The sequence below is a fragment of the Helianthus annuus genome, chromosome 8, assembly GCF_002127325.2.
Source record: "Helianthus annuus cultivar XRQ/B chromosome 8, HanXRQr2.0-SUNRISE, whole genome shotgun sequence".
NCBI lineage: Eukaryota > Viridiplantae > Streptophyta > Magnoliopsida > Asterales > Asteraceae > Helianthus > Helianthus annuus.
The window spans coordinates 68,671,955-68,735,683 of NC_035440.2; the positions used below are offsets into that span (position 1 = coordinate 68,671,955).

At 38.1% G+C, this 63,729-nt stretch overlaps 2 protein-coding genes and 1 long non-coding RNA gene across 5 annotated transcripts; all 3 read left to right on the top strand.

Annotated features, from left to right (window-relative positions):
* Positions 1 to 17,351: 17,351 nt before the first annotated feature.
* On the top strand, positions 17,352 to 18,430 carry LOC110873119. Of its 2 annotated transcripts, none has more exons than XM_022122044.2 (2): positions 17,352 to 17,758; positions 17,831 to 18,430. In XM_022122044.2, the coding sequence occupies exons 1-2, from the start codon at positions 17,595 to 17,597 to the stop codon at positions 18,177 to 18,179; spliced, it is 513 nt and encodes a 170-aa protein (XP_021977736.1). In that variant the 5' UTR covers positions 17,352 to 17,594; the 3' UTR covers positions 18,180 to 18,430. The 2 variants fall into 2 exon arrangements, with proteins under 2 accessions (XP_021977736.1, XP_021977738.1); XM_022122046.2 differs by having other exon boundaries at positions 17,865 to 18,430.
* A 5,442-nt stretch (positions 18,431 to 23,872) lies between these two features.
* On the top strand, positions 23,873 to 24,949 carry LOC110873118. 2 transcript variants are annotated; one of them, XM_022122042.2, is made up of 2 exons: positions 23,873 to 24,278; positions 24,350 to 24,949. In XM_022122042.2, exons 1-2 carry the CDS (start codon positions 24,115 to 24,117, stop codon positions 24,696 to 24,698), a joined length of 513 nt encoding a protein of 170 aa, XP_021977734.1. In that variant the 5' UTR covers positions 23,873 to 24,114; the 3' UTR covers positions 24,699 to 24,949. The 2 variants fall into 2 exon arrangements, with proteins under 2 accessions (XP_021977734.1, XP_021977735.1); XM_022122043.2 differs by having other exon boundaries at positions 24,384 to 24,949.
* Positions 24,950 to 42,741: 17,792 nt separating this feature from the next.
* On the top strand, positions 42,742 to 60,377 carry LOC118481226. Its single transcript, XR_004864957.1, has 3 exons — positions 42,742 to 42,810; positions 57,021 to 57,087; positions 58,908 to 60,377. It is a non-coding gene; the product is annotated as an uncharacterized LOC118481226 (long non-coding RNA).
* The last annotated feature ends 3,352 nt before the right edge of the window (positions 60,378 to 63,729 follow it).

Consider the following 63,729-nt stretch of genomic DNA (forward strand, 5'->3'; position numbering starts at 1 on the left):
AATGCAAGTTTTTGACCTGCATTTGCTGCCAGCTCCGAAATTTCAGATTTTTAGCTTCGTTTGTCCATAACTTTTGACTCGTAAGTCCGTTTTAGGTGATTCTTTTTCCTATGCGTCTGTAAATTCATTACCAACGTACCTATTACAATTATTATACCGAAAATTTAACCTACGGGCCAAAAAGATAAAAATCACTTATGCAATTATTCGACCCATTCTAACTTCTCTCAATTAGCTAGCTTTTTAATAGTTAACATAGGGCGCTTTCTACCCAACTTCCCGGGCTTGTTATCACCGGAATTTTATTACCAATCTTATGCTTTCATGCTCGTATGATTTTAACCGCCTATGCTAACTATTAATAATTTTAACGCTACTAATACACCATTATTCAACCCGTTTGGCTCATCTACGGAGTCCTCCATTATGATGACTACCAAACGACTTCTAACCGATTCTTAACCTATTGTTTCAAATAACGAACATTGTCATTCAATTTTCACAACCTTTATTCTACAACGCAACTAAACATGCTCTAATTATCAAAATTACTCAATGTAACGAATCAAGTTACATACCTTTAGTGCACGCCCTTCAGACGCAAATCGCCACCGACTTGTCCACTCGACGTTCCGGTATCCTTTCCTATAGAGTTCAATCATGACGCGTTTAGAACTCTTTTCAATCACATGTCGCATAATTTGCCAAAACATCACAATTATGCATTTTAACTTTAAAATTTCAGTTTCAAGCCCTCTTTGAGGCATTTTCACAAACACTTAAAGGGCAGGATTTTACATCTTTTATTTTCAAGTTCATGGCTTGTCGCTTAGCCAAAATTAACACCACTCGAGTTATCACATATAGAATCCAACATTAAATTTTTCAGAAATCAGTTTCTATGAATCAAATTACACTAGGATAACGTTCAAAACCCTAGTGTTCATCAAGTTCTATATAACCACTAATCACCTACAATGGTGGCCATGGATTTCACTAAAATTTGGCATGATTTCAACATATAATTGCCTAGGGTTTACTCCAAGACACTTAAATGTTCTTATTTCATCTACATAACACACATGCATTAACAAATTTCGAGTTCTCTAAATTCATGAGAATTTCAAGTAGAGAGTTTTTTATAAAATTTTGCATACCTTATGATCTCCTTTTGATGGGGATCATTAATCTTAGCTCGGATTTCGTTTTGGATCAGATTTGAACCTTCAATTATGAGTTTTGTGATGAACTAGGGCTTTGGGGAAGCTTGGGGTCGCCCCTGCTTCTGATCGATCTCAACAACACACAAGCAAGTGTGTTTTGAGTTTAATTCTTTTATTTTATTAATAATAGCTTTCATTTAGACACTTTTGGTCCCTTATCTTTCGTTCTTTATTTGTTTTAACTTTTTAACTACTCATAACTCAACATCTAACTAGGTTAATGTCATTCCTAGTTAGTTTATTTTTCTTATTTATTCACAACATAATTGTAATTTAAGAACTTGTATTTTTGGGATGTTACAAGTCCACCCCACCTTAAAAAGGGTTTCGTCCCCGAAACCAGAGTACGTACCGAATAGTGTAAGGTAGAGACGTCGCATCTCCTCTTCGGACTCCCACGTAGTGTCCGAACCCTTCTTATGCTCCCACTTGATCTTGACTTGATCGATTTGTTTGTTTCGCAAGTGCTTAACTTTTCGATCTAAATCTCCAATGGCCTTACCGCATAATTCAGGCTATCATCCACCTCAATATCGTCGTAGTGGATATAAGCTGTTTCCTCAGCTAGACATTTCCGTAATTGCGACACATGAAACGTGCCATGTTGTGACAACCCTCACCAAACCAGGTATCCGTACGAATTAATTAATACTTAATTAATGCTTAATTACTGTGCTTGCTTACAATTGTGGTTAAACTGCTACGTGATTTCTGATACATACATATACTTGCATCATACCTTATTGCTGTTGTTGGGATTGAACCCTAACAGAGGAACAGATAATGTAAAGCCAAAACCGGATCCCATCAGTGGACTTCAAATAAGCAGCAGTTTAATCTAATCTCTCCCCTTGACAGTGGTTATCTAACAACTAATAATCTTAAGTGCTGCTCAACTACAACAACTGATAAACCAAACTCTGATGATTACCTAACAACTGCTAAAGACAAACTCTGTTGCTCTATCTACTGCTGTTTCCTAAGTGCTGCTGAAGACTCAAGCACTGCCCTCTCAAAGACTGATCACCTTTGAAGAAAGCATTGAAGACTCAACATTTGTGCTAAGGCTACAACAGTGTAACGTGAAGCAGTAGTTTTCATTTTGTTTTGTATGTTAGTGAATATCAGATGTTACATAACAGTAGTTTGTATAGGACAGTATTTGTAGTTTGTTAGGTCGTTAGATGTCACTATCATGGTGACGTCAGCTGAAGTATATCAGCAGTTTAGTTTGCCTATAAGTATAACAGTACTCTGTACTGTTACACTTGATCGTTTTGAGTGAGTTCTTCTTCTCAATTCATCCTTTCATCTTGTGCAACCAACTCTGGTGTATCAGGCTGAGGGGGAGTTTAGATTGTAAGCTTTTACTGTAATCTTTTGCTTTTATGTAAATCATTTGAATCAATGAAAAGCAATTGTTTATCAATCTATACTTTCCTTTGTTTGTGTTTACATAGTTTGCTACTCATTTCCGCTGCACTTACTCGTTTTATGCAAACAAACATGAATCATGGCAGCCTCAGATCCTAACAATTGGTATCAGAGCTTGGACAGTCAAATCTGATCTAACAATCAATTTGACATAACAGTTCAGCTCAAAATTCATTGATACTAAGGTTGGTTGCATTCAGTTGAAAAACAGAGTAATGAGCAAATCATGATCAAAATGGTTATTCAAAAACTCTGTAAATCAACCAAGATGTCATATGACACACAAATCTCACACAACAAATGTTTTCATACATATGTCACTTATAGTTTTCAGATTTGCAAAATATCTGATAAATTATGAGATCGTTAAATGTTTCAAAATGAACTACAATTGTTGTTTCGATATTTGTGATGTTTTTTTTAATAAACACTAAAGTATGTACCTCAGATCAACAAAACTTGTGTTCATCTAAAACACCCGCATACTGCTGATATCGAAAAGAGGGAGAAAAACTTTAGTCAAAATCTCTCATGTGTTCAAAGGCAAGTTGAGTACCTTCAAAAGGACCAAATCAACCTTGTCTAACACATTTTGAGAAAAATAAAATGTTAAAACAGTCCTAATCATAAGTAATGTGAGATCTGAACTAAAACATGCTCAAACATGGTCAGATTTCTTAAAACATTGCTTCAAAATGATTATGGACAAGGTATGTTCAAAATAAAATCTCCTAGTGAGTATTTCTGAACATATGAATAAACCGGGTATAGGGAAAAGGAAAATGAATTAATCTCAAAGTGTGACTATCTCAAAAACTTTTGAAATCAAAAGAAAAGAGTATTGGTATAAAGCACTCTTGAGGATTAATATTAGATCATCAGTGGTTATTATGAAACTGTGTGCATTCATCAAAAACAGGAACTGTTCTGGTAACAATTAGCATCTCTAGTGATTGTACTTAAATTGAATTTCAATCAATTGACAAGAAAATGACCCAAACAATGGTCAAAAAATAACTTGAGAATAATATGATCATGAATTCTCTGATAACTGTCAGATCCTTTTTGATTATTTTCAAAACTTCCTTTAATTTTTGTTAAGGTATTGTTTCTCCGAAATAAAGACCAGATATATTTTTAATATATATTATGTTCTTTTACTCATTTTTTATAGTAAAAGTTCATCTCTGGTCTGGATATAATTACCCTGTTTTTTTCGTGTAATTACTATCCCTAAAACTGGTCAAAAGGAAATGACATACATACCAAGGTCATGTTAAGCTCAAGTTAGGTTTTCATTGATCATAAATTGATTGAAAATTGACTTAGACTATTGAGATACTCATGTTCTAGTTCCAGTAATTAGACACAAAATGAACAGCTCTAGTAGAAATGCCTTCATCATCTAGGATGCTGAACCATTGTCTAAACAATAGACATTTGGCAAAACCTTGAACAAGTTTCCTTGCAGGTAACTGCTGGTAATTTAGTCTTGATAATTTACATCTGAAATGGATTTTATTAAGAATAGCATTTCTGGTACTAAACAGATGATAGATTCCTACATCTGAACAAACAGATGCTAAAATTATCAGTCAGTGGTCAAAACACTGCTGCACAACCAGTTGTTATACATATTGTTCTTATCCACTGTTGTATCTAAAATGCTGTTGTGCCTTAACATCTGCTCTCTAAAATCTGTCCATTGCTAAAGTGTCAACCTCTGTTCTTCAAAAACACTGATGTTAAAATCATTGTTTCATCCACTGATACATCCACTGTTTCATTTGATTACCGTTGTAACTACTGATGCGTGATCCATCAGTAGTTGTTAAAACAACTGTCTTCCATCATTTACCATTCCATCAGATGTTTGACACGTGGTCTGTTTTTAGCCTTCAGATCAAAATAACCGCTGCCACATCAGCAATCACTTTTTCCCTAAATAAAACCCTGATTAAATCCAAACAGAGGATTACACTGTCGAATTGAATTCCAAACATTCTCTTCACAAAACAGTTTCCCTCTCATAACTCCAAAAATCTTCTTCGATATTCATCATCAAAAATGACGAAGCCAAAATCGAAATCAAAAACAAAACCTTCATCATCTTCCTCCAAAACAGCAGAAGCCACTGAAATGGCCGCTGAAACCATGGAGATACGCTACAAAGCTCCACACAGTTATGTGGGTATACTCACAAAACCCACCGATAACCACACATTCGACTCCATCCTTGACATTCTCTCTGCGTCAAAGTACAAAACTTTGATAACTGCAGACGCTCTTATTTACCTTGATACCCAGAGAGAATTCTGGAAAAATGCTACCCTTGAAAAACAAGGAGATACCACCGCCGCCATCAACTCCTCGATACAGGGTAAGAAGGTAAAAATTTCTCCGAAATCCATCTCTGAAACCTTTAAACTCGATGATCTAAATGGAAAAACCTCTTTTACAAAAGACGAGTTGGTAAAGGATTTCATGAACAGGGGTTATGCAGAACAACCAAAGGTAGATACCCTACAAAAGGGTTATTTCCCTTCTGCACCTAGATTTTTATTTCACAAACTGCTCATGTGTGTTTCAAATAAAACAACGTCCTTCAATGAGATACCAACAAAAATTCAATGCCTGGGGTATGCAAATTTAAACGATAAAAACTTTAACTACTCCCAGGTAATATTTGATGATTTGGTAAAGAACGTTGATAATAAGGCTTTTCTGCTCTTTCCGAGATTTCTAAGCTATTATTTTGAACAAACATTTGTAGAGAAAGATGCAGAACTGCCCAAACAAGGTGTCTCATTCAAAATAAACTTTCTAACAAAAGAAACTTTTTCAAGAATGATGGCACCAATAAAATTAAAAACAAAAGAGGCAGAGCAGGTTTTAGAAACTGCCACTGACCCTGTAGTAACCACTGCTGAGCCCACTGCTCCAGGTGATCAAAGTAGCACACCCACTGCTTTGAAACCAACACCTGCCACCAAAAAGACCAAAAGAAAAACATCCAAAAAACCCACCAAACCCACACCAAAGGCAACTCTGGAAGATGAGATCCCTGAGTTAATGCCAGTGACAACACAAAAGTCACAAGAAACCACTGCTGCTACTTCCTCACAGCAGCTGGAAGAAAGATCTCAACCCTAGCCTAAAACTCCTCCTGCATCCTCACAAAAGGGTCAGGTTGTAAGCACATGGACACCACATTATGAAGCTCTGTATCCACTCGGATCCATCTTCCACAGTCCTGATCCCAAGGACATGTCTCTTTCTACCCCCACACCCTCACCAATAATAATGCCACAATCAATAATACCCCTGTTGCATGCAGTTGATATTGCACAAACAAAAACCAGTTCCTCTCAATCACCTATTACTGAGAGCATACCTCCACAAGTGACTAGGTCTGATGTTAATACCTCTGCTATCCCAACAATAGTTGAGGAGGTTACACCCCTTGAGTTACAAGTAACTCTTGGTGGTAGTTCAAGTGGAGCAGCAACTACAACTGATGGATCAACAGATCTTCAGTTGGACAGTTGTTTCAAAACTAAGACTCCCTTGAAGGCAATTTCTTCCATGGCAACATCGGTAACCACCAGTAAGTTAAATATAACCACTGGTACCATCAAAGGTCTATCGGTTGCTGAAGAAAGAAGTCCCCAGTACCAAGAACAAGGGGCATCAATGGATGATATTTGGGATTCACTTCCTAAGTCAAACATTGATACAACCACTGCTGGTGGGGACTCAGATGATCCTGTTAATTCAGGTGATGATAGATATAATGAATTGACGGCCAGAGTTGAAAACGTAGAATCTTCAGTTGCAGAAATAAAAGATATGGTGCAGCAGCTGTTAGAAGCTCAAATAGCCCAATCTTCTGCTCCTCCTGCTCAAGCACCTACTCCACAAGCATTTGCTGCAAATGAGCTATGGAATATTCTCCAACCACTGCTTGAACATCAGCAACAATTGGCTGCTAAACAGCACGCAAATCAAGTAAAAATGCTGACCAACATGGTGGAATCTCGGTTCAAAGACACTCAAGCAGACATCAAGGCTATAAAGGCCAGCATACAACAGAATGCTCAAAGTGAGAAAGCTCCTTCTGCCATTTTCTTCATGGACACACCCTTGGCAGATAATGCCAAAAAGGGGGAGAAAACCAGGTTGAAAAAGAAAGGTATAGAAGATGGGGTGTACATTGAACCAGAGAAACCCAAAACCTCACAAACTTCAACAGCTGATACAGCAGTAGTTACAAAAACTGCTGTCAGTAGCCAAACAGCTGCCATCTCATCAACACACACACCTTCAACACACACCACCTCATCACACACCATCACAACTACTGTTCCACCACCACTTGTGTCTATAACACAAAAACCACCACTATCATCATCTACAATTACATCACCACCACTGCCTCCTGCAATAAAGCAGAAGACAGCAGATGTTACAACATCTGCTGTAGTGACAACAGTGATTGAAGCACCAGTTGTTTCAACCACTGTTAGTTAATCACAATCACACACCACTGATCCACCCAAAACATCATCAGTCTCCTCTTCAAAAAGAAGAAAGGTCTTCATTCCTGATGATGAGTCACCACCACCATCACCACCTTCAAATATCATTTCCCATTCTCCATCCCCTGCTCAAAAGCAGAAGACAACTACTGATACATCAGTAATTGTAATGACAACAGCAGTTGAGACACCAGTTGTTTCAACCACTGTTAGTCAGACATCCACAACTACCCTAATTCTTCCTATATCTCTTCCCATATCACAACCACAGCTCCTAAAAAGAAAAAGAAAGCCAATTACTGCCGATGAAGGGATACATGATCCAAATGCTGAAAAATATCCACTAGAGCTTGATGCCATAAAAAATGAGATTAGACAGTTTTATACAGAAGCAGACCCATCGAAAAGAAAATTCTCCTCACTCATCGGCTATATAGCTCTAGAAGATTTAAATGATTATCTCAAGATAAAGGCAAGGCAAGCTAAAGTTAAAGCCAAGGTTGACAGTGAGAAAGAAAAACTAAGCGAAGAAGGCATTGCGAATAGACTGGAGTTCTACCTTGCAAAGGTTAAGCAGATGGAAGAATATGCACAAGAGCTAGACAAAGAAAAGGCTGATCAAAAGAAGAGATTGAGAGAACAGCTTCTAGCCTTCATCATGAAAGAAAAGTTCTATCCAGCTGAAGAATCCCAGTTTAAAGAATGGCCATTAGTAGCTTTGAAGCATGAGGCTGAAAGGATCCAAAAGGTCAAAAATGATCCCTCAAAGAAGAAAACTGCTCCAAACTGGAGTAAGTACAAAAGACTCATTGCTGATCTCACTGCTAAGTATAAAAGGAAGAAAAGGGAGTTGGTGGATGCTAAGATAGGCACTGCTGAAGCCGTATCAAAATGGTCTAGGAAACAAACTGATGAAGCTTATGAAAGACTTGAGAAGCAGAGGATGAAAGCCTCTAACCCTCCCAAAATGTCTGACTACAAAAAGCTTCAAGAACAAGTCAAACTTTTCGAAACACAGATCAGCACAGCAGAAGATTTTATTACAAAGCTGAGTAAAGAAAAGAGGGAAATGCTGTCTGCTGGAGTAGATAAGAACAAAGAAGCTGAACAGATTGAAGAAGCTATGAAGAAAATAGCTTCAGATAAAGAAAGATTGGCTAAACTACAAGTCCTTGCCAAAAAGGTTAAAGTAGTAAGCCAAAAGTCATCAGCAGGCATCACAAACAGTGAGCTGATTGACAAAGAAGTTGAAGCAGATATAGCTGAAGCCAACAAGATCATTGATCAAGCATTCATACGAGTGTCTGAAGCTCATGATGCTGCTCTTCACTTCTTCAGGCCAATCACTTCAAGTTCATCATATAATAAATCTCTCCCAAGAAACCCATTGAGTTCAAAAATACTAAAGTGGATGTCTGATCAGAAGACCCACGTATTGACTTTGCTCAGATTCAATGGTGATGTGAAGCATATATCAAGGAATCAGGCACTAGGCCTAAGTGCTGAAGATCTACAGGATCTCCTTGAGCTTACACTGTGCAGGGATGAGGATGATACAAGTTCCAAGGATTTTGAGGAAGAATTTAAAAGAAAAGCAAAGGAACTTCTGATGAAGAATAAAGGTCCTGAATAAGGAAGGGTTTTGGCATTATCTGTTCCAGGGGGAGATTGTTGGGATTGAACCCTAACAGAGGAACAGATAATGTAAAGCCAAAACCGGATCCCATCAGTGGACTTCAAATAAGCAGTAGTTTACTCTAATCTCTCCCCTTGACAGTGGTTATCTAACAACTGATAATCTTAAGTGCTGCTCAACTACAACAACTGATAAACCAAACTCTGATGATTACCTAACAACTGCTAAAGACAAACTCTGTTGCTCTATCTACTGCTGTTTCCTAAGTGCTGCTGAAGACTCAAGCACTGCCCTCTCAAAGACTGATCACCTTTGAAGAAAGCATTGAAGACTCAACATCTGTGCTAAGGCTACAACAGTGGAACGTGAAGCAGTAGTTTTCATTTTGTTTTGTATGTTAGTGAATATCAGATGTTAATAACAGTAGTTTGTATAGGACAGTATTTGTAGTTTGTTAGGTCGTTAGATGTCACTATCATGGTGACGTCAGCTGAAGTATATCAGCAGTTTGGTTTGCCTATAAGTATGACAGTACTCTGTACTGTTACACTTGATCGTTTTGAGTGAGTTCTTCTCCTCAATTCATCCTTTCATCTTGTGTAACCAACTCTGGTGTATCAGGCTGAGGGGGAGTTTAGATTGTAAGCTTTTACTGTAATCTTTTGCTTTTATGTAAATCATTTGAATCAATGAAAAGCAATTGTTTATCAATCTATACTTTCCTTTGTTTGTGTTTACATAGTTTGCTACTCATTTCCGCTGCACTTACTCGTTTTATGCAAACAAACACGAATCATGACAGCCTCAGATCCTAACAGCTGTCACTCCATTTATTTACACAGAACTATAGTGACAAACTTGATGCAAAAAAGCACAGTAGCACAATGAACGGGTAACCCAGTAAACGTGCTAACATAGCCAGCACCAGACAGACGTTGTCTCTAAGGCCAGTATGAGCCGGGAACAGATCACTACACTAGTAGGGAGTGTAGAGAGGTGAGGATTGCAGAACTGCGTCACTAGGTATTAGTTATAGTGACCGGATGTGCCTAAAACATGTTTTAAACACGAAATTCTGCACTTTAATACAAAATTCAGCATTTAAGCTAACTAGTAAAGTGCACAAAAACATGGGAAAATAATACTAGACACTTTCCAAAGTGTCGGGAATTTATTGTGTCACTAAAAATAATATTAAAGACACTTTAAATGCTTATTAAGCACTTTAACGGATCAGTATCCAACCGAACAACCGGACTTTACCCATAACATAAAAATATTGACAATGACATTGTTTTTCCTTTTCTGAGCTAGTTAGGGTCCCCGAACACCCTAACGCCCGTTACAAAACACTACACACTAATAACTAAATCAATCACCTAACTAAACTAAATATCACCTAACTAGTTAGTCCAAATCCAACCATATTACCCCCCCCCCCATGATCCGATCGGTTCCCCTAGGGAACACACACACCCAATTTTGATTATTTTAATCTTGCTTGTCTAATATCATAGGGACACTTTGTATAATGGGTAAAGGGAATGGATGGTTTATAAGAAGGTTTAGGAGGTAATCACATTATCATTCACTCCAACACTTAACAAAAAAAAAAAACTACTCTCCCTCTCCTCTCCTTTGGATCGGCCGAACACCATAACCATCACCTCACCATCCTTCAAATTTTGTTCAAGCAAATTTCATACATACAAGTGTGCTAGAGTTCATACGAGGAGACCCGGTGCTTACGGAATCACAAGGACCTCTCTACATCGCTTTTATCCACCTAGTTTTTGCTTTGATTCTTCCCTAGCCTCATAGAGAACACTAAAGATCAAAGACTAAAAGTCTTGTAAGAATGATAAACTTGATGGTTAAAGAGTAAATAGTGGTGTAAAACTTATGAAACTTGTCTAGCTATGATTATTTTATGTTATTTGATGCTAGTAGTAGAACGGATCGTCATCTAATCATGCTAGATCATGTTCATGGAACATGAACTAGTGTTATATTAAGTGTAAAAATGGTAAGATGATGAACTCTACTATTTATGAACATGAACTTGTGTAAAAGTGATTTTTCTTGTAAAATGGAGTTCTAAACTAGTAGATCTAAAGATCTACAAGTGGTATTTTCGAAGAACCAAGTGTAAGATGCAATCACGTTTAAAAGCCGGATCTTTCATGAAATAAAAGCATTTTTGTGAACAAACAAGTGTGTAAACACTTGTGGGACAAAAGGTTTTAACAAAGAAATATTTTCGTAATTTATGACTAAGAAGTTGTAAAGTTACATTTTTTTTAAAGATAAGATTTCCAAGAAACCGATTTTATTTTTAGAAATAGAAAGATCTATTAAAAATATTGGAAAGTTACTACATACTTTTACACAACTTACAAGTTTATGTGTTTGCAATTTATGCATATTTTTTACTAGTTTGATGTTTTGATATTGAATATTGATGACTGAAAATTTATTGATTGAGTTGTTAAAAGAAAATGATACGCTAGTAAGCGTAGCCACCTCCAGTTACAGAGGAAACTCTGGCGAAATTTTTCCAGAAATATAACACTTGGAAAATATTTTTGCAACAAGTGTTATGAATATATTTTAACCTGTTTTTCCAAATAAAGTTCGCCATGATTTTTATTACAAAATAACCAAGTGTCGGAGGTGGATTTTCATAAATAAAACTGGCTAAATATATATTTAGAATATATATTTTTCATAGTAACACTTGTGTGGATTTTATGATTATTTTGTGAACCACATAAATATTATTTTAGAGTAAAAATAATATTATTGGAATACACTGAACAGTAACGACTCCAAAATAATACTAACGCCCTCACAATAAATATTTAAGGTACACCGGTATTATTATTACCACATGAACCTTAAAATGTAACTTATGTATTTTCAGAAATACTCGTAAGTGTGTATTTTGACTAAGGAATTATTTTGGAAAATTGTATAGAATAGAATATAATATTTTTGGGAAAAATATGTACATTTTGAAGATAGAATATTTTAGACAAATGAATTAAAATATATTTTATTAAGTGAGACTTAATAATATATTCTTGGAATTATACAAACACACATGTATTAAAGCCCCCATCCTTGGGAAGGAATATAATTAATACATAATTACGAAGTGTAAATATGAAATAGTTGTCTAACTATTTCCCAAAAACGTTAAACCTTAAGCCAAGGCACGACCGTCCGTCTAATAGAAGTTAGTACGTGTAGGTCGTCACGCAGCAGGTTGACTGGGAGATTACTATTTCGAGACGCACTTCAGTGAGTTCATGCCCCCCCCCTTTTTCTCTTAACTGTTTTCAGTTTTTATACTTCGGGGGTGAAATACATGTTACTATGATTACGAATACTTTTTACATGGTATGGCTAGCGTAAGGAGGGTTACTACTTAGATCATGTGAGTGGGTAGGCGGGAACTGGAGGCCATTAATCCTCATTGTAGGACCGAGGGTCATTAACGGTAGATCTATTTGGGTGTAGCGAGCCCAGCCCCAGGCCCAACAGAACGGACCTCGGGGTGACTTTGAGCCCAACGCAAAAATCTGCTAGGTTTGAGTCTTCCTACTGCACTTCACACATATCAATGGCCTTGCACTTCACACCTCTAATTCCTCAATTTTCGTTTTTCTTTTGTTTTATCACTTTAACTACTCATAAGTTGTCATCTAACTAGGTTAATGCCATGTCTAGTTAGTTCATTTTTTTACTAATCTTATTTGCAACTAAATACAAATTTAAAAATGTGTATTTTCGGGATGTTACAAGTCCATCCCCCTTAAAAAGGTTTCGTTTCCGAAACCAGAGTACGTACTTAATAGTGTAGGGTAGAGACGTCGCATCTCCTCTTCGGACTCCCACGTAGTGTCCGAAGCCTTCCTATGCTCCCACTTGTTCTTGACTTGATCGATTTGTTTATTTCACAAGTGCTTGACCTTTCGATCTAAAATCTCCAATGGCCTCACTGCATAATTCAGGCTTTCATCCACCTCGATATCGTCGTAATGGATATAGGCTGTTTCCTCTGCTAGACATTTCGGCAATTGCGACACATGAAATGTGCCATGTATCCTACTCAACTCTTCCGGTAGCTCGAGGCGATAAGCCACCTTGCCAACCCGTTCAATGATTTTAAATGGCCCGATAAACCTCGGGCTTAGTTTCCCCCTTTTTCTGAATCTGATAACGCCCTTCCATGGGGAAACTTTTAGCATAACCATATCGCCTATCTGAAATTCAATCGGTCTTCGTCTTTTGTTGGCATAAGACTTCTGTCTATCTTGGGCCGCTTTCAAATGGGCTCGCACCACTTCAATTTTCTCATTAGTGGCTTGGATTATGTCTTTATGTGCCAATTCACGTGGTCCCACTTCACCCCAACACACCGGGGTTCTACATTTTCTACCATATAGCATCTTGTAAGGTGCCATGCCGATACTCGAATGGTAACTGTTGTTATACGAAAATTCGGCCAAGGGTAGATAAACATCCCAATTTCCACCGAAGTCGATGATACATGCCCGTAACATATACTCTAGCGTCTGTATTGTCCTCTAACTCTGCCCATCCATTTGAGGATGGTAGGCGGTGCTAATGAAGAGTTTTGTTCCCATCTGTTCTTGAAAATCTCGCCAAAAGTTTGAAGTAAACCGGGTATCTCTATCCGACACAATGGATACCGGTACTCCGTGACGTGCCACTATTTCATTTGTATATACCTCGGACATCTTTTCCGAAGTATATATTTCGCGTATAGGAATAAAATGTGCACTCTTCGTCAATCTATCCACAATCACCCATATAGCGTCAAATCCCCGAATCGTTTTAGGTAGTTTGGTCAATAGGTCCATAGTGATATGTTCCTATTTCCAAACCGGGATCTCCAAAGGTTGTAGTTTCCCATAAGGTTTCTGGTGTTCCGCTTTGACTTGTAAGCAAGTCAAGCACTTCTCCACATATTTCACCACATCCCTCTTCATTCCGGGCCACCAATAATTTTGTTTCAGATCGTTGTACATCTTGGTCGCACCCGGATGAATAGAATATCGAGATTTATGGGCTTCATCAAGTAGTAGCGCCTTCACCACACAAGTGATTGGAACCCATATTCTTCCGGATCGAGTCTGTGACAACCCTCAAAATTCCATGTATCCGTACAATTTATTAATGATAATTAAAGTGCTTGATGACTGTGCTGAATCACTTAACTGCTTTCTGATTACTGTGTTATACTTACATGTGCTTGTTAACATACTAGTAGTGTACAGAAAAGTTACTAAATAGTCCGGTATGCTTTCCTGAGTGTTGAAAATTAAAAATGTTACAAAAATATATATATATATAGGACACTTTACGGATTAATTAAGCACTTTAACGGAACAGTATCAAACCGAACAATCGGACATTACCCGGAACACCAAAATAATGCTAGAAGCATTGTTTTAACATTACTGAGCTAGTTATGGTCCCCGAACATCATAACACCTCATAAAAATATCAACTAACTAGAAACCTAACTAATACTTACAATTTAACCTTAAAGTAACTAACTTAGTTTAAACCTACTCTACATACCCCCCACCCATCTCACGGCCACCAAGGCTTTACACACTTGATTTTCTTGAATTAAAAATAAGATCATGATAGGTACTTTTGAAACACAAGAACTAATGGATAAGGACTTGTTGGAGGTTATAAACACTAACCACTAGACTATCAATTTTCAATTCTCATTCACAACTCAACACACCTCACCCTCTCTTCTCTCCCTTGGCTTCGGCCGACCCCAAGAGCACCACCACCACCATCACTTGATCACTTTCAAGCATTCTAAAAGCATACATAGGTGTTAGAAGACATACAACGAAGCTCGGTGTGTTCGGAAGTTGAAGGACCACTGTCATCTTCTTTTATCCACCACTTTTCTTCACTTGAACTTCCCAAGTCTTGAACTAGTGGTAAGAACTTAGATCTGTTCATTTTTCATGTTATTTAAGTGGTTACTAGTTAGATTATTATGAAAACTTCAGAATACTAGAAGATCATATGCAAAAGTCTTGAACATAGAGCTAACTTAATGATGAAATATTGTTGAAATGTGATGAAGTGATGTTAATATGAAGTTGTTTTGATTCTTGTTGATTACCTGATGATTTGCTTGTTAATATTGATGTTTGATGTCATTGTGATCACTAAACACGTTAACGGAATCAATCGAACACGAGTTAGAAAGCTAAAAGCTGAAAACAGCTTCTTTCCAAGCCTTTACAGCCAACTTCAGTTGGCTGTAAACAGGTCAATATTTAACGAAAAACTGATTTTCTTGAGTCTATAACGTACTATTTCGAAATACGGTTCTAATGGCACTGGAATCATAATTTTTGGACTTCGTTTACTATTTTTAAAGGTCTGTTTTTGGACAGCAGCTCAAGCTGCGTTTTTACTGCATAAAATATGTGTTATGTTTTTCGCCATAACTTGAAATCTGTGTAGAACTACGTCATGAAATTTCTACTGTAGATGGAAACTGATGTCGTTGTAATTCTCCCACTGGAATTTCGTTAATCGGACTTACGATGAATTCTTAATAAATTATTCTGTGGACTGCAGTCAGAAAGTAATGAATCTGATTGCAGTCTGGTAAATGATTTTTTTGTAAAATATTGATAATGAATCGGATCCCGAGATTATTACAAAATAATATTTTGATCGTTTAGCACCTTCTGTAAAAAGTTGGGAATTTTTGGAGTAAGTTAACTATTTTATTAAAATGTCCGAAAACAGCCCAGTTTTGGATATTAAGGCTGAAAAGACATAAGTAGTAAATTGCGTATCTAAATGTCGAGTATGTTATCTGAGGATGATCTAACATGTTATATGTCAATGAAAGTAATATGTGCAATATCGTATGCTTGTTCTTGAGTAGCTATAGGTGGAATGTTTATATGAGCGTAAACTATTAAAGTGAATGCATGTTATGTAGTAGATACGTGTAGGAACTTTGTGCTCTATGTGAAACCACTAAATGACTAACTGGTAATCATATTAGGACGTGATTGACCAACCTTGACTGTTAGCTATTTTTGAGAGCCTAACCGAGCAAACCGAGGTGAGTTCACAATTTTCTACATAGCATGGTAAATTCCCGGTGGGAATGGGAATGGGTTCAGGAATAGGGATTCCTCGTCCTTGGGACGTGTTCAGGAATTAGAATTCCTGGTCCTGTTGTGACAGAATTAGACTTACTAGACTAGAAGTCTATCAGCGAAGTCCCTCCCTTTATATCGACTTAATCGCCGAGGCTATGGCGAGCGGGTCATTAGTTAATAACGCTTTTAGGTTTAACAAACCTCACACCGTGCCAGTCGGACGGGCGTGTACTAATGGACTATGGCACGTCGGTGATGATAGACACTGACGCTAGGGCACAATTAATTCTCGTTAGTAGTCGATATGATAAACGAGTCTGGAAGTTTAAATAATGGGGTAGCCCCCACGACTGGAGTGCCGGGCTGGATAGCCAGGGAAGGTGGACATGAAATGGTTAACTAATAAACGTTTTCGAACTATGGGGTAACCCCCACGGCTGGATAGCTGATTAAGGTTAAACTACATTTTTGGAAACAACTCTAAAATGGACAACCAACCGTGAACTCACTCAACTTTGTTGTTGACTCGTTGTTACATGCTTTGCGGGTCGCTAGATGCTATGAGGCTTGCACATGGAGGTGGTCGTTGTGGGATGCGAACTGTTATGTGTGACAACCGGTAATTAACGGCGTCTAATTAAGTGATTAACAAATGTTTAGGCGTTAACAAATAGTGTTTAAGATGTAGATTAACTTGATTAGGCTTGTGGAGTGCCTAGGAACATCTAACCGACATTACAGTACGCAAACGGTGAATTGCGGAAAAATCCGCTTAACATTGAACGACAACGAACTGAAACTGTACGAAATACTGACAACGCAGACAAATACGGATTTTCTACGAATATTTTATATTTATGAATTTAATTTTTGTGAATTTGTCGTGCTTCCGTACGCCACAAAACGTAAACGTGAAAGAAAAACGCGAATGCAGGAACGCACCGTCGACAAACGAAAGCATCGGACACGCGTAATTACTTCCAAAACTAAACTTTTGCGATATAATTAGTATGAATCGTGATTAAATTTTAACTACCGTAGTCGAAAACGGAACGAAAAACGGTTAGATCGACAAATAACGCGACTTTACGCGAAATTAACCATAATCGACGATCGAGCGCACAAACGACTACTGATTATGCTTCACGTATTTTAATAATAAAATTTTATCATTTGACTTTACGGAGACATCGGGTTTGATAACGGGTCTCATAGGAAAATTCGGGCCACTTAAATACAGGGATTGGGCTTGTGGGCCTTGGGCCCAAGCCCAAAGCCCACTAATTTAACCTAGCTATATAAGGGATAGTGAACCCTATAGCTTCATTTGTCCAGCCGTTCATACCTAATTCCCTTCCAAGTAACCTCATCCATTTCTCTTGCCTACCACAAACTCAAACACAGACAATACACACACATGAAAAATTCTATCTTCTCAAAAACTCAAGTGTTCTCTCCCTCTCGATACAATTCACGCACACACACACTGTATCCCTCTTCTCCTACATATGAGAAACCCTAAACCTCCTGATTCATCCTAAATTACCACCCGACACCCCCTATATTTTCTGATTTAATGGATGCCACCACCAGATGGTGGTGGCGTGTGGCGGCGAGATCAGAGCGAGAGAGTGAGAGAGAGCAGAAAGAGAGGGAACGACAGAGTAAACGGAGAACCAACCAAACACCGGTCGATCCCTGGCGGCCGGAAAAACGTGGCGACGTACCGACGACATACCGGTAAGATCTGGTCCCTATTTTTTTCATACTCCTTAGCCTATTTTTTTTTATCAGAACCTTATAAGTTCTAAGCTTTTCCGGCCATATGATGCCGATGTGTTTGAAGACGAGGATGATATTGATGGGGGGAGGGGGGTGGTGTTGGCCGACGGCGGCGCTCACCGCCGGAGCCATGCTGTCTACGGCAGTGGCGGTAATGGTGGTGGTTTTATTCACGTTTCAAGTTTGTGGGTTGGTTCAAGTTCAATCAAGTGTCGGTTCGGGTGACATCTCGGGTCTTGGTTCGGTTCGGTTCAACAAGACAGGTTACGGGCCAAACTTAGTCCACCTCAGGTCACGATTTGGTTCGGTCAGATTTCAGTTCAGATTACGGTTCAGGTCAGTTTTGGGTGGTTCTCGTTCACGACACGGTCAAAATTAGTCGACGAAAGTCAACTGGCCAAACCCCAGTCAACGGCAGTCAACTGTCGGGTCAACTGGTCAAACGCAAGACGCGGTAAAAGTTTAAACGACACGAAAATTCTCTTTATCTATTTCGTTGTTATGAAAAGTTATAGTTATACGCGACCGAGCTCGACCAGAATCGATATTAGTTTACTTTTGATATACTTTGACAAGAATCTTATATATATTGTTACAGTGTTGAGTAATTGATTGAATTTTGAAAATAAATCGACACTTTAGATGTCGGATCGTCCAAGAACAGAGGAAACTCTGTCCGTTTTCGTAAAAAAATCCAACATATATCAAACATCTTTATATTATATAAACGACACATATCGAAGTTTGAATTTTCTTATAAAATAAATACGAAAGTACATTTATTTTGGCGACTTTACGAATTACAAATAAAGTTATAACATTCGACGAATACGATTTATTTTATTTTAAACCACTAAGACTCGAATCTTATTATATTATTTCAAAGCGTGTTTAGTCTCAATTGCTTTTACAAAATGAGTTATATGTCGAATGTCGAGAATTCTGAACATTTGTTTAAATATAATGTCTATATTTATTTCAAACAATCCACTTTGTACTTAGGCATGAAATAAGTGTAACGTTTTATATTCATTTTAAGCGCCGACTTTAAACTTTCTAAAGAGCTAAATATAATTTTTATATTTATCTCAAATGTTAGTATTCGGAAATCTTATGAAGTAAATATAGTTATTTATATTACTTTCCATTATTTAGAGTCCGAGTATTCTTGTAAGACGACTCAAATGTTTGAATTCATTTCAAACATCAAGCTTTCGATATATAGACACATATGTAGAAATATATGCATGTATATTTATTTCCATCCTTCGACAACTACTATGATGACACGAACCGCTATCCACCTACGTATTTCTATTCGTCACAACTAACACGACACCGTAAGTATATTTATATTTAAATATATAAACCTATATATTGTAAACCATTCAAAAACTAAGTCACTTTCAAGACTTAGTTTTATCCCGATTATAAATGGGACCAAATAACCATAGATTGGTTATTCTAAGTCAAATAACAATAACACCTTCATAGAATCGTTTAGTTAACGATTCGGTAGAGCTCGGACACGTAGTTTAGCTGCGCCAATTTAGTTAGAAACTTATAATTATTCCTTGATTAGGAATGCTTTAGTTGCACGCTAGCGAGTTCACATTCTTGGAACGACACTACGGAAACACGCTAAGCTAGCTTTGCACAGGAATGTCAAGGTGAGTTCATAACCCCCACTTTTTACTATTTTACATTTTTATAAATGTTTTCAGGGGTGGAAAGACATGCAAGTTTTGCAAAAATAAACAACTTTTCCATGAACGAAAACTCATATTTCTAAACCGTGTTGCGAACGAATTTCAAGGAACTTAAATGGTTTACGAATGATTTCGATCAAACATACCGGTTTTACAAAACACGCGCCTATTTACGAAACGTGCATGATTTTCTAATGGGTACGGGCGACACAGTCGAGGTGATTCGACACAGTCGAGGTGATTCGACACAGTCGAGGGGATTCGACACAGTCGAGGTGATTCGACACAGTCGAGGTGATTCGACACGGTCAAGGTGATTCGACACAATCGAGGTGGTTCACACAGTCGAGGTGATTCGATACAGTCGAGGTGATTCGACACTAAAAACCGTCTACACAGGTTGAGTACTTCCTATGTCGTCGCATACGTTAATGTCCTCGCGAAACATTAACGATCAACCTGTTCATAGACGCTTTACATACCCATTTACAACACTAAAAATTTCCTATATTCATAAGATTCATTTGATGGAAACTCACAAATACCTAGATTTACAATCTTTGGTAACGTTTTTCAAATTATACCTAAGTAAGAGGACGCGCTGATCCTGCTTACAAAGGTTAGTTTGGGCTTGGCCCATTCTCTCTCGTGCAATGCACAAACACTCTCGTGGGCTAGACTCACAACTTTCATATATCATGCCGAGAAAATGTTTTTTTTTTTCTATATTTTCTCAACATATTTTAAACCGGTAAACAAAAAGATTTATTTTAAATCTTTTCAAAACAAACTATGAACTCGCTCAACTTTATGTTGACTTTTTTGCATGTTCTTTCTCAGGTTGCATTTTTTAAGACTATGGAACGGTTGGAATAGGAGAACCCATGGAAATTCGAGTACCTAGCAGGCGTTCACTGTTTAGAAGTCTTAACCTTTTGCTTCCGCTGTGCAATGAAGATACCGGTCCAGTCACGCCAAGCTCTGATAATTCGGGGTGTGACAGATTGGTATCAGAGCTATAGGTTTCAGCGAATTAGGTTTCTCTAGAGATACCTAGGCTTTAACCTCACTATCCTCTGGGGACTTAGATATCAAGACTTGAACACATACAGAACGCTTAAGACTCGAATATGGGTTCCAACCGTTGCTGAAAACAATGAGTCAACAATTTTGGTTTTAAACATACACAAGTGTTGTGTTGATACACGTTACACGAAACAATTACACACAAAAATCAAAACTTTGAGAGTTTTGAATAACATGCATTTAGGACCTTTGGGAACCTATTTTGAAACTCATTAAAAGTCCTCACTTAGAAACCGTGACTAACAACTCGAGCAAACACCATTATGTTATGTCTTCTATGCTATTTCACTTACCCGAGCAGGTAACCTACGTGGAACGAAACGCTAGTGCACAATGATACATGAAACTCAAACTATACGTCAACGGATGTCAGAGCACATCACATTCTACGCGGAACGAAACGCAAGTGCGCGAATATACGTGAAACTTAAACTATACGTCAGCGGACGTCGAAGTACATCACACACGACTTTCGAGGCAAGGCCTTGGGAAAACACAAACGATCACGACAACAACGATGCTAATCTCGATAGCGAGAGAACAACAACCGAAATGCAGTACTTTGCCACGTGATCCTGCAAACGACACGAATCACACTGAGGTACGCTTAAACAAGATTTCATAACGATCGATACTAGGTCTAATGAGACTCACAACTATGGGCGCTGCAAAAGAAGTCACATGTCTCCGCATTCCCCCTATTTCATTTATGGCGATTACGCTATGTTCGACATTCCATGGTAATGTCAACTAACAAACGATTATCACGCGAAATTCCAGGTAAAGTCCTTAGATTTCTTTTGTTGAAATTTCGACTTTTTGCATATAGTGAGTAGACTTTCATACTTCTACTCCCCCTAATGATCATTGCATCACAAAAAAAAATTTCTTTCGTAATAGTGAATGCTCATTTGTTTCATTCTTGATGAATTCATATTTATACATGCGTCGTTTGTTACGCATGTGACTTCACTCGAAATTGTTGCTTTATCAACGTTCAATATTGTTTCTCTACGTTGATTATTGCATTGTGATTTGGACGATTGCATTGTTGTAAAGCGTTGACTCCTTGATATCGAGTCAATGAAACTTGTCGGATCTCTTTTCCTTTTCAAGCTACATACATGGTTTTTCGTTGTAACCATGTTGAAATTTCGTATCGATACGTGCATTCATTGTTGAAATGTGACTAAACCAAGTTCAATTGTTTGAACTTGCTCATGATATATATTCAATTCAAGGTCTAATATAATGGATTGAAGTCATCATATTCTACATAATCCCAACAAGCACTTCATTTGCTTTGAACCATAACATGCTTGTTTGGTCTTCGACTTCATTGAGTCGTTTCTTTGATCACGATCACCTTGTGGTGGCGTCTCACATATTTGAAGCTTGCGCTAATCTCGTTTGCACCCATCATGTACGGATTTAATTGCTTATTTATTTGATTATTGATATTAAATCCGTTTGTTCGATTTATTGTATTAAATCAGTCTTAATGCAATTGTGTGTTAAGATGATGGTACACAAGTTCGTGTTAAATATTTCAGTGTACCTCTTAACGATTCTTTCAGCATCGATCGAACATTTTGTGATATTTATTGCTCTTCCATTTTCGATCGAAAAACATTATTTATTTGTTTCATTTTCAATTGAAAATCCTATGGAATTTGTTTGGAACACCCACATTTATTTCGTTGAGCCTTCATTTGATTTAAAATACGGTGATACTTGTTCGATCACCGCTATTATTGAGTTGTTTTATTCACTTTGACACCTTGTGGTTTCAGTATACACTTGTAGCTTGGGCTAATCATGATCGAGCGTTTCATGCAATACACGGTGATACTTGTTCGGTCACCGCTATCATCGAGTTATTTCATTCACTACGACACCTTGTGGCGTCGGTATAAACTTGTAGCTTGTGCTAATCGTGATCGACTGTTTCATGCGAAACTATATATGCTCTTCGTTTAACACATCATTTAAACAGTCTTAATGCAACTATGTATTAAGACGATGATACACCAGGTTCGGTTGTATTTCATTTCGGTGTATCCTTGCAACTCAACAATGTTAACACCTTGATTTTATCTTATTCATTTAATGGTTCAAGAGTTGGTAAATCATTTTATGATTCTACTTATTTGAGTTTGTTGAATTCGAGTTTCACTTATACAACAACCAACGCTAGATTCCGTTGGTAGTAAATTCTATTGTTTTAAAAATTGATTTGCAGTTAGTGAACGTTCATTTGGAATTCCACTGGTTGAAATTTCCTCTTTTGTTGAATCCCGTAAATTTAGTCACATTGGTGACGGTATCAATAAACTTCGTTCACTTGACATCGATTTCTGGAACAAATTCATTTAAACCGTTGGGTTCTTTGATGCAAAATGTCCTTACATTCACGTAATCTGAACAAGTCTTGATTTGACTCCATGGCCATTCATTTTAGTTTTGTTCGGACTTACCTGTGAACGACACAATTCTGAGGAGATAACATAGTCTAAATTTCGAGGACGAAATTTTTGTAACAGGGGGAGAATGTGACAACCGGTAATTAACGGCGTCTAATTAAGTGATTAACAAATGTTTAGGCGTTAACAAATAGTGTTTAAGATGTAGATTAACTTGATTAGGCTTGTGGAGTGCCTAGGAACATCTAACCGACATTACAGTACGCAAACGGTGAATTGCGGAAAAATCCGCTTAACATTGAACGACAACGAACTGAAACTGTACGAAATACTGACAACGCAGACAAATACGGATTTTCTACGAATATTTTATATTTATGAATTTAATTTTTGTGAATTTGTCGTGCTTCCGTACGCCACAAAACGTAAACGTGAAAGAAAAACGCGAATGCAGGAACGCACCGTCGACAAACGAAAGCATCGGACACGCGTAATTACTTCCAAAACTAAACTTTTGCGATATAATTAGTATGAATCGTGATTAAATTTTAACTACCGTAGTCGAAAACGGAACGAAAAACGGTTAGATCGACAAATAACGCGACTTTACGCGAAATTAACCATAATCGACGATCGAGCGCACAAACGACTACTGATTATGCTTCACGTATTTTAATAATAAAATTTTATCATTTGACGTTACGGAGACATCGGGTTTGATAACGGGTCTCATAGGAAAATTCGGGCCACTTAAATACAGGGATTGGGCTTGTGGGCCTTGGGCCCAAGCCCAAAGCCCACTAATTTAACCTAGCTATATAAGGGATAGTGAACCCTATAGCTTCATTTGTCCAGCCGTTCATACCTAATTCCCTTCCAAGTAACCTCATCCATTTCTCTTGCCTACCACAAACTCAAACACAGACAATACACACACATGAAAAATTCTATCTTCTCAAAAACTCAAGTGTTCTCTCCCTCTCGATACAATTCACACACACACACACTGTATCCCTCTTCTCCTACATATGAGAAACCCTAAACCTCCTGATTCATCCTAAATTACCACCCGACACCCCCTATATTTTCTGATTTAATGGATGCCACCACCAGATGGTGGTGGCGTGTGGCGGCGAGATCAGAGCGAGAGAGTGAGAGAGAGCAGAAAGAGAGGGAACGACAGAGTAAACGGAGAACCAACCAAACACCGGTCGATCCCTGGCGGCCGGAAAAACGTGGCGACGTACCGACGACATACCGGTAAGATCTGGTCCCTATTTTTTTCATACTCCTTAGCCTATTTTTTTTATCAGAACCTTATAAGTTCTAAGCTTTTCCGGCCATATGATGCCGATGTGTTTGAAGACGAGGATGATATTGATGGGGGGAGGGGGGTGGTGTTGGCCGACGGCGGCGCTCACCGCCGGAGCCATGCTGTCTACGGCAGTGGCGGTAATGGTGGTGGTTTTATTCACGTTTCAAGTTTGTGGGTTGGTTCAAGTTCAATCAAGTGTCGGTTCGGGTGACATCTCGGGTCTTGGTTCGGTTCGGTTCAACAAGACAGGTTACGGGCCAAACTTAGTCCACCTCAGGTCACGATTTGGTTCGGTCAGATTTCAGTTCAGATTACGGTTCAGGTCAGTTTTGGGTGGTTCTCGTTCACGACACGGTCAAAATTAGTCGACGAAAGTCAACTGGCCAAACCCCAGTCAACGGCAGTCAACTGTCGGGTCAACTGGTCAAACGCAAGACGCGGTAAAAGTTTAAACGACACGAAAATTCTCTTTATCTATTTCGTTGTTATGAAAAGTTATAGTTATACGCGACCGAGCTCGACCAGAATCGATATTAGTTTACTTTTGATATACTTTGACAAGAATCTTATATATATTGTTACAGTGTTGAGTAATTGATTGAATTTTGAAAATAAATCGACACTTTAGATGTCGGATCGTCCAAGAACAGAGGAAACTCTGTCCGTTTTCGTAAAAAAATCCAACATATATCAAACATCTTTATATTATATAAACGACACATATCGAAGTTTGAATTTTCTTATAAAATAAATACGAAAGTACATTTATTTTGGCGACTTTACGAATTACAAATAAAGTTATAACATTCGACGAATACGATTTATTTTATTTTAAACCACTAAGACTCGAATCTTATTATATTATTTCAAAGCGTGTTTAGTCTCAATTGCTTTTACAAAATGAGTTATATGTCGAATGTCGAGAATTCTGAACATTTGTTTAAATATAATGTCTATATTTATTTCAAACAATCCACTTTGTACTTAGGCATGAAATAAGTGTAACGTTTTATATTCATTTTAAGCGCCGACTTTAAACTTTCTAAAGAGCTAAATATAATTTTTATATTTATCTCAAATGTTAGTATTCGGAAATCTTATGAAGTAAATATAGTTATTTATATTACTTTCCATTATTTAGAGTCCGAGTATTCTTGTAAGACGACTCAAATGTTTGAATTCATTTCAAACATCAAGCTTTCGATATATAGACACATATGTAGAAATATATGCATGTATATTTATTTCCATCCTTCGACAACTACTATGATGACACGAACCGCTATCCACCTACGTATTTCTATTCGTCACAACTAACACGACACCGTAAGTATATTTATATTTAAATATATAAACCTATATATTGTAAACCATTCAAAAACTAAGTCACTTTCAAGACTTAGTTTTATCCCGATTATAAATGGGACCAAATAACCATAGATTGGTTATTCTAAGTCAAATAACAATAACACCTTCATAGAATCGTTTAGTTAACGATTCGGTAGAGCTCGGACACGTAGTTTAGCTGCGCCAATTTAGTTAGAAACTTATAATTATTCCTTGATTAGGAATGCTTTAGTTGCACGCTAGCGAGTTCACATTCTTGGAACGACACTACGGAAACACGCTAAGCTAGCTTTGCACAGGAATGTCAAGGTGAGTTCATAACCCCCACTTTTTACTATTTTACATTTTTATAAATGTTTTCGGGGGTGGAAAGACATGCAAGTTTTGCAAAAATAAACAACTTTTCCATGAACGAAAACTCATATTTCTAAACCGTGTTGCGAACGAATTTCAAGGAACTTAAATGGTTTACGAATGATTTCGATCAAACATACCGGTTTTACAAAACACGCGCCTATTTACGAAACGTGCATGATTTTCTAATGGGTACGGGCGACACAGTCGAGGTGATTCGACACAGTCGAGGTGATTCGACACAGTCGAGGGGATTCGACACAGTCGAGGTGATTCGACACAGTCGAGGTGATTCGACACGGTCAAGGTGATTCGACACAATCGAGGTGGTTCACACAGTCGAGGTGATTCGACACAGTCGAGGTGATTCGACACTAAAAACCGTCTACACAGGTTGAGTACTTCCTATGTCGCCGCATACGTTAATGTCCTCGCGAAACATTAACGATCAACCTGTTCATAGACGCTTTACATACCCATTTACAACACTAAAAATTTCCTATATTCATAAGATTCATTTGATGGAAACTCACAAATACCTAGATTTACAATCTTTGGTAACATTTTTCAAATTATACCTAAGTAAGAGGACGCGCTGATCCTGCTTACAAAGGTTAGTTTGGGCTTGGCCCATTCTCTCTCGTGCAATGCACAAACACTCTCGTGGGCTAGACTCACAACTTTCATATATCATGCCGAGAAAATATTTTTTTTCTATATTTTCTCAACATATTTTAAACCGGTAAACAAAAAGATTTATTTTAAATCTTTTCAAAACAAACTATGAACTCGCTCAACTTTATGTTGACTTTTTCGCATGTTCTTTCTCAGGTTGCATTTTTTAAGACTATGGAACGGTTGGAATAGGAGAACCCATGGAAATTCGAGTACCTAGCAGGCGTTCACTGTTTAGAAGTCTTAACCTTTTGCTTCCGCTGTGCAATGAAGATACCGGTCCAGTCACGCCAAGCTCTGATAATTCGGGGTGTGACATTATGTCCCGTACTTAATAAATAAACTTTATGATCTTATGAAACTTATGTTTCGGGTCATTAAACTTATGGACTACGAACTTATGTTCTGGTTTAATGTCTTATGCTTCCGCTGTTTAAATTGAACTTGGTTAACTTCCTGTTGGTCACCAATTGTATTGTGGTTGGTTTTATTTACTTAAATATGTTGTTCAATATGATTGGTGGCTCGATCCTGGTCATGTCACGCCTCCAAGCGGTGGTACTCCGCATGGTGGATTTTGGGGGTGTGAAAGATTGGTATCAGAGCCATTGCTTATAGTGAACTTGGATTTAAAAAGGGAAAAGCTTTTTGATAAAAACCAGTCTATAACCTGTACAGTGCTCAACGATCCACAATGACGCTTCACTCCACGTGCAAGGCTCGACAGAATAGGTGGTATGATTTATGTTATATTGTCGGTTAGATAGTTCACACTGTGCATTAGTTAACGTGATAACTGCTATTTGAACCTTGTGTGCTTACTCTCTCCTGTCGTCCCACACTTACGCACTTTCGCGACACTTTTCTCACTTACGTTGCTTCATTGTGAAGATCATGAACGGACGCGGTGGACGTATCAACCTAACTCAAGCCCAGTTGACGGCTTTGATCAATGAATGAGTTGTTGAGGCACTCGCAGCTGTCCCTGCAGGAGCTATAACCTGCCATATCAACCCATCTTAGGTCGTTTAGACCCTACCCTCGCAAACCAACTCTTGTGTTTAATCTTGTCTTTTCGCTCTCGCGCGACAGGTCAACCTGCACAACCTCCTGTGTGCACATTCAAAACCTTCATGGATTGCCGACCTAGTACTTTCAGCGGCACAGAAGGAGCTGTAGGTCTTCTTCACTGGTTCAAGAAGCTCGAGTCTGTTTTCGAGATGTGTGAATGCCTTGAAGACCGTAGGGTGAAATTTGCTACCGGAACACTCGAAGGTGCTGCATTAACCTGGTGGAAAGCACAGGTTCAACTGCTTGGGCTGGCGGTTGCTAATGCCACCCCATGGAATGACTTCAAAGAGTTAATCAAAGAAGAGTACTACAGTCGTGACGACATCCACAAGCTGGAGGTGGAATTTTTCAATTTAAAGATGACAGGGCCTGAGATCGAGGCATACACGAAGAGGTCAAACGAGCTGGCCATCTTGTGTCCTACAATGGTGGACCCTCCCATCAAACGTATTGAGTTGTACCTCAAGGGTCTTGTACCAGAGATTCAGAGTCACGTAACCTCAGCTAATCTTGGCACCATACAACAAATCATCAAGTTGGCTCATCATCTCACTGATCAGGCAGTTGAGTAGAACAGGCTGCCCAAGCGTATTAGCGCTACTACTTCTGATGCTCCCAATGATAATAAGCGCAAGTGGGATGGAAATTTGGGCAAGGGTTCTGCTTCAGCTCAATCCCAGCAGCGAAAGACAGACGAGTACAGGAGCCCCAGTCAGTAGTCTTCTGGGAATCAAGGTCAAGGTGGATACAAGGGGAATCACCCCAAATGTAATCGTTGCAACTTGCACCACAGCGGGCCATGTAGTAAAGGCAACTGTCATCGGTGCAACAAGCCTGGTCACATTGCAAGGGATTGCAGGAGTCAGTGTCCAGCAAATCAGAATCGGCAGCAACAGCAAGCCCCACCAAATCAACGCCAGCATCAGCAACAACAAGGTAACAACAAGGGGTGCTTTCAATGTGGTGCTGAGGGCCATTTCAAGAAGGACTGCCCCCAGCTAAATCAGAACCAGAACAACAGCAATCAGGGGAATGGAAACGACAATGGGGGAAACAACAATGGTAATGGGGCAAGGGGTCGTGCGTACGTGATTGGTCAGGGTGATGCAAGGAACGATCCCAACATTGTGATGGGTAAGTTTCTTCTAGATGATTTCTTTGTTACTGTTTTATTTGATTCGGGTGCCGATACTAGCTACGTGTCCTTAAAAGTTAGTTAGATGCTTAAGCGCACTCTAACACTTTTGAACACCAAACACACGGTAGAAATAGCAAACGGTAAAAGTCTTGAAGCCACACACATAGTTAAGGGCTGTAACCTCGAACTAGCGGGTCAGACCTTTTCTATCGATCTTATTCCTATCATTTTGGGTAGTTTTGACGTCATTATTGGGATGGATTGGTTATCTCAACAACAAGCGGAGATTATTTGCAAGGAGAAAATCGTCCGTATCCCTCGTTCTGGTAAAGAACCCCTCATGATTCGTGGCGACAAGGGTGGTGCTGTTGTAGGCATCATCTCTTTCCTTAAGGCCCAGAAGTGCTTGCGAAAGGGCCACACCGCTATTCTAGCCCTCGTTTCTGATTCATCCGCTGAAGAAAGGACAATAGAAGACATACCTATTGAACGCGACTTTCCTGAGGTATTTCCCGAGGAATTACCTGGTCTTCCGCCTCATCGCCAAGTTGAGTTTCAAATCGAGCTAGCTCCTGGAGCAGCACCAGTAGCTCGAGCACGATATCGTCTAGCTCCATCAAAACTCGAAGAACTGTCTACGCAACTACAAGAACTCCTGGAAAAGGGTTTCATACGTCCTAGCTCTTCGCCTTGGGGAGCTCCAGTGTTATTCGTAAAGAAGAAAAACGGTACCTTCAGAATGTGTATTGACTACCGCGAACTCAACAAGGTGACCGTGAAAAATCGTTATCCTCTTCCACGCATTGACGATTTGTTCGACCAATTGCAAGGGTCGAGTTATTACTCTAAGATTGATTTGAGATCGGGATACCATCAGCTGAGAGTCCGAGAGGAGGACGTCTCCAAAACAGCATTGAGAACTCGTTACGGCCATTACGAGTTTCTGGTTATGCCTTTCGGATTAACGAATGCACCTGCAGTCTTCATGGATCTCATGAACCGAGTGTGCAAGCCTTACCTGGATAAGTTTGTCATAGTGTTCATCGACGACATCCTGATCTATTCTAAGAGTCAGGAGGAACACGAGCAACATCTGAGGCTTATTCTGGAACTTCTTCGAAAAGAGCAGTTGTATGCCAAGTTTTCGAAATGTGACTTCTGGCTTCGCGAAGTCCACTTTCTAGGCCATGTGGTAAACAAGGATGGAATTCATGTGGATCCATCTAAGGTTGACTCGATTAAGAACTGGCCTGCACCCTGTACACCAACAGAAATCCGCCAATTCTTGGGTTTGGCAGGATATTACAGAAGGTTTATCAAAGATTTCTCCAAGATTGCGCAACCTCTCACTTCATTGACTCAGAAGGGTGTCACCTATCATTGGGGTGATGCACAGGAGTCCGCATTTCAGCACCTGAAAGATAGACTTTGTAGCGCGCCTATCCTCTCATTGCCTAAAGGCACAGATGATTTTGTGGTTTATTGCGACGCTTCCATCCAAGGACTTGGTTGCGTGTTGATGCAACGTGACAAGGTCATTGCCTACGCATCGCGCCAACTTAAAGTTCACAAAAGGAACTACACTACACACGACTTGGAATTGGGAGCAGTTATTTTCGCACTTAAGATATGGAGACATTACCTGTACGGTACCAAGTGCACCATTTACACCGATCACAGGAGTCTCGAGCATATCTTCAAGCAAAAGGAGTTAAACATGCGTCAACCCCGATGGGTCGAACTCTTGAATGATTATGAATGCGCTATCAAATACCATCCGGGCAAGGCCAATGTTGTGGCGGACGCCCTCAGCCGAAAGGATACTATACCTAAGCGTGTACGTGCGTTACAGCTTACCATCCAATCTAACCTTCCCGCTCAGATTCGCGATGCTCAGGTTGAAGTATTGAAAGCAGAGAACATCAGGGATGAGTCCTTACGAGGATCGAGGCAGCGGCTAGAACGAAAGGAAAACGGCGCCTACTATGTTAACGGACGCATCTGGGTTCCACTTTATGGAGACTTACGCGAACTTGTGATGGATGAAGCACATAAGTCTCGTTATTCGGTACATCCTGGTTCGGGTAAGATGTACCACGACCTAAAGACTACATACTGGTGGCCTGCTATGAAAGGCAGCATAGCAACCTACGTCAGTAAATGCTTCACTTGTGCTAGGGTCAAGGTCGAATACCAGAAACCATCAGGCCCACTTCAACAACCAGAGATACCTAAATGGAAATGGGAGCAAATTTCCATGGATTTCATTACTGGCCTGCCCAGATCTCAACGCGGAAACGATACCATTTGGGTGATCGTAGATCGACTGACCAAGTCTGCACATTTTCTGGCTATCAAGGAAACGGATAAGTTTTCTACTCTAGCGGACATTTACCTAAAGGAAGTGGTATCAAGGAACGGAGTGCCATCCTCCATCATTTCTGATCGTGACGCGCGTTTTACTTCTGAACTGTGGCAAGCCATGCACAAGTCTTTTGGCTCACGTTTAGATATGTGCACCGCTTATCACCCACAGACGGATGGGCAATCTGAACGCACCATCCAGACCCTTGAAGACATGCTTAGGGCATGTGTCATCGATTTTGGTAATGGCTGGGAAAAGCACCTCCCGCTAGTGGAGTTTTCCTATAACAACAGTTACCACACCAGTATCCAGGCCGCTCCGTTTGAGGCATTGTATGGACGGAAGTGCCGATCACCCCTCTGTTGGGCAGGAGTTGGTGACAGTCAAATCACAGGCCCAGAACTTGTAGTAGATACAACCGAGAAGATTGCTCAGATACGACAACGAATGGCGGCAGCTCGTGACCGTCAGAAAAGCTATGCTGATAAGCGAAGAAAGCCACTCGAGTTCCAGGTTGGGGATCGAGTGCTACTCAAAGTCTCACCTTGGAAAGGTGTAGTTTGTTTTGGCAAACGAGGCAAACTCAATCCGTGTTATGTCGGACCGTTCGAAATCATTGAGAAAACTAGCAAGGTGGCCTACAGGTTGAATCTACCTGAAGAACTCAGTGGAGTTCACAACATATTCCACGCGTCATATCTGAAGAAGTGTCTGTCAGACGAGACCCTCATAGTTCCCCTCAAGGAGCTCACAATCGACGACCAGCTGCGATTCGTCGAGGAACCAGTAGAGATTACTGATCGAGATGTTAAAATTCTCAAGCGCACTAGAATACCTCTTGTTCGAGTTTGTTGGGATTCCCGTCGTGGCCCAGAGTATACCTGGGAACGAGAAGACCAAATGAAACTCAAGTATCCCCAGCTGTTTAAGAAAAATGCAACCACTACTGAGGCTGAAGCTACTACAGAATTTCGGGACGAAATTCCAAATCAACGGGGGGATGATGTGACACCCCAGGAAAACCAGGAAACCAACGCAACTTAACTAGCTTCCTCAGTAACCACGTGCTAAATTTCGGGATGAAATTTTCTTAACAGGGGGAGAATGTGACAACCCTCATAATTCCGTGTATCCGTACAATTTATTAATGATAATTAAAGTGCTTGATGACTGTGTTGAATCAGTTAACTGCTTTCTGATTAGTGTGTTATACTTACATGTGCTTGTTAACATACTAGTAGTGTACAGAAAAGTTACTAAATAGTCCGGTATGCTTTCCTGAGTGTTGAAAATTAAAAATGTTACAAATATATATATATATATACGTATATATATATATATACATATACATATATATATATATATAGGACACTTTAGGGATTAATCAAGCACTTTAACGGAACAATATCAAACTGAATAACCGGACATTACCCGGAACACCAAAATAATGCTAGAAGCATTGTTTTTACATTACTGAGCTAGTTATGGTCCCCGAACATCATAACACCTCATAAAAATATCAACTAACTAGAAACCTAACTAATACTTACAATTTAACCTTAAAGTAACTAACTTAGTTTAAACCTACTCTACATACCCCCCCCCCACATATCTCACGGCCACCAAGGCCTTACACACTTGATTTTCTTGAATTAAAAATAAGATCATGATAGGAACTTTTGAAACACAAGAACTAATGGTTAAGGACTTGTTGGAGGTTATAAACACTAACCACTAGACTATCTATTTTCAATTCTCATTCACAACTCAACACACCTCACCCTCTCTTCTCTCCCTTGGCTTCGGCCGACCCCAAGAGCACCACCACCACCATCACTTGATCACTTTCAAGCATTCTAAGAGCATACATAGGTGTTAGAAGACATACAACGAAGCTCAGTGTGTTCGGAAGTTGAAGGACCACTCTCATCTTCTTTTATCCACCACTTTTCTTCACTTGAACTTCCCTAGTCTTGAGCTAGTGGTAAGAACTTAGATCCGTTCATTTTTCATGTTATTTAAGTGGTTAATAGTTAGATTATTATGAAAACTTAAGAACACTAGAAGATCATATGCAAAAGTCTTGAACATAGAGCTAACTTAATGATGAAATATTGTTGAAATGTGATGAAGTGATGTTAATATGAAGTTGTTTTGATTCTTGTTGATTACCTGATGATTTGCTTGTTAATATTGATGTTTGATGTCGTTGTGATCACTAAACACGTTAACGGAATCAATTGAACACGAGTTAGAAAGCTAAAAGCTGAAAACAGCTTCTGTCCAAGCTTTTACAGCCAACTTCAGTTGGCAGTAAACATGTCAATATTTAACGAAAAACTGATTTTCTTGAGTCTATAACGTACTATTTCGAAATACGGTTCTAATGGCACTGGAATCATAATTTTTGGACTTCGTTTACTATTTTTAAAGGTCTGTTTTTGGACAGCAGCTCAGGCTGCGTTTTTACTGCATAAAATATGTGTTATGTTTTTCGCCATAACTTGAAATCTGTGTAGAACTACGTCATGAAATTTGTACTGTAGATGGAAACTGATGTCGTTGTAATTCTCCCACTGGAATTTCGTCAATCGGACTTACGATAAATTTTTAATAAATTATTCCGTGGACTGCAGTTAGAAAGTAATGAATCTGATTACAGTCCGGTAAATGATTTTTTATAAAATATTGGTAATGAATGGATCCCGAGATTTTTACAAAATAATATTTCGATCGTTTAGCACCTTCTGTAAAAAGTTGGGAATTTTTGGAGTAAGTTAACTATTTTATTAAAATGCCCGAAAACAGCCCAATTTTGGATATTAAGGCTGAAAAGACATAAGTAGTAAATTGCGTATCTAAATATCGAGTATGTTATCTGAGGATGATCTAACATGTTATATGTCAATGAAAGTAATATGTGCAATATCGTATGCTTGTTCTTGAGTAGCTATAGGTGGAATGTTTATATGAGCGTAAACTATTAAAGTGAATGCATGTTATGTAGTAGATACGTGTAGGAACTTTGTGCTCTATGTGAAACCACTAAATGACTAACTGGTAATCATATTAGGACGTGATTGACCGACCTTGACTGCTAGCTATTTTTGAGAGCCTAACCGAGCAAACCGAGGTGAGTTCACACTTTTCTACAAAGCATGGTAAATTCCCGGTGGGAATGGGAATGGGTTCAGGAATAGGGATTCCTCGTCCTTGGGACGTGTTCAGGAATGAGAATTCCTCCTCCTGTTGGGACGGAATTAGACTTACTAGACTAGAACTCTATCAGCGAAGTCACTCCCTTTATATCGACTTAATCGCCGAGGCTATGGCGAGCGGGTCATTAGTTAATAGCGCTATTAGGTTTAACAAACCTCACACCGTGCCAGTCGGACGGGCGTGTACTAATGGACTATGGCACGTCGGTGATGATAGACACCGACGCTAGGACACAATTAATTCTCGTTAGTAGTCGATATGATAAACGAGTCTGTTAGTTTAAATAATGGGGTAGCCCCCACAGCCGGAGTGCCGGGATGGATAGCCAGGGAAGGTGGACATGGGATGGTTAACTAATAAACGTTTTCCAACTATGGGGTAACCCCCGCGGCTGGATAGCTGATTAAGGTTAAACTACGTTTTTGGAAACAACTCTAAAATGGATAACCAACCGTGAACTCACTCAACTTTTGTTGTTGACTCGTTGTTACATGCTTTGCAGGTCGCTAGATGCTATGGGGCTTGCACATGGAGGTGGTCGTTGTGGGATGCGAACTGTTATGTCCCGTACTTAATAAATAAACTTTATGGTCTTATGAAACTTATGTTTTGGGTCATTAAACTTATGGACTACGAACTTATGCTTTGGTTTAACGTCTTATGCTTCCGCTGTTTAAATTGAACTTGGTTAACTTCCTTTTGGTCACCAATTGTATTGTGGTTGGTTTTATTTACTTAAATATGTTGTTCAAAATGATTGGTGGCTCAATCCTGGTCATGTCACGCCTCCAAGCGGTGGTACTCCGCATGGTGGATTTTAGGGGTGTGACAGAGTCTTCAACCCGTTCTTTCCATCCGATAAGTCTTTCAACTAGCCGATTATTCGTTCCTTCTTCCAATTCTCCTCTTTCACTGCTTCTACTTGTGCTTTCCGGATACGTTCAAGTATACCCGAGGTCACCACAAGCTGCATCGACCTTACTCGTATTGGAACATAGTCCGCTTTTCTGCTCAGAGCATCCGCCACCACATTTGCCTTTCTGGGGCGGTAGTGTATTTCGCAGTCGAAATCCTTCACCGATTCTAACCATCGTCTCTGGCACATATTTAACTCCCTCTGATCAAAGAAGTATTTTAGGCTCTTTTGACTCTGTGAATATGGTGCGCTTTACCCCATATAAATAGTGCCTCCATATTTTTAGCGCAAATACCACCGCAGCAAACTCGAGATCATGCGTGGGATATTTCTTTTCATGTATCTTCAATTGTCTCGAGGCATAAGCTATAACTTTACCCCGTTGCATCAGAACACATCCGAGCCCCGATAACGAGGCATCCAAATAAACCTCCAAGTCCTCGACTCCGTCCGGCAATGTTAATACCGGAGCTTGAGTTAACTTTTCTTTTAGCGTCTGAAACGCCCTTTCTTGTTCAACACCCCAAATGAACTTCTCCTCCTTTCGGGTTAACTTTGTTAATGGTGACGCAATTTTGGAGAAATCTTGAATGAACCTCCTATAGTACCCCGCAAGCCCTAAGAAGCTTCTAATTTCCGAAGGGTTCTTCGGGGGATTCCATTTCGACACAGCCTCGATCTTTGACGGATCTACCAATACTCCATCGGCACTTATGATGTGGCCGAGAAATTGCACCTCTCGTAACCAAAATGCACACTTAGAGAATTTCACATACAACCTTTCTCGTCTAAGTGTCTCTAACACCTCTTGTAAGTGGTGTGCATGCTCAGCTTCACTTTTCGAATACACCAAAATATCGTCGATGAACACGATGACCGATTTATCCAGCATTGGCTTGCAAACCCGGTTCATGAGGTCCATGAAAGCCACGGGTGCATTTGTCAGCCCAAATGACATCACGAGGAACTCGTAATTCAATACCAACGTATCTATTCCAATTATAATACCGAAAATTTAACTTACGGACCAAACTACTAAAAATCACTTATGCAATTATTCGGCCCATTTTAACTTCACTCAATTTGCTACCATTTAACTAGTAAACCTATGGCACTTTATACCCAACATCCGGGGCTTATCATCACCCGCATTTCTTTACCAATCTCATGGCTTAATGCTCTTGTGATTGTTATCGCCATTGTTAACTCACTAAAACACTAACACAACAATTTACACAACTAATCGACCCGTTGGCTCATCTTGTGGAATCCTCCAATATGATGACTACCAAACGGGATCTTACTAACTCTAAACATATTAATTCAAGTAACGATCATGGTCGCTACAATCAATGAAATTTCCATCCTACAATACGACTATATATAATTTAACAATAATTCACTTAATGTAACGGGTCAAGTTACATACCTTCAATGCACGCCCTTCAAACGCAAGTCGCCACCGGCTTGTCCACTCGACGCCCCGGTATCTTTTCCTATAGAGTTCAATCACGATACGTTTAGAACTCCTTTTTCTATCATATGTCGCATAATTTGCCTAAACATCACGATCATGCGTTTTAACCTTAAATTTCAGTTTCAAGCCTTCTTTGAGGCATTTATACAAACACTTTAAGGGCAAAATTTTACATGATTATATAACAAGTCCCTAACTTATCATTTAGCCCGAATTTACATAAATCAAGCTTTCACATATAAAATTTAACATTCAGATTTCAGTAATCTCTTTCTATGAATCAATTTACACTAGAATAGCCTTCTAAACCCTAGTGTTCATCATTTTCTCACAAAACCCATAAACCACCTTCAATGTGTTCATGAAATTTCCTGAATTTAGACATGATTTCACATGTTGTTGTCTAGGTTTTACTCCTAGACACTATATCATCCCTATTCTATCCAAATAACAAACATGCATCATCTAATTTCGGATTTCCCAAATTCATGAGAATTTCAAACAGAGAATTTTCATCAAATTTTACATACCTTACAACCCCCTTGTAATGGGGATCACTAATCTCAACTCGGATTTCGTTTTGGACTTGATTTGATCCTTCAATTGGAGGTGTTTGATATGAACTAGGGTTTTAGGGAGCTTGAGGTCTCCCCCTGTCTTCTGATCGATCTCAACAACACAAACAAGTGTGTTGTGAGTTTTAATTTTTGTTTTATTATTATTAGTTTTCACTTAAAAACCTTTAGTCCCTTAATTTTCGTTTTTCTTTTGTTTTATCACTTTAACTACTCATAAGTTGTCATTAACTAGGTTAATGCCATTTCTAGTTAGTTCATTTTTTTACTAATTTTATTTGCAACTAAATACAAATTTAAAAATGTGTATTTTCGGGATGTTGCAAGTCCATCCCCCTTAAAAGGGTTTCGTCCCCGAAACCAGAGTACGTACCGAATAGTGTAGGGTAGAGACGTCGCATCTCCTCTTCGGACTCCCACGTAGTGTCCGAACCCTTCCTATGCTCCCACTTGATCTTGACTTGATCGATTTGTTTGTTTCGCAAGTGCTTGACCTTTCGATCTAAAATCTCCAATGGCCTCACCGCATAATTCGGGCTTTCATCCACCTCGATATCGTCGTAATGGATATAGGTTGTTTCCTCCGCTAGACATTTCCGCAATTACGACACATGAAACGTGCCATGTATCCTACTCAACTCTTCCAGTTGCTCGAATTGATTCATGCAAAGAGAAATCGGGAGAACGTAAAGGGTGTTCATACAAAAAATTTATGGCATGTAAACCGCCAATTTACAACAGGGAGGTTGACCCGATAATTTGCCAAAGATGGTTGGGTGACATTGAAGGGGTGTTTGAAAGGACCCATTGTGACGAAAGTGACTTTGTTGCTTACGGAACGGGTCAGTTGAGAGGTCAAGCCAAAGATTGGTGGGACAATAAAAAGAATGAAATAAGGGCTGAAGCGGCAAGAGCCATGATATGGGAGGAGTTTAAGACGCCGTTTCTTAAACATCATAGTCCCAAAGCGGTCATTAATAAAATCAAGGAAAAGTTCATGCAACTTAGGCACAAGGGCGAGACCATAGACAAGATTACGGCGACGTTTATGGATAAGATGAAGTTTTGTAATGAATTGGTGACGAATGAAGAACAGAAAATATACTATTACTATAACATGCTGAGCGCCGAGTATAGGGAGTTTATGACTCCTTCAAAATACGAGACCCTTACCGAAATCATAAACGTTGCTCGGGAACGGGAAATCGAGTTGAAGAAACAAGTTGAAAGGGGTGAGCGAAGGGCACAAGATGTGAATCCAAGCCCTACAAAGAAAGCTTGAACATGGGAATCGGGAAAGAAGGTGGATGCTAAAGGTGAGTCACCAAGTTGTAAAGTGTGTGGGAAAGGACACAAGGGAGAATGTCGGTTCAAAGACAAACCGTGCCCCATATGTAGTAAGACGGGGCACACGGCGTCGCTATGCCCGGGTAAAGTCTCGGTTTGCTACAAATGTTATCAACCCGGCCACAAAAAGTCCGAATGCCCAGATTTAGTGGGAAGGAGAGACGTTAAAGAATCTCCAGCAGAAGCTCTTAAGCCGAAGGCTAGGTCCTTCCAACTTACCGCGGCCGAAGCGAAAATAGAACCCGATGTTGTCTCAGGTATATTCACAATTAACTCAATTCCTGCACGTGTACTGTTTGATACGGGTGCGAATAGATCCTTCATTTCGCATGGATTTATTCGACATCCTTCATTTGTATTGACGAAATTATCTGTGCCCTTAGAAGTTGAAATAGGGGACAACAAAAGTTTTATAGTTTGTGATATTTGTCGAGACTGCAAATTAAGCATCGATGATGAAGAATACTTGATAGACCTAATCCCGATGTCAATGGGGGAGTTTCAAGTAGTCGTTGGGATGGATTGGCTATCTCAGCACCACGCAAAGGTCGTGTGTTTTCGTAAGGAGATAAAGCTAACATCTCCGAGCGGGAAGCACGCCACTATCTATGGCGAAAAAGGAGGTAACCCCATAATATGCTCGATGTTGAAAGCTCACAAGCTTATGAAGCAAGGATGCAAGGCTTTTATGATATACGCGAATGAGCCCGAGAAGGAATCACTGAAGATTGAAGATGTACCGGTAGTACGGGACTACGAAGATGTGTTTCCGGTAGATTTACCGGGGATACCGCCTGAACGGGAAGTAGAGTTTGGAATCAAATTGATTCCGGGCGCAAAACCCGTAGCTAAAGCACCGTACCGACTCGCGCCATCGGAATTACAAGAGTTGATGTCCCAGATTCAAGACCTGCTTGACAAGGGATTCATAAGGCCGAGTGTGTCTCCTTGGGGCGCACCGGTACTGTTCGTGAAAAAAGAAAGACGGAAGCATGTGCATGTGTATCGATTACCGGGAGTTAAACAAACTCATGGTAAAGAACCGATACCCGCTACCGGGGATAGATGATCTATTCGACCAATTACAAGGTGCGAGCTGGTTTTCAAAGATTGACCTTAGATCGGGGTATCACCAAATAAAGGTCAAGGAGGAAGATGTGCCGAAGACGGCTTTCCGCACGCGATACGGACATTACGAGTTCCTCGTGATGTCATTTGGGCTGACAAATGCACCCGCGGCTTTCATGGACCTCATGAACCGGGTTTGCAAGCCAATGCTGGATAAATCGGTCATCGTGTTCATCGACGATATTTTAGGGTATTCGAAAAGTGAAGCTGAGCATGCACACCACTTACAAGAGGTGTTAGAGACACTTAGACGAGAAAGGTTGTATGCGAAATTCTCTAGGTGTGCCTTTTGGTTACGAGAGGTGCAATTTCTCGGCCACATCATAAGTGCCGATGGAGTATTGGTAGATCCGTCAAAGATCGACGCTGTGTCGAAATGGAATCCCCCGAAGAACCCTTCGGAAATTAGAAGCTTCTTAGGGCTTGCGGGGTACTATAGGAGGTTCATTCAAGATTTCTCCAAAATTGCGTCGCCATTAACAAAGTTAACCTGGAAGGAGGAGAAGTTCATTTGGGGTGAATAACACCCGTCTAATTAATACATGAATTTAATGAAAATTCATATAATTTTATGTAAAAGATGTTTAAATTTAAAACATAAGCTACCAACACAAGTTCTAAGTATTCATAACTAGACAACCACCGACTAGTTTAAACGGTCATGACAAGATAAGCAAATTGTTTAAATTAAAAAAACATTGTCAAATAAAGTTTAGATATTGCGAAAGCTTCAAAAATTGTGTTCATGAAATTTCCTGAATTTAGACATGATTTCACATGTTGTTGTCTAGGTTTTACTCCTAGACACAATATCATCCCTATTCTATCCAAATAACAAACATGCATCATCTAATTCCGGATTTCCCGAATTCATGAGAATTTCAAACAGAGAATTTTCATCAAATTTTACATACCTTACAACCCCCTTATAATGGGGATCACTAATCTCAACTCGGATTTTGTTTTGGACTTGATTTGATCCTTCAATTGGAGGTGTTTGATATGAACTAGGGTTTTGGGGAGCTTGAGGTCGCCCCTGTCTTCTGATCGATCTCAACAACACAAACAAGTATGTTGTGAGTTTTAATTTTTGTTTTATTATTATTAGTTTTCACTTAAACACCTTTAGTCCCTCAATTTTCGTTTTTCTTTTGTTTTATCACTTTAACTACTCATAAGTTGTCATCTAACTAGGTTAATGCCATTTCTAGTTAGTTCATTTTTTTACTAATTTTATTTGCAACTAAATACAAATTTAAAAATGTATATTTTCGGGATGTTACAAGTCCATCCCCCTTAAAAGGGTTTCGTCCCCGAATCAGAGTACGTACCGAATAATGTAGGGTAGAGACGTCGCATCTCCTCTTCGGACTCCCACGTAGTGTCCGAACCCTTCTTATGCTCCCACTTGATCTTGACTTGATCGTTTTGTTTGTTTCGCAAGTGCTTGACCTTTCGATCTAAAATCTCCAATGGCCTCACCGCATAATTCAGGCTTTCATCCACCTCGATATCGTCGTAATGGATATAGGCTGTTTCCTCCGCTAGACATTTCCGCAATTGCGACACTTGAAACGTAGTATTCTTCATCATCGATGCTTAATTTGAGTGGGATACGTGGCACGTTTCATGTGTCGCAATTGCAGAAATGTCTAGCGGAGGAAACGGCCTATATCCATTACGACGATATCGAGGTGGATGAAAGCCTGAATTATGCGGTGAGGCCATTGGAGATTTTAGATCGAAAGGTCAAGCACTTGCGAAACAAACAAATCAATCAAGTCAAGATCAAGTGGGAGCATAGGAAGGGTTCGGACACTACGTGGGAGTCCGAAGAGGAGATGCGATGTCTCTACCCTACACTATTCGGTACCTACTCTGGTTTCGGGGATGAAACCCTTTTAAGGGGGATGGACTTGTAACATCCCGAAGATACACATTTTTAAATTTGTATTTAGTTGTAAATAAGATTAGTAAAAAATGAACTAACTAGAAATGGCATTAACCTAGTTAGATGACAACTTATGAGTAGTTAATGTGATAAAACAAAAGAAAAACGAAAATTGAGGGACTAAAGGTGTTTAAGTGAAAACTAATAATAATAAAACAAAAATTAAAACTCACAACACACTTGTTTGTGTTGTTGATATCGATCAAAAGACAGGGGGCGACCTCAAGCTCCCCAAAACCCTAGTTCATATCAAACACCTCCAATTGAAGGATCAAATCAAGTCCAAAACGAAATCCGAGTTGAGATTAGTGATCCCCATTACAAGGGGGTTGTAAGGTGTGTAAAATTTGATGAAAATTCTCTGTTTGAAATTCTCACGAATTCGGGAAATCCGGAATTAGATGATGCATGTTTGTTATTTAGATAGAATAGGGATGATATAGTGTCTAGGAGTAAAACCTAGACAACAACATGTGAAATCATGTCTAAATTCAGGAAATTTCATGAACACATTGAAGGTGGTTTATGGGTTTTGTGAGAAAATGATGAACACTAGGGTTTAGAAGGCTATTCTAGTGTAAATTGATTCATGGAAAGAGATTACTGAAATCTGAATGTTATATTTTATATGTGAAAGCTTGATTTATGTAAATTCGGGCTAAATGATAAGTTAGGGACTTGTTATATAATCATGTAAAATTTTGCCCTTAAAGTGTTTGTATAAATGCCTCAAAGAAGGCTTGAAACTGAAATTTAAGGTTAAAACGCATGATTGTGATGTTTAGGCAAATTATGCGACATATGATAGAAAAAGGAGTTCTAAACGTATCGTGATTGAACTCTATAGGAAAAGATACCGGGGCGTCGAGTGGACAAGCCAGTGGCGACTTGCGTTTGAAAGGCGTGCATTGAAGGTATGTAACTTGACCCGTTACATTAAGTGAATTATTGTTAAATTATGTATAGTCGTATTGTAGGATGGAAATTTCGTTGATTGTAGCGACCATGATCGTTACTTGAATTAATATGTTTAGAGTTAGTAAGATCCCGTTTGGTAGTCATCATATTGGAGGATTCCACAAGATGAGCCAACGGGTCGATTAGTTGTGTAAATTGTTGTGTTAGTGTTTTAGTGAGTTAACAATGGCGATAACAATCACAAGAGCATTAAGCCATGAGATTGGTAAAGAAATGCGGGTGATGATAAGCCCTGGATGTTGGGTATAAAGTGCCATAGGTTTACTAGTTAAATGGTAGCAAATTGAGTGAAGTTAAAATGGGCCGAATAATTGCATAAGTGATTGTTCGGTCCGTAAGTTAAATTTTCGGTATTATAATTGGAATAGATACGTTGGTAATGAATTTACAGACGTACAGGAAAAAGAATCACCTAAAACGGACTTACGAGTCAAAAGTTATGGTCAATCGAAGTTAAAAATCTGAATTTCTGGAGCTGGCAGCAAATGCAGGTTGAAAACCTGCACTTGCTGGAAAAACGTTTCCCCCGCGCCACGCTGCAGGATCCTTTTGATCCTCCGCGACACGCGGAAGCCGTCGCGATACGCGACAGGTGGTGGTGGGTTTTGTCGCGACACGCGACAGGACCGATTCTGAAATTTTGTTATTTTTTTTATGGGTGATGCTGGAACTTGTTATTATGAATTCAATGCCAAAACTAACTTTTTAAGTGGTGTTGACTTTAGGTTATGATGGGGATCTTACGGATGGCGATCAAGCAAGTTTTGAAAAACCGAACATAATTTTTGATGCTTCCGCAATATCTAAACTTTATTAGACCATGTTTTTGTAATGTAAACAATTTACTTATCGTGTCATAACCGTTTAAACTAGTCGGTGGTTGTCTAGTTATGAATACCTAGGTGCGACCAAGATGTACAACGATCTGAAACAAAATTATTGGTGGCCCGAAATGAAGAGGGATGTGGTGAAATATGTGGAGAAGTGCTTGACTTTCTTACAAGTCAATGCGGAACACCAGAAACCTTATGGGAAACTGCAACCTTTGGAGATCCCGGTTTGGAAATGGGAACATATCACCATGGACCTATTGACCAAACTACCTAAAACGATTCGGGGATTCGACGCCATATGGGTGATTGTGGATAGATTGACGAAGAGTGCACATTTTATTCCTATACGCGAAACATATACTTCAGAAAAGATGTCCGAGGTATATACAAACGGAATAGTGGCACGTCATGGAGTACTGGTATCCATTGTGTCGGATAGAGATACTCGGTTTACTTCAAATTTTTGGCGAGATTTTTAAGAACAGATGGGAATGAAACTCTTCATTAGCACCGCCTACCATCCTCAGACGGATGGGCAGAGTGAAAGAACAATACAGACGCTAGAGGATATGTTACGGGCATGTATCATCGACTTCGGCGGAAGTTGGGATGTTTATCTACCTTTGGCCGAATTTTCGTATAACAATAGTTACCATTCGAGTATCGGCATGGCACCTTACGAGATGCTATATGGTAGAAAATGTAGAACCCCGGTGTGTTGGGGTGAAGTGGGACCACGTGAATTGGCACATAAAGACGTAATTCAAGCCACTAATGAGAAAATTGAAGTGGTGCAAGCCCATTTGAAAGCAGCCCAAGATAGGCAAAAGTCTTATGCCGACAAAAGACGAAGACCGATTGCATTTCAGATAGGTGACATGGTTATGTTAAAGGTTTCCCCATGGAAGGGCGTTATCAGATTCAGAAAAAGGGGGAAACTAAGCCCCAGGTTTATCGGGCCATTTAAAATCATCGAACGGGTTGGCAAGGTGGCTTATCGCCTCGAACTACCGGAAGAGTTGAGTGGGTTACATGTGTCACACCCTGGCTTTGCGGAAGCATGGGTTAATTTGGTGTGACTTCTTAATACCATAGCTTAATCACAACAAAGCTATATGAAAGTAAAACCATGCAGATCATCCATTGATTTAAATTTTAAAATAAAAGTACCACAACTGTAGGATCGTTGTAGACCCTGTATGAGTCGATTAGAAGAGTTGTATATCCAATTCAAAGGCGGAATCAATGAATCAGACGCTTAGACTAATTATAATGCTTTCTTTTATTGATCTAACAACTTTTACAACCTGAAAGCAATTTGGCAGCACTTCGTTACAATTTCCAGAAGTTACCAAATGAACAAAGCATGCACCTATATATAGTGGTGGTAGGTTCGCTTATATGGTCGTCCATATGAGCGGACCTATTAGCTTGTGGTTCGCTTTTATGGACAATGTCCATATAAGCGGACCTACTTGCTAATCCACCAGCTTTCGTCTCTCGAACCTCGTGCACTGGATATCCTATCCTATTCTATTACATGATACAAGACGAAGTCAATAGACGTAATGCACTAACAGACTCCCCCTCGGATATTGACGAAGTCTTCAGTGACCATTCTCTGTTATGCCACCTCTTCAGTCTTGATCATTTTGCCATCTCAATCAGATTGTAACAATGTAAGCATCCATCACTCTTTCTCTTTGAATAACTTCTAACTTTGACTCTTTCACCAGGATTTCATCACTGGCTTTATCATCAACAGCTTCATTATCAGCTGGCTCCCCCTCTCGTCAAGCTTCCGTGCTTTTTGGGATCGACACCTAGCTTTCCAGTTACAAGCTCTTCCTCACTTTCAGCTTGTCTTTAGACTCCCCCTTAGACTCTGCTTCTGGGATCGTAATCTGGTATCTTATCTGCAATCACTCAAACACTATATAAGTAACAACATTTTAAAAGACCATCAATCAAATTTTCTAAATCACTCCCCCTATCAACCAACTTTATAGATATGACAGCGTTAAAGAATCCAACTCCCTCACAGTTTATCATCCAAGTCCAAACTAATGACCTTGGAGATATCACAAACTGTTTTTGAAATTTTTGATTTTAATTCAAGTATCAAATTAAGGAACTTGTTTTATTTTCAGAAACACAATCAGCTTACTTAGATTTTGAAACTCAGCAACTCAGACATTGGTTTATTGAAAATAAAGCAGAAATCAAAATCTTTTTGTATTTTCTGAAAATATAAAGCAGTAAAGAAATATATACAAACATATTTACAGACACTATTTTTGTTTGAGTATGCGTCAGAGGATCATATCAGTTTTTGACAAGTCACAAGTACCGTTGAGCTTAATTACACATTAAGAATTAAACAATTCACTTAGATTGTCGATATACTGATCCACTTAAATTTTCATACAAATTTCAACTTATTCAGGATACGAATTAGATGTTTTAAGAACTTAAACTCATTCATGTGTCCCACCTCTTGAATATACTCCCGTATCCAGATCCCAATATTCAGTTTTACAGGTGAGTATACCACAGATGATATCTGTAAGGGGTTAGATGCGAGGGCCGTGAGAGCTCAGGTCGATACTTCCGTATACGCAGAGAGATGACGGCTTCGACTTTTCGGTGTGTCCCCTTTAGAGGATCTTTTAGTTACAACAGCAACGACTATCAATTTTATTGTTTCATCAGCTTGCTGAGGGCGATGCTGTATTTCAAGCATTTGCGGAAAATATTATTCGGGGACTAGGTCAGTACTTCCATACAGCAGAAGTCCCGGAATAATACCCCAGATATCACTGAGTATAAAGACCTAGTATCTCAGAATAAGGGACCTTTCAAACGAGTTCAGGGGTTACCTATATATCCAAGTAGCGTTCCCCACGAAATAAGCAAGTTTGAATTTAGGTTTATATCCCGAAAAAGTTTACTAAGTGTATAAAAACCTATCAACATATCATCAGTGAGACTGTTTAACGCTATTTAATCATTACATTTCTTTAGCATACTGTAACTGTCTACTGATGTACTATCATTTCCTCTTTTTACACAAAAACTCAATTTTTTAATTTTATCATGTTTTTGGCTTTTTCAAATTTTCTAATGTTTTTGTATTTTCTGACAATTTTTCTCCCCCTAAAATGCAAAACCATTAAAGGAAATTTGATAATCGATGTAGATAGCTTTGTCTCGCCATCCATTTTCTGCTTCTCATGCTCTGATTGATAGTATCATATTGTCAAATTTTGTACCCCCATGATTTACAACACATTGATTTTTACAGTTTGAAAACTGTTTTTCAATCTGGTGAATGTAATCATGTTTGTTCAGCCGTGAGGGTTTCGGCGTATTCAATCAACATAAAATTTTTGTAATTTTCTATTTTTGACAGAAAGTAAACACAAACATATTTTTGGTTTTTCAACTTTAACAATTTTTAGAGTTTTTGAAAATATTGTTTATTTATGTACAGAAAAACTTATAATCTCCATGTTTCAACCAACACAGGGTCCAACAGCCTTCTCCTCCTCTTGGTGTGCCAGGCTGCTCCATTTTCCAAACTAACAATCTTCAAAATTCTTGAGCACCTGCACATTGAACTAACTCAATTACTTGAACAATTTAGCCCAGGTCTGTTGAACCTTAGGCATTTCAACACAATATTCAGTCAATGCTGGAAATTCTTTATCATTTTTCACAAAAACTTTCTCAATTTTAACTTCACCTTTCTCATCGTTTACCAAACCAACATGTTTCTTAACAGACCATGTCTGACCTTTTGGTGTACCCCTTTTGTAAAAATATTTTTCTTTTTGATCACTTTGATTTTGAACAACTTTTGGTTTCCAAAACTGTTGGGGTTTTGTCATATCAACTGATGTTTTCCAACTTTGTGTTGTTCTGAATCTGGATGTGTGAGAATTCCAGGTCTGTCTTGAATCAAACCTGTTCTGGTTTGATTTCCAGCTTTGATTTGAAGCAAACTTGTTTGTGTTATACCTCCAAGTTTGTTTCGAATCAAATTTGGTTGACCTTTGTCTCACATTCTCAGATTTTTGTTTCTCAGCATCAATCTTCTTTTGATCAACATCCACAGGTTTTAGATTTGGACACTTGCGTGCAAGATGTCCTTTTTGATCACATTTGAAACATGTTCTCATGGACACATCTTTGACCTGTGGTTGTTGTTTTTTCTTTTGTGCCTCAAACTCAACATTAGACTGTCTCATTTTGAGTTCTTTTTCTTCAGCTAAACTGTTTCCTTGAACAAAACTCAATTTAGCCTGATAATTTGGCACTTCATTTTTCCTTCTATTCTGTTTCTTCTTATAACCCAAACCAGCCTTCATATTTTTCTTTTTGAAACCAGGTTTGTTATATGAACCTTTACGACTCTTACCAACACACTTTGAAATTTCAGACTTCTCAATCTCAACCATTTTGAAAACTTTGTCAATCTTTTCTGAAATCACATTCTGAATTGGGAATACAACATCTAAGAATAATTTGTCTGATCCAATCATGGTATAAACCAATCCCTTTGAATCATCATTTAAATTTTTCTCGGATTTTGTGTTTTTCAGATATCCATCATGAAAATTTCCTTCATTTTCATCTTGTGATTCAGGTTTACCTGTATCAACCGACTCTTCTTTGAAAACACTTTCAACAACTTTACCTACCACCTCTGAATCACTGATATCATCAGATTTGGTGTAAGTCACATCGATGTTATCGGTAACTGATCAACCATGTTAATTACTTTTTCCACTTTTTCGCCATCATAGAATGTATAATTATTCTCCAACGGTGGTGGAACTTGATGGTATTCAGACCCTATTCCCTTTTTGTTCTTTTCAGACTCTTTCTCATCGGGTGTGATGTTGAAAATACGTTCCAGAATATATGACGATGAATGATAACTTTGCAATTTATTGACCAACTTTTCTTTGTCTTCCAATTCTTGTTTAATCTTAGCAACATCATCAATATATTGGTTTAACACTCTTTGTTTATCTTCAAATCTAGCTTCAAGAAATTTAGTGTTTCTTTGACAAGCACACAATCTATCATCTAGACTTTTGACTTTACTTTTTAAAGTTTCATATGCTTCTTTTACAGTTTCATATGACAATTTCATTACATCATATTCTTTTTGCAACTCTTGAATTCTTATTTCTTTTGGAACACATTCATTGCAAACAGCTGAACACTTTTCTTTTAATACCTTGTTTTCTGTTTCAAGATCATCACATTTTTTATTCAATTTTTCATTTTCTTGTTTCAAAAACTTTTCATTTTCAATCATCTCATGACATTTTTCTTTGAAAATTTTATCTATTTTAGTAAATTCAATGTCTCTGTTGTTGAGTTTTTCATCTTTCTCAATACAAGCACTGCACGTTTCCATGCATTTCTTGCATTGTTGTTCAACTTCATCATCAATTTTATCAGAAGTATCAGTTTGTATAATTACCTCAATGACTGGCACTGTGATTTCCTCTGCTTTCTGAATCTGATCTTCTTCAGCGACTTGCGTTTTCTCTTCAACAACTTCCTCGGCTTTCTCTTCAACCTTCTTCACTTCATTCACCATCTTCTCACTCTCAGTCACAATTTCTTCAACTGTCTTCTTCTTTTTCTTCTCCAGACTAGAAAATATCACCTTCCGAATACCTTCTTCAACCTGCTCTTTGTACCTTGGAATCTCCCTAAGGCCTTTGCACCAAACACTCACAGTAGGTATAGCAGCAACTAATGCATCAAGATCAACCGTCTTCGGATCAACCGTCGGGTTTCCTTGAGGATCAACATAACATTCCTTTTCTTTGCTCCACCTTCCTACGCGTGTTGCTTCTTTGTAAGCATCATACACATCATCCAATCTCATACGTGCATGTCTTTCTTCACGAGTAAGTGTTACTTCAGCAGTCATTGCTTTAGCTTCCACTTTGACAACCTCTTCATCATGTTGACTCCAATCATAACCTTCATCATCATAGATTATGAAATTGGGTGCTTCTGACTCTTTCAAACGTATTTCCCAATCATAATTTTGAACTATAGATTGCACAGATCTTTCATAATCATCATCTATACTATCCATATTATGATCAAAAAATGACAAAGCAACTCTCTTTTATTTGGATGATCCTCCATCAATTTGCTTTCTGGTTGACTGTTCGTTGTTCTTGTGATAGATAGCCTTTTTATAATAGTCCTCACGAAACGGATTTACACTTTCATCAGTTCTGTTGTTTGGACATTCTCTCCTGAAGTGACCTTTTTCCTTACATTTGAAGCAAGTTACTTTGTTCTTGTCAAAACCCATCTTCATTTCAGGTCCTTCCAAACATCTTCTGCCAGTGATCTCCATGAATCGTTGAGCTCTTCGAATGACACTCGCCATGCACCAGCGAATATCCATGAGTTCCATTTCTTCTGGATCCACCTGATCGTAATCCTCTTTTGTCATGTTAGGATTTTCGATCTTTCCTGCAATTAATCCTTCATAAGATACCAGAATGGAAGCTAAAAAGCTCATATGCTGTTGAGCAAATTCATTGTTCAGCAATGGAGAATTCTTCCAATCAAGGTTGGAATTTGAATTTGACGATCCAGATGCAGATGATGCATGATATCCCGGATCATAACTTGAAGATGTATTCTTTGGTGACTCATTGGTCTTTTCTGCCGTAAAACCTGTTTTGATCCTTGGAGACTCATTGTTTTGTAACAACCCTCTTCGATAGTACAAACCAACATTTTGTTGATAGTTAGAACTTGACATCTTGTTTTGTTTTTGAATCAACAGATCACGCCCCTCTATTTTTTCTATCAATTGATCTAATGTAAGTTTATCAAAATTAGCATCATTTTTCAACACAATCACATATGTTTTCCAATCATCTTCATGTGGTAAAGCTTCAACAAGTTTATCTACCATTTCTTCTCTCTCCTTTTTAATTTCAAATCTCTCCAGCTCAATCTTTAGATGACAAAATCGTTCAATCATTTGACGAACTGTTTCATTCTTCATGCAGCTAAACATATCAAACTCTTTTTTCAACAACGATATTTTGTTTTTCTTGATATCTTTCCCTCCTTCAGCTTTCAATTTTAACGCTTCCCAAATTGACTTAGATGTTTCACCATACTGAAGCAGTGAAAAAATATCCTCTCTGATAGATTGTTGAAGTAGAATTTTCATTCTCAATTCTACTGAATGTTCTCTCTTATCATCTGCTGTGAAATCTTTCAGTGTGATCAGTTCACGTCTTTCATTTCTTGGTTTTACATATCCCAAAGTCAAACAAATCCAGCTATCATACGGATACGCTTGCACCCAATTCTCAAATCTTTCATACCACCAGTGATAATCTTCGATATTCATGAGCTTTAGTGGTCTCTGATGGTTTCCGTACACATTATCGTAGCTCAAATTTTCTGATATCACTTTAGTAGCATTCTTTGGAGTAATTGGTGTATCTTCTGAAGTAAATGCGTTATAAAACGTGTTGTAAAACTCTTCGCCAAAATCCGACATCTTTAAAATGTTTCTTGAATCTCTCACTTTAATCTTCAAACCTGAAAGCATCAAACAAACACAAACAATCAGTACAATCAATATCAGATAAACTAAAACTGAATGACACTTGATCGACACGAAATGATCTCAACACGATAAACTTCTCTTTCGAACAAAATATGATACACAGGCGAAATCAGATCGAACGTATGAGCAAAACCCAAGTTATCTGTATAAGCGAAACTAGCTGATGACAAAAAGCGAAATTTGGTTGGACAGATAAACGAAACTATTATTGGACTAACAAGCGGATCTCCTACTGGACCAAATAAGCGGATCTCCTGCTGGACCGAATAAGCGGAACTGCTTGTGTCCGAATAAGCGAACCTAAAATGTACGTTCGAGCGGATCTACTTGATGTCCATTCGAGCGGATCTAGAGCGAAACCAACTGTCCGTTCGAGCGGAACTAGCTTGTTCGTTCAAGCGGATCTAGCTTTTTCGAACGGAACTACTCAGAATGTGACCCAATAAGCGGACCTCTGAAGCGGATCTACTCAAATATTGTGACACTGAAGCGAACCTATATGGTCATAAAAGTGGACCTATGTGACTTTCGAGCGAACCTATCTAGTGTCCGAATAAGCGGACCCACATCCGAAGGTTATTTCGACCATTTTTAGGTTGAATTTTGATATGAAGCTTTCAAGGGTTTGATATTATCCACTAATATACATTCTGTGAAAAATTTGGCCGATTTTAACCGTGGAAACTTGTCCAGATTGAAAAAGAAGGTGTAGAAGACAGAAAACGGATCCAATTTGAGCTAAACTCTTCCTCCTGTGCTCTGATACCACTTGTAGGATCGTTGTAGACCCTGTACGAGTCGATCAGAAGAGTTGTATATCCAATTCAAAGGCGGAATCAATGAATCAGACGCTCAAACTAATTATAATGCTTTCTTTTATTGATCTAACAACTTTTACAACCTGAAAGCAATTTGGCAGCACTTCGTTTCAATTTCCAGAAGTTACCAAATGAACAAAGCATGCACCTATATATAGTGGTGGTAGGTTCGCTTATATGGTCGTCCATATGAGCGGACCTATTAGCTTGTGGTTTGCTTTTATGGACAATGTCCATATAAGCGGACCTACTTGATAATCCACCAACTTTCGTCTCTCGAACCTCGTGCACTGGATATCCTATCCGATCCTATTCTATTACATGATACAAGACGAAGTCAATAGACGTAATGCACTAACAACAACATTGTTTTAAAACGTTGACACATGCAACGGAATTAAGGACTGTGACTCGTCCAGGTAAAAGCCACATCCCCTAAACTTGGATGACCTCATAACTCTTACGCAGCGTGAAAACGTAGCATACCTTGCCAGATCCTTAATTCCCTGAAATACATGTAAGTTGGAAAAATCAACAAAAATGTTGAGCGAGTTCATGTGCAGTGAGTATGTAAAACCTTTGTAAGTATAAAAATCCCTGGTATGTAGCAACTAAGGAAATAAAGAGATCACCAATGGTTTGCAAAGGCCATTGATATGTGTGAAGTGCAGTAGGAAGACTCAAACCTAGCAGATTTTTGCGTCGGGCTCAAAGTCACCCCGAGGTCCGTTCTGTTGGGCCTGGGGCTGGGCTCGCTACACCCAGATAGATCTACCGCTAATGACCCTCGGTCCTACAATGAGGATTAATGGCCTCCAGTTCCCGCCTACCCACTCACATGATCTAAGTAGTAACCCTCCTTACGCTAACCATACCATGTAAAAAGTATTCGTAATCATAGTAACATGTATTTCACCCCCGAAGTATAAAAACTGAAAACAGTTAAGAGAAAAGGGGGGGGGGGCATGAACTCACTGAAGTGCGTCTCGAAATAGTAATCTCCCAGTCAACCTGCTGCGTGACGACCTACACGTACTAACTTCTATTAGACGGACGGCCGTGCCTTGGCTTAAGGTTTAACGTTTTTGGGAAATAGTTAGACAACTATTTCCTATTTACACTTCTTAATTATGTATTAATTATATTCCTTCCCAAGGATGGGGGCTTTAATACATGTGTGTTTGTATAATTCCAAGAATATATTATTAAGTCTCACTTAATAAAATATATTTTAATTCATTTGTCTAAAATACTCTATCTTCAAAATGTACATATTTTTCCCAAAAATATTATATTCTATTCTATACAATTTTCCAAAATAATTCCTTAGTCAAAATACACACTTACGAATATTTCTGAAAATACATAAGTTACATTTTAAGGTTCATGTGGTAATAATAATACCGGTGTACCTTAAATATTTATTGTGAGGGCGTTAGTATTATTTTGGAGTCGTTACTGTTCAGTGTATTCCAGTAATATTATTTTTACTCTAAAAATAATATTTATTTAGTTCACAAAATAATCATAAAATCCACACAAGTGTTACTATGAAAAATATATATTCTAAATATATATTTAGCAAGTTTTATTTATGAAAATCCACCTCCGACACTTGGTTATTTTGTAATAAAAATCATGGCGAACTTTATTTGGAAAAACAAGTTAAAATATATTCATAACACTTGTTGCAAAAATATTTTCCAAGTGTTATATTTCTGGAAAAATTTCGCCAGAGTTTCCTCTGTAACTGGAGGTGGCCACGCTTACTAGCGTATCATTTTCTTTTAACAACTCAATCAATAAATTTTCAGTCACCAATATTCAATATCAAAACATCAAACTAGTAAAAAATATGCATAAATTGCAAACACATGAACTTGTAAGTTGTGTAAAAGTATGTAGTAACTTTCCAATATTTTTAGTAGATCTTTCTATTTCTAAAAATAAAATCGGTTTCTTGGAAATCTTATCTTTAAAGAAAATGTAACTTTACAACTTCTTAGTCATAAATTACGAAAATATTTCTTTGTTAAAACCTTTTGTCCCACAAGTGTTTACACACTTGTTTGTTCACAAAAATGCTTTTATTTCATGAAAGATCCGGCTTTTAAACGTGATTGCATCTTACACTTGGTTCTTCGAAAATACCACTTGTAGATCTTTAGATCTACTAGTTTAGAACTCCATTTTACAAGAAAAATCACTTTTACACAAGTTCATGTTCATAAATAGTAGAGTTCATTATCTTACCATTTTTACACTTAATATAACACTAGTTCATGTTCCATGAACATGATCTAGCATGATTAGATGACGATCCGTTCTACTACTAGCATCAAATAACATAAAATAATCATAGCTAGACAAGTTTCATAAGTTTTACACCACTATTTACTCTTTAACCATCAAGTTTATCATTCTTATAAGACTTTTAGTCTTTGATCTTTAGTGTTCTCGATTTTTATCCGTTAAATCTCTTATTAACCACCTTAGATAAGATCAAGAGGGTGTTTAGAATCACTTACAACTAGCTCAAGGCTAGGGAAGAATCAAAGCGAAAACTAGGTGGATAAAAGCGATGTAGAGAGGTCCTTGTGATTCCGTAAGCACCGGGTCTCCTCGTATGAACTCTAGCACACTTGTATGTATGAAATTTGCTTGAACAAAATTTGAAGGATGGTGAGGTGATGGTTGTGGTGTTCGGCCGATCCAAAGGAGAGGAGAGGGAGAGTAGTTTTTTTTGTTAAGTGTTGGAGTGAATGATAATGTGATTACCTCCTAAACCTTCTTATAAACCATCCATTCCCTTTACCCATTATACAAAGTGTCCCCATGATATTAGACAAGCAAGATTAAAATAATCAAAATTGGGTGTGTGTGTTCCCTAGGGGAACCGATCGGATCATGGGGGGGGGGGGGGTAATATGGTTGGATTTGGACTAACTAGTTAGGTGATATTTAGTTTAGTTAGGTGATTGATTTAGTTATTAGTGTGTAGTGTTTTGTAACGGGCGTTAGGGTGTTCGGGAACCCTAACTAGCTTAGAAAAGGAAAAACAATGTCATTGTCAATATTTTTCTGTTCCGGGTAAAGCCCGGTTGTTCGGTTGGATACTGATCCGTTAAAGTGCTTAATAAGCATTTAAAGTGTCTTTAATATTATTTTTAGTGACACAATAAATTCCCGATACTTTGAAAAGTGTCTAGTATTATTTTCCCATGTTTTTGTGCCCTTTACTAGTTAGCTTAAATGCTGAATTTTGTATTAAAGTGCAGAATTTTGTGTTTAAAACATGTTTTAGGCACATCCGGTCACTATAACTAATACCTAGTGACGCAGTTCTGCAATCCTCACCTCTCTACACTCCCTACTAGTGTAGTGATCTATTCCCGGCTCATACTGGCTTTAGAGACAGCATCTGTCTGGTGCTGGCTATGTCAGCACGTTTACTGGGTTACCCGTTCATTGTGCTACTGTGCTTTTGTGCATCAAGTTTGTCACTATAGTTCTGTGTAAATAAATGGAGTGACAGCAATAAGGTATGATGCAAGTATATGTATGTATCAGAAATCACGTAGCAGTTTAACCACAATTGGAAGCAAGCAAAGTAATTAAGCATTAATTAAATATTAATTAATTCGTACGGATACCTGGTTTGGTGAGGGTTGTCACAACATGGCACGTTTCATGTGTCGCAATTACGGAAATGTCTAGCGGAGGAAACAGCTTATATCCACTACGACGATATCGAGTTGGATGATAGTCTGAATTATGCGGTAAGGCCATTGGAGATTTTAGATCGAAAAGTTAAGCACTTGCGAAACAAACAAATCGATCAAGTCAAGATCAAGTGGGAGCATAGGAAGGGTTCGGACACTACGTGGGAGTCCGAAGAGGAGATGCGACGTCTCTACCCTACACTATTCAGTACGTACTCTGGTTTCAGGGACGAAACTCTTTTTAAGGGGGGTGGACTTGTAACATCCCAAAAATACAAGTTCTTAAATTACAATTATGTTGTGAATAAATAAGAAAAATAAACTAACTAGGAATGACATTAACCTAGTTAGATGTTGAGTTATGAGTAGTTAAAAAGTTAAAACAAAGAAAGAACGAAAGATAAAGGACCAAAAGTGTCTAAATGAAAACTATTATTAATAAAATAAAAGAATTAAACTCAAAACACACTTGCTTGTGTGTTGTTGAGATCGATCAGAAGCAGGGGCGACCCCAAGCTTCCCCAAAGCCCTAGTTCATCACAAAACTCATAATTGAAGGTTCAAATCTGATCCAAAACGAAATCCGAGCTAAGATTAATGATCCCCATCCAAAGGAGATCATAAGGTATGCAAAATTTTATAAAAAACTCTCTACTTGAAATTCTCATGAATTTAGAGAACTCGAAATTTGTTAATGCATGTGTGTTATGTAGATGAAATAAGAACATTTAAGTGTCTTGGAGTAAACCCTAGGCAATTACATGTTGAAATCATGCCAAATTTTAGTGAAATCCATGGCCACCATTGTAGGTGATTAGTGGTTATATAGAACTTGATGAACACTAGGGTTTTGAACGTTATCCTAGTGTAATTTGATTCATAGAAACTGATTTCTGAAAAATTTAATGTTTGATTCTATATGTGATAACTCGATTGGTGTTAATTTTGGCTAAGCGACTAGCCATGAACTTGAAAATAAAAGATGTAAAATCCTGCCCTTTAAGTGTTTGTGAAAATGCCTCAAAGAGGGCTCGAAACTGAAATTTTAAAGTTAAAATGCATAATTGTGATGTTTTGGCAAATTATGCGACATGTGATTGAAAAGAGTTCTAAACGCGTCATGATTGAACTCTATAGGAAAGGATACCGGAACATCGAGTGGACAAGTCGGTGGCGATTTGCGTCTGAAGGGCGTGCACTAAAGGTATGTAACTTGATTCGTTACATTGAGTAATTTTGATAATTAGAGCATGTTTAGTTGCTTGTAGAATAAAGGTTGTGAAAATTGAATGAAAATGTTCGTTATTTGAAACAATAGGTTACGAATCGGTTAGAAGTCGTTTGGTAGTCATCATAATGGAGGACTCCGTAGATGAGCCAAACGGGTTGAATAATGGTGTATTAGTAGCGTTAAAATTATTAATAGTTAGCATAGGCGGTTAAAATCATACGAGCATGAAAGCAAAATATTGGTAATAAAATGCCGGTGATAACAAGCCCGGGAAGTTGGGTAGAAAGCGCCCTATGTTAACTATTAAAAAGCTAGCTAATTGAGAGAAGTTAGAATGGGTCGAATAATTGCATAAGTGATTTTTATCTGTTCGGCGCGTAGGTTAAATTTTCGGTATGATAATTGTAATAGGTACGTTGGTAATGAATTTACAGACGCATAGGAAAAAGAATCACCTAAAACGGACTTACGAGTCAAAAGTTATGGACAAACGAAGCTAAAAATCTGAAATTTCGGAGCTGGCAGCAAATGCAGGTCAAAAACTTGCACATGCTGGAAAAACGTTTCCCCCGCGCCACGCGGCAGGATCCTTTAGATCCCCCGCGACACGCGACAACCGCACTAACACAACACAACAATTATGAATACCCCTTGTATAGTAATAACCGTTACTATTATATGAATTATATAACAAATAAGTTGGTAATCAGAGCTCATGGTTAATTAATGTATTAAATTCAATTAATTAGGTATAATTGTTAAATACATATGAATACCAACTAATTATGTATTAACATAATATTAAATTATATGAATTTATTAAATACATATGAATACCAACTAATTAATTATATAATTCATAGTGCGGCTGTCGCGTGTATTAATGTGTATAATATTATATGAATACCAATTAATTAGGTATAATTATATGTATTAAAAATACTTCATATAATTTTTTATATAAAAGAAGTTCATGGTTAATTATATAATTGTTACTATTTTTTTATATGAAAACATATAATTAATGTACAATAACCGTTATATAATAGTAAGGGTGTTATATGAATACCCCACTGGAATTGCATTTTTTCGACGAAAATTGAATGTTTTATGAATTTTTCGGTATCGAAGGTTCAGGCTGCGTTTTCTGGCAGAATTTGTAGCCCATTACGAATGTCATAACTCAATTTAGGAATTTAGTTATGACCTCAAATTTCTACTGTAGATATTTTTAAGTGACTAAAAGAATCGCCAATTGGAATTTCATCAATCGGATAAATGAGGAATTTTAAATGAATTTTTCCGTAAGCTGCAGTCAGAAGTGACGAATCTGATTGCAGCTTAGTAAATGGATTTTTACGAACTTTTGGTAAAGAGTTAGATCTTGAAATTTTAACACAAGGTCTACCCTCCGAGAGGTATGCCACATAAAAAAATCATAATTTTTGAAGACTTGTAAACAGGTTAAACAAGTCACCAAAAACAACCCATTTTTCAGTGATATGAAATGCCTGAATGAAATCGCGGTCTACTTGGTTGTGTGTAAAATTTGATTTCATTAAGAGTTCGAATGAAATATGCCTAAGTGAGTTCAATGAACCAAATGTGCATTTGAATATGTTGATAAGTCAATTGACTTTTAAAAAGTCAAACCGACCAATGATTAGATCGAATGATAATTTTGATATGGTCGAATGATAAATTCGACATAAAACCCGTAGGATGGAATAGTCGAAAACGATTATGACTAATCTAGCCGTCTTACGATTGTGATGATGATAATTTGACTCTAGACAAGCTAGATGAAGACTTGGGAAAGAAGCGGGTCAAACGGATCGAGTACGCGGAAAAAGCACATAACCGGATGCAAGGTAAGTGAAACTTACACCTTTTAGTAAAATAAATGTTCATCCTATAAGTTTCGAATACAATAAGGATAATATTCAAGATATCGTTCCCGACGCGAAATAATACGGGTCAGAACTAATATAAATGATAAAAACCATATTTAATGGTAAAAGAGATAGAATGGTAAATTAGCCATGAAAAGCTAATTATAAAAATGAGTTTTTGAACGGTTACTATAAGTAAGCCTAATAAATAAAAAGAGTAAAACGGGTCAAATGGTAATGTGGATACCATTTGACAAATATCGACTAATAAGCACTTGTCGAGTTTTATGCTTACAGGATAAAGCGGCTTATGAATTAGCGTTGCTATGAATTAGCAAATTTTTGAGACAAGGTATTAAAACGGGTCAATGTATTGATCCGAGCCAGGTACGTATAATTATATTGTAGTTAAAAGTGCTAATTTGGTCAATAATTGGTGAGAGTCTTTCGTCGTAAAATAAGAGACTAGAATTGACCAAAAGACCCTTAACGGGCGAACCGAGTAAACGACTATTAGAGTTTGTTTAGAAACTTGTTTATTAATTTTGAAACCCTTAGATACATATAAAAAAGTATAGGCAAAAACGTTTGCGGGTCAAAATAGACTAAGAAGTAAATTGTGGTTAAATGCTTAGATAGATACAAATGAATCGGAGAATGTAAACGCCTACGTAAACTCTAGGATGAGAGTGAAAACGTTAAGGTTTGACAAGCCCGGGATGGGTAAAATGATAGGAATTAACTATTTTCTTTTTAGAGCATGTAGTGAAATAATAATGCCAAACGGGTCGAATAATCACCTAAAGGATTTATGAGCCAACATTGGATAAATCAGATTTTTATGCAAACCAAGATGATAAAGGGGTCGGTAATTTAATTACGGACGCGTAGGAAAAAGAATCGCGTAAAACGGACTTGTAGATAAAAAGTTAAGACAATCTCAAGTTTGATTTTTGTTGAAAATTATAGCTGGGCAGAAAATGCAGGTTTCAGTAATGAACCCGCTGGAAATTGGGTTTCCCCGTGACACGCGACGAAGGACTCAGCTTGGGGCGCGACACGCGACACATTGAGATGGGTCTCCCGCGACACGCGGGAGACATCATAGTTGGAAATAAATATTTTGTTTGATTATTCGTTGCTTAGAACTTGTTTCGACTTATATTTAAGTTATCAAAATTAACTTTTATGTTGGTTTTGATCATAGGTGGATATCAAGAGTACCCGGATGAAGATCAAGCGGCAAGAAAGAACTGAACACATGAAAAAGAAGCTTCCGCACGGTGTGTCGTAGTAACTTTCAAACGACGACTAAACTACATTATGTTGTATATTTTTTTTTAAATTGAAAAAGTTTTTAATAAACCTGTATTTCCGATGTATATGTAAACTTAATTACATGATCCTTTTCGCAAACTATGCGTTAAACCTTGATTCAATTTAAAGGGTGTTACACCGCTGCCACCCCCAACTATCACTTTGACTCCTGTCACCCCCAACTTAACACCTAGTGTGTTTTGTCACCAGATCACTAACTTTTGATCCTATTATTATACTTTTGGGGGTGTTCTAAGATCCCTAAAACCTTCTCAAGATCCCTATGACACCCCAAAAAGTGTAGTAACAGGTCCAAAAGTTAGGGATTGGTTAAAGATGTGGTGACAGAACACACTAAGTGTTAAGTTGGGGGTGACGGGCGTAAAAGTGATAGTTGGGGGTGGCAGCGGCCAATAGACAATAGTTGAGGGTGATAAAATCTAATAACCCTTATTATAATAATGCAACGCCTAACTTAGGCACCAAAAAGACATCCTATAAAATAATACGTTTCAGCAACTTCCATTTGATCAAACAAAAAAAAAAAAAAACGCCAATACTACTAAATACCACTCATTGAAAAACGCCAAAATAAAAATCAAAGATGGCTAATATGCTTTCTTAGATATTCATAATAGTTTTTCGTGAAATTTCACTGAATGAATTATTATCAGAAGGGAGTAACTCAGAAAGATTTTGCTGCATGAGATGGACAAAAATTCAAGAAAAAGATACTGATGCCAGTCATATGGCATTTTGTATTTTTTGTTCTTGAAGAAAGTTTGGATGACAAGAAGAGATCAATGACAATGAAGAGTGGGTTGATTATAAAGATGAAGACCAAGATAAAGAAAAAGCGAAAAACCCACTCACACGACATAGATCTATGTCCCCAAACATTCACAAAAAAAGCCAGATCAACAGACGAGCATGCAAAAATATCAAACCAATGGGTTTGTTAAGTTTTACATAAAACGCCATATATTTGGTGACAGTTCTAGTACTATTAAATAAGAGAGAGACCGATGACAGTGAAGATTGGGAAGAGAGATCCGATTAGGATTTTTAATTTATTTTCTTCGTTTGTATTTTTTTTACTGTGGCTGAAATATAATCCAACAATTGTAAAACGCCAAGATAACCCAAACGCCAAAATGTTTATAAAAAATAATAGAACAATGGGCCAACTTGTTTAAAACGCCTTGAAAAACGCCATTCAAATAGATAATGGCAAACGATTTGAATAAACGCCAAAATGTTAATACAATGAAACCATTAAACGCCAATAAATATTGAATTTGGTTAACGCCAAAAATCTTAAAAACCAACAATATTGGGAAAAGCGGAACTGGAAAACAAGAAGATGAAAGGACAAAAAGCCCATCCGCCCTTTTCTAAGCGGCGGGACACGTGTTAGGCCAGGAAGCGTTCTCACCATTCTCACACTTTTGAGCGTTTTCTCCTGATCCCATTTCATATTATATATATATATATATATAAATATATATATATATATATATATAGGGTGAGGTTCGGGTACAAAGTGTGTTTTTCCTACAAAGTGTAGGAAGCGATCTGGACCACCAGATCAATGTGTTTAATGGCTGAGATGAAATGGATGGCATTTTCGTAATATCTGTGTTTTAAAAAGAGGGGCTTTTAATATAATAGGGGTAGTTTGGTAATTCAACGTGTTTTAAATCAGTCAAAAAACCGTCAAATCAATGACAATCCCTCATTTAACGCGATTTTCCCTCTCTCTCTCTAAACGATCATCCGGAGAATCACAGATATTACTGTATGCTCCGTTCCCTTCCTTACAGTCCAGCCACCCGCACTTGAATATGCTTTGTAGAAGTTGTAGGCAACATCTACCGTGTCAAATACCATGCCAACGACTGGAGTCATCGAGGATGGTGAGTTTGGAGTGTATGTCTTTTTGCCCGAACTCGGAGAAACATGTTCTACACCACGTGGTTGGTAAATGGGGCCGTCTAAAAAAATACAAAATTTAAAACCACGAAAAAAAAACACCACATTTGTTAGTGCATTGACCTACCAAGAAAAAGTTGAAAATCGAATGTAACGTCACAGTAAAACACACAAAAGGTAAGTAAAACACACAATTAAAAAAAAAACAACACTCAACAAGTAGTAAAACACAAGAAAATTAGTAAACCAAAAATACACCTGCAATAACAAAAACACTACACGTGATAGATGTTTAACACACATAGAACATATACACACATGCAAAAAAAAAAAAAAAAACAAGACACAACAATATTCTACACGTGATACATGTTTAAAAGACATCGTAAAAAACAACATGTGTATCAGACCATAAAAAGAACATATTAAACCACATAAAACACATGAGTGAACATCTACATAAAAAACACAACGTACAATAACACACATGCCATAATGGTAAACTACATGAGATAAATATCTAAAACATGCCCATGAAGATCAGTCAGAAGTTGCATGTATTCCAACCAGTAAACCACAACATGTTATTTAAAACACAGCAATATAAAAACCCCAAAACCCTAGTCCAATGATAATTATTTAAACACATTTGTATTAGACAAATGCTGATCGTCCCCCACAGCAACATAAAAACTCCTATAAAGTGTAAAAACCCTAGTCGAATGATAATTATTTAAACACATTTGTGTTAGACTATTGCTGGTAAAACACAATGTCAATAAATCGTCCCCCATTACACTGATGAATTTTAAAACACAGCAACATAAAAACTACAAAACCCTAGTCGAATGATAATTATTTAAACACATTTGTGTTAGACTATTGCTGGTAAAACACAAATGTCAATAAGTCGTCCCCCATGCTCATTGACAAAGATATTGACAACACTAAGTTAAACAACGATAAAATATTAAAACACAATGGTATGAGTCTATTTACTGGTAAAACACTATGTCAAGAAATCGAACAACAAAGTGATTGTTATGTAAAATCTACAGTAGCTAAAACAAATCAACAAGAGAAAATCAAGTTTAAGAAACTGCAGTATCAAATAAACATTACCATCACCGCAATCAACAATAGCATTTGACGCCATAATTCTGATCAGTAAAAGAGAAGATCAGTTGTTGTGAAAGAGAAGATGAATATATGCAGGAATCGCTGGACTGAATGATATAAAATGAAACTGTCGAACTACTAGAATAAGATATTTACTTTCCATAAATTTCTGGTTAGTTAGTTATCTAATAATAAAATACATAATTAGAATAAATAATGAAATTACCCTAATACCCTTTTTGATAAAAAACTAGGATTGCCACATGTCACATGTAGGAGGCTTCTTACACTTTGTAGGAAAACAAGGCTTTGTAGCCAACTCCTACCCTATATATATATATATTATAGGGTAAGG

Excerpts from the sequence above, each read along its gene's own strand:
- LOC110873118 (XM_022122042.2), top strand. The coding sequence starts at position 24,115 with ATGGATGCCACCACCAGATGGTGGTGGCGTGTGGCGGCGAGATCAGAG. Across the intron at positions 24,279-24,349 it reads GACGTACCGACGACATACCG|CTTTTCCGGCCATATGATGC; the intron begins GTAAGATCTGGT and ends ATAAGTTCTAAG.
- LOC110873119 (XM_022122044.2), top strand. The coding sequence starts at position 17,595 with ATGGATGCCACCACCAGATGGTGGTGGCGTGTGGCGGCGAGATCAGAG. Across the intron at positions 17,759-17,830 it reads GACGTACCGACGACATACCG|CTTTTCCGGCCATATGATGC; the intron begins GTAAGATCTGGT and ends ATAAGTTCTAAG.